The sequence below is a fragment of the Perna viridis genome, chromosome 6, assembly GCF_037379345.1.
Source record: "Perna viridis isolate PV_CMFRI_1.1 ecotype Kerala chromosome 6, ASM3737934v1, whole genome shotgun sequence".
Taxonomy (NCBI): domain Eukaryota; kingdom Metazoa; phylum Mollusca; class Bivalvia; order Mytilida; family Mytilidae; genus Perna; species Perna viridis.
The window spans coordinates 32042244-32103191 of NC_142450.1; the positions used below are offsets into that span (position 1 = coordinate 32042244).

At 32.2% G+C, this 60948-nt stretch overlaps 2 protein-coding genes across 9 annotated transcripts; one reads left to right on the forward strand and one right to left on the reverse strand.

Moving 5' to 3' along the window:
• The first annotated feature begins 5685 nt into the window (after window positions 1-5685).
• LOC148614572 (centrosomal protein of 85 kDa-like) lies at window positions 5686-33613 on the forward strand. Of its 3 annotated transcripts, none has more exons than XM_088588750.1 (13): window positions 5686-5926; window positions 15566-15743; window positions 20043-20084; window positions 20578-21248; window positions 21914-22038; window positions 22474-22588; window positions 22844-22938; window positions 24913-24991; window positions 25276-25428; window positions 25860-26144; window positions 26802-26972; window positions 27437-27656; window positions 28393-33613. In XM_088588750.1, exons 2-13 carry the CDS (start codon window positions 15689-15691, stop codon window positions 28566-28568), a joined length of 2187 nt encoding a protein of 728 aa, XP_088444876.1. In that variant the 5' UTR covers window positions 5686-5926; window positions 15566-15688; the 3' UTR covers window positions 28569-33613. The 3 variants fall into 3 exon arrangements, with proteins under 3 accessions (XP_088444876.1, XP_088444874.1, XP_088444877.1); XM_088588748.1 differs by lacking the exon at window positions 5686-5926 and adding an exon at window positions 14437-14804; XM_088588751.1 differs by lacking the exons at window positions 5686-5926; window positions 15566-15743 and adding an exon at window positions 16865-17169.
• Window positions 33614-45112: 11499 nt separating this feature from the next.
• On the reverse strand, window positions 45113-60601 carry LOC148614573 (uncharacterized). 6 transcript variants are annotated; one of them, XM_088588743.1, is made up of 2 exons: window positions 60052-60601; window positions 45113-49462 (listed from the first exon to the last, which is right to left on the reverse strand). In XM_088588743.1, the coding sequence occupies exon 2, from the start codon at window positions 49459-49461 to the stop codon at window positions 45853-45855; it is 3609 nt and encodes a 1202-aa protein (XP_088444869.1). In that variant the 5' UTR covers window position 49462; window positions 60052-60601; the 3' UTR covers window positions 45113-45852. The 6 variants fall into 6 exon arrangements, with proteins under 6 accessions (XP_088444869.1, XP_088444871.1, XP_088444868.1 ...); XM_088588745.1 differs by lacking the exon at window positions 60052-60601 and adding an exon at window positions 58600-59630; XM_088588742.1 differs by lacking the exon at window positions 60052-60601 and adding an exon at window positions 58816-58838.
• Between the last annotated feature and the right edge of the window lie 347 nt (window positions 60602-60948).

Here is a 60948-nt window from a genome sequence, read left to right on the forward strand (position 1 = left end):
GGGACACAAGGATAATAAGGTCGACACATTTTGATTGCCTCTGGAAATATGGAGAGGGGTAGGGTCGGGCAATTTAGCCTTATGCAGTGGGGCGCAAAGATTCCTACTCCTGTGGAATAAATCAGCAGGGTTCTTTAGCGTGCGGGGGACGTGGCTTTTTTCCAACACGGTGTGCCACTATGGTTTGCGATCAGGTTTTCCGTATTATCGCCTGTCGACCCCAGCATGTAGCATGCCAAGGGTAACCTACTCCAACACCTAGGGCACATAACCCAGTTGCTCTGTGGACAGTGCCCCCTAGCCCCCGGCCAGCATTCTGAGCACTATTGAGTCGCCTGTTACGACAGGCTTAGCGCTGTTGTTTGCCTATTTTTTTACACTCGGACCCGCACGGGATTGTATTATTTAAGAAGTATACAAAAAAAAAAAGAAATAGAACATTTCAGAAGAAGAAAATGCAACTGATTCTATACTAATGGTGACGATCGTGACATTAGGTACCTAAACTAAATAAGAATCCGTTCAAACAACTTTATGTATAACTGGATCATCAAAATGAACTGCCAAACTTAAGCCTCTAGCCAAGCTACATCATTTGGTGGTACTTGATAAAAATTACATTCAGTCTTACCACGACACATGATTTTAAACCTGTGTTGTTGATTCAAAATCAATTTGAAAAATCTCGTTTTGGGTTTTATATAATAGTGCAATAACACTAAGACTTTCGATTTTTCAACACTTAACACAATTCCACCCCTGCAGTTAAAATTTAGACTAAGCAACTTAGATCATCCAGATACAAATGCATAGGACTAGTCATTGACAGACTTTTTATTCTTATAATGAGTCTAAATCATCTTCTTATTACACTGTCGATTTATATTATTTGGAGCAACTCGGTGGGTGTTTCTAGAAAATCAGAAAATCAGAGGACACTTATCTCTTACAGGTTAACTTTCCCTATCGGTGAATCTGGTCCATGTGCCTCATCTAGCTTCTCAGTATTTTTTCTTTAATTCAATTCAAACAGGAGAGTATTTTAATCATCCGAACCTATTTCAATGATCCGCTAAAGCCAAATGTCATGCAGCTAACAGTTGTATGAAAAAAAATCAAGAAAACATCAAGCAATTATTCCAAAAGTATGAGGAAAACAACCTTTTAATTTCGCATAATTATACTTTTAACAAATGTTACAGATTTGCTGTCTTTCTTGTTTTTTTTTTAATTGTAAATACTACCAGAAGAAGGGTTAGTATCAAATTTATTTGAAAAAAAAATGAAGTATATTTTTTTCTTTAAAATACACAGCTTTAAAAAATGCCCTATTTATTACCCAATACACATACTGTTACTGGTTTCTTATATTAAGGCAAGCTGGTTGCCTTTCAAAATAAATATACGAATATTAAGACTGAGATATGTTTATTTTTCATTCTAGTATGACTTGCTTCAAAGCTCTTTAGACCACAGCCATGGTGAAAAAGTGATAAACACTTGACCGACATTTGGTGCAGCACATAGGCTGCGTCTATTCAAATACAAAAATACCAGTTTTGTATATTGTAAATTTCGATATGCTGTACATGTGTTTCAATGAATAACCTCTCATCAGCGGCACTGAAATAAAAAATGAAGAAATATGTGAAAAATATGAAGAAATCAGTTCCTATTAGAATCGAAATTAATGACGGAAACTCCATTTTATCATTAATTGTTTTACCACGGGCCAATTATGTCGTTATTTAACATAAATAACCAACCCGTGGTAAAATAATGATAAAATGGAGTTTCCGTGATTTATTTATTAATTCTTGTCTCCCTTCTAACTACCATGGCCATTTTTGAAAATCGTGAAGTACTACAACTTTGCTTTCAGACAAGAGATCGATTAAGATTATATAATTCTTTTTGGTTGTAAAAGATACATAATGTCCATTTAAAAAAAACAATTTAAGAGGCTTTCCCTTTTAAAAACCAGACAGTTCATATAATATGGGTGGCACATTCCACGGAATTTTTTGTTCCAATGTAATGTTTAAATCACTTACGTGTCCAATACATAGTACAAAGATTTTTAAATCGGCAATGGATGGCTCTGAAAATGATTTTACAGTTCCTTAAGAAAGTAACTAAATTTTGCACAAAATAAAAAAAAGTTATCTCCCTTTTACAATAAATTTCCATTCTTTCTAATTTATTTCTCTTTAACCGTTGCAGCTAATGAAAAACAACATTCAACTATGAGAAAGGATTATCATTTTGTGATATGAAATGGATGAAAATATTTTTGGAAAACAAAATTTGCCATGTGACACCTTCGGTGGTGGTCAAAACAAAAAATATCCCCAGCGCAGAATCCCAAAAGGGATTATGTGTCCCTCACTGCCTCGTTTTTGCTTGGACACCCTCTTTATGCATTCAATTGCAGATATTTTGCTGCACTATCAATTTTTAGCCACACTTTTGTGATATTTAGATTCAGTATGAAAATATATGTATATTTAACATGCTGTTCTGAAATTAATTAGAAAGAGTAATCAAGGGTTTCTGTCTTTCTGATAAATTTTGAATTCATTATGCTTGTGTAGAATATATGTACCATATCCAGATATCCTTTATGTAAGAGTAATCAAGGGAACCAAGGTTATAGCGGTAATCAAAAGAATGTAATCCAGGGATATAGACCAGACATGGAAAACAAACATACACAACAAAGAACATAAAGTAACTAAAATCATACATACAAAGTAACAAAAGCAAATGAGCAACTCGGACTCCACTAAAAACTGGGAGCATGGACCAGGTGCACCGGTAGGGTAAGCGTCCTCTGCTTTTCTAGAACTTTGATTTAAAAAATCCGGGACTAACTAACTAAGGGGGTTTAACGTCATGACTACCCTATCGGGTCTCGAACGGACGGCCCAATTCGGTGGGCTGTAAATAATTTTGCTATGTAAAATAAGGAAAATTTGTTTGTTTGTTTGTTGGGGTTTAACGTCCGAGCAGCAATATTTCAGCTATATTCAGACGATGAACATGAAATTGATGAAATGAAAAAGGGATGGGACACAAGGACAATGGGGTCGACAAATTTTGATTGCCACTGAAAATAGGGAGAGGTGGGTAGGGTCGGGCAATTTAACCTCCTGTGGCGGAGCCCTATGGTTCCTACTCCGGGAGAATACCACAGTCGGGTTCTTTAACAAGCGAGGAAAGTGACATCTTTCCCAACACGGTACGCCACTATGGTTTGTGATCAGGTTTTCCGTATTATAGCCTGACAACCCCAGCATGTAACACGCCAGGGGTACCCCATTCCACCACCTGGGGCACACAACCCAGTTGCTCTGTGGGCAGAGCGCCCTAGCTCCCGGCTAGGGTTCTGAGCACTATTTAGTCGCCCTAAACGACAAGCTTAGCGCTGCTGCAGGCCTATTCTTTTAACACCCGGACCTGCACGGGGCATATAAGGAAAATTAAAATATATATATATTTTTTTTTTTATTATTTGGGAGTTTAGCTTTATGACTGGGTATGAGCCGGAGATTTTAAAGAAGAACGCACGCGACATTATACTACACACGACTGGAGCTATCGGCGCGGTAGATATGTTTCATAAGCATATGTGTACATGATTAACAAAAGTAAAATAATAATAATAATAATACTAATAAATAATAATAGTAAAAAATAAATAAATAAAATGAGAGACAATGTGTATAAATATATTGCATTGAGGAACCCCATATCAGGTGAAAGATGATATTATTTATGATAAATGGTACTGTATGAATATGTTGGTTGTGGTTTTATTACGTTAGAAATTGACCCTACATATTTATAAGTGTGTCGCACGACCATCTGAAACTGCTCGGTGCAACTACAATGTACACTTGATATATAGGGTGTGGATTATCCAACTTGAAATGAAAAGCACTGCTCTGTGCAGGCGGTGTTGCCATAGATGTCACAGTGGTACGAGTTCGAGTCCCGCGGAGGGAACGACCAAAAATTTGCATCGCAAATTTGACAGTTCTAACATCGTTGGGAATTTTTCAGACCTTTCTATACGTTTACATATCTTCCCTGTATCAATTTGATCCGATGGAGCAGTGTAGCGAATAGAGTCGTCACATTCTGAGACGTTGTATAATATTGATTTGTTGTGACATGCATCATTAATTTGATCCTCTATCCTACATAATAACATCTAAATGAACTGTCCCGTACTACCATACATCGTGTACTAAGTTACAGCCCTAGATTAATCCTACGAGGAGGGATGACCCGGCCAGCGAAAGCTATATTTATATATAGCCTAGATGGCCGAGTAGTCTAGGGCGCTGGACTTTGTGCAGGCGGTGTTGCCATAGATGTCACAGCGGTACGAGTTCGATTCCCGTGGAGAGAACGACCAAAAATTTGCATCGCAAATTTGACAGTTCTAACATCGTTGGGAATTTTTCAGACCTTTATATATATATATATATATATATATATAAAGGTCTGAAAAATTGCGATGCAAATTTTTGGTCGTTCCCTCCGCGGGACTCGAACTCGTACCGCTGTGACATCTATGGCAACACCGCCTTCACTAAGTCCAGCGCCCTAATTTTGGTGGGTTAAGAAGGTTTAGTTCCGAAAGAGTGTGGAGACCCAATTTGTGGATTTTTTTTTTTAAGTTCCAAACGTGCTTGATGGTGTTCTGAACAATCTATAAGGACGTGCTTAATGTCCTCCAAAACTCCACATTTTTGGCATAAAGGCGATATATCTTTAACATATTTTCCTATTTGACCTGGTAGCATGGTTGTGCCCAGTTTGAGTCTAGTAATTGTTTTTGCGTGATGCCTTTTACCAGTGTAAAATGCTGGTTTTACATTAACATTAGGTTTTAGCTGTTTGTGCCAAATGTGACTCGAATATCGCAGCTTGTCTGCCCTTTTTGTTTAAAGATTTTGGAAATAATAGAAATAAATTCTGTTGCACTTGACCCAATTTCGACATCAGCAGAGCTTGTTTTGCCAATCTGTCGCTAAATACCGACATGTGCCTGAATCCATTCTATAATTACACCTATATTTTTCTGTTTTAGAAATTTTGCGTATAGTTGAATAGAATTTAACAAGTCTGGTCTGCTAGAATTATTTTTTTTATATAGATTGAAGAGAACTAAAAGCATCCGTGAGATTGACAATGTTTTTATCTTGATAATTTTGATCAATTATCCATTTTAGCGCAAGCGATATTGCAGTCATTTCTGTTGAATAATCGGAAATATTATCAGTCAGCCGAGTAGATACTGTAGAAAATGATACTCTTTTACCAGGGATAAAGAATGCATTTGATGTTTCACCAGGAGCAGGATCCTTGGAGCCATCTATATATATTTTTTAAAAGTTTCTATATTTTTCATTTATAATTTGCATAACAGCTGATTTAATCAAATGCGGAAAATCCGGGATTCACATGACAGGCTTATATACATTCCCTGGTTATATTGATATAACTACTGATATCAAGAAGATTTGAGCTGTGTTTGATTATATAATCTTTTTCCAGAAAGCTGCGTCTCGACATATTTTCATCTTTTTTTATAACACCAAGAAAACAACCTATATAGTCCGAATTTCCTCTGACTCTGCAACCCCTCCTTTTTATTTGGATATTGATAAGTCGACATACGTGTATCAATATCCAAATAAAAAGAAGGAGTTGCAGGGCAGAGGAAATTCTGACTATGGACAACCTTGACTTTATTTTTATTCTTTAAAATTTAGACAACGATCGACAACTCTAACAACGTTTTATAGTCTTATCTCCCCTAACGGAAGTTGAATCGTCGCCGCCATCGGAAAGTTTGTTTTGGCTTGCTAAGCAATGTCAATCCATTGGAAAAATTTAGACCGTACATGTTCGTGTAAGTACTGTGTCATGTAGATATTAAATAGTAAAGAAATGATGGTACAAGACATCTATCAACATGTATTTATGTTTTTACATTACAGAAAATGTTAAACCAGAAATATTATTGAGCTGTTGAGAAATTGGGATCCAGAATTTGCACTGCAAAATTTCAATAGTCCATTTTCATAATCCGGACTTTGGCTTCGTTTGTTAAGATTTTAAACAAAGTGGAGTAACTTTCTATGAATTTGTCATCCGACCGACTGGTTTGCTGTCAAGTTGGAGCAAAGGACAGCAGTAGACTCCAAATTGAAATTCAAATATTCATTTTTTTAGAGCCAAGGTACATGTACATTTTTGTAAGTACTAAGATACTTTTAAAGTAACTTACTTCAAACCATTCAGATACTAACAGGACTGAAAATAGTTTTAAGTTTCCAAGAAAAATGTTTACTGTTTTCTCTTTCTTTAGAAATGAGACCGTCAACCAGGTTGTCGGGTGTTGATGGTTTATGTCCCAATTGAAAAACTTGTTTAAATGGCTTGCTTTTCATAAATATAAAAAACGACTACTTCGCAGAAACTTTGTAAGAAGCGTTTCAAAAATACTGGATTTGTAACTGAGTTGTACTGTCCTAGGGTGGTCATAAGATTGAGAACTGGCAGCTAACACATTTTATGGCCCTACTGTAAGGGAACTCCTTAATCAATAGTTCAAATAGGCAACTTTCACATTCGCAATTTACTTAGAATCTGGTGGAAACTGGTTCACAGTTATATACATGTCAAAGAAACGATATTTGATTGATTCGATGGCTGCAAGAACTGTAATAGTAATGTGGGAATATGTCTCCGAACATATGGAGGGTGAGTGGGGATGTGCGGTAAAATGGGTCTGTTGCCTGAAAATGGCCCTTCCCCTACAAAAAAAATTTATGTGACGCCGAGTATAGTTGAATTTATATTTGGCTATCAAGATCAATATTCCACTAGCCAGAATGGCAAGTTGGGGAAAAAAATGGTTTCTCACACTGATTGTACTTGTAGTCTCATTTTAAAGCACATTTACTCTGCTTGCATATGAAATCAAATTGTGGTTTCCAAAGCTAAAAATAAAATTACCAGTTCCCAGTAATCGTAAAACAGCCCATGACCATATATATATGGCTCCTGCATGGTAAGGGTTAAAATTTGTGATGTTCGAATAATCAATTATATTTAAAAATTGATCAATTTTATAAGTCATAGCAATGATCCTTTGGTGATGTTTGAATAATCAATTATATTTAAAAATTGATCCTAGCAATGATCCTCAGATCGATTTTTTTTTTTTTCAGAAACGATTATCATGAATCTGGATCAGAACTCCATTTATTCCATCAGCAACATCTGTTTGTAAATTAGCCATTTCTTAAATAAGGGTAACCACAAAATTACTGAACACTTATCCGATCCATTATCATGTACATATTGTATATGTTACACCACCAGAGCAGCTGGTACTGTAACTTATTTAAAGGGCCTCAGTGACAGATACACGGGTCATATGGCTGAGTATCAACAACAAAAGTTTTTTGACCACATACATTACAGGCAATAAAAAAGGGTCATGCAGAAATATTTTGAGTTTATTAAAATGCATTAAGCAACCTGTAAACTACATTTTGTATGTTAAAAGTCACAAGCCAACAAAGGTTTATGCATTTAAGACATGTTTATCAAAGACCCAAATATTCGAACAGTTAGTCCCATTTTAACCAATAATGGCAGCGGACAGGTGACTCCGAATATTCTGATTAATGGATTATTATCCGATTCCCAACACTACTGTACCAAAAGAGACATAACAGTCTGCATACTTTTGGGTGAAAATTAGAGAAAACTTTTATTTTATAACATCTTATATTTATTTATGATTATTGCATAAAACTTTACACACTTGTTAGTTATTTTAATCTGAAGTTCTGTATACTTATTCATGATGATTCAATATTTTATTTTTGAGTTATTGAATTTTTTTTTCTTGTATAAAAGGATTGGTTTTTTTTTCACCTTTCATGCTGCATAAGGGAAATTTAGGTGGTGCATTAATCTTTAAAAAATATGTATGGGTATTTGGGTCACAAAATAACTATGGGAATTTGACTGCTGTACAGCTAATGAATGATTATTACACACTACAATTAAAATAACTTAGAAAATATGTCTAAAATTGACAGGTGCATTAAACCATACTACTAGATGGGTAGGATGTTCTTGAGGATTATATAAGACTTCAAGCATTGTAACACATCAGTATTTCTCCTGTGACTTTTTTCCGTTAACCTAAAATATGTCCATGGAAATATTAACAGCACATAGAAAATTATTACATGTGATCAGTAGATTGACTTCACATACTTTGTTATATTGCAAATCATTGTCTACATTTTTTTAGGAAAAAAAAAGATAAATGCAAAATAGCCTACTATGGAAAACTTTTAAAAATATAAATAATAAATTAATTGTTTATCATAATGTCACATTTTAGATTTTTAACAAATAAACAAAACCATATCAACTTTCTAAAACACATATCATTTAAAAGTGAAAGTTAGATTTTATTTGAAATCAAATCGTAATTGCATGTAGTAAAAACTTTGAGTAGCTACATCAAATGTACGGAGGAAGTTGTTTACAAAATGCTGGAATTTTTAATTGACAACATATTTGTCCAGTGTGGTGGACATGTTTTTTAACAAATGGTCAGCATTCCAATGGGAACAAATTGTGCTCCTTTACTTGCTGACCTATTCCTTCACTCTTATGCGGCTGACTTTATAGCTGATCTGATCAGAAGGAAAGAATATCGTTTGGCTAGATCCTTCAATCTCAGTTTCCGGTATATACATAGATGACGTATTACAAAATGTATCTTTAAACAATTCTAATTTCGGGGATTTGATACATTGCAACTACCCATAAGAACTTGAGATAAAGGATACTACAGACACTGTGAAGTCAGCCTCATATCTTGACCTACACTTAGAAATTGATGGTAAAGGAAAACTATTGACCAAACTTTACAACTAACGAGATGACTTTTCATTCAGAATTGTCAACTTTCCTGTCATCTGTGGCAACATCCCTTCAGCACCTGCATATGGAGTGTTCATATCACAACTCGTACATTATGCCAGAGCTTGCCGAAACTATGCGGACTTCTTGTATCATGGTAGAACTCTAACAAATAGGCTTCTGGAACAGGGTTATGTTGCTACGAGATTGAAGTCATCACTACAGAAGTTTTATGGTTGTCATCATGAACTTGTGGATGATTATGGTGTATCCATCTGCACCATGAAAACTGATTTATTCAACGGGTCATAGTTTTCCTTTCCTCGTTTGTCTACCCTGGACTTGACTTTTTATGAGCAACTCGGCGGGTGTTTCTAGAAAAGCAGAGGACGCTTAGTCTACCGGTGCACCTGGTCCATGCTCCCAGTTTTTAGTGGAGTCTGAGTTGCTCATTTGCTTTTGTTACTTTGTATGTATGATTTTAGTTACTTTATGTTCTTTGTTGTGTGTGTCTGTTTTCAATGTCTGGTCTTTGTCCCTGGATTACATTCTTTTGATTACCGCTAGAACCTTGGTTCCCTTGATTACTCTTTCCTACTTATGATTTTTAAAATAATTAAACTGCAAACTGGTTTTCAAAATATTACAGAATGATAAATAATAAATATATAAATTGTCACACACGTGTAATAATACAATTCAGTTTTATATATAAATGCCAAAACTTATCAAAGACAAAGTAATTTCTACATATACATGTATGATGTTTAATTAAAACACTGGTAAATACACTAATTCATCTACAAATTTCCTGAGAACTAAATAGTTTTGAAATTTTAGTTTAACATACTTAAAATTTCAAACCCTAAATTATAAAAAAAAACTATTTTTAATTTATTCCACTTATATACTAATTCTAAAATGCTGAGATAGCCACCTGCGTGTAATAATTAACTGTGTAGGTAAAACCACTTTTAGACCTGTACATGTACCTGTTCAGTTAATTATTGATTTCCTGTTGTATATTGGATAGAGGTGATGCTGGGGGGGTGAGGGGGTGCGGGGTCTTGTTAATTAAGGGCCAATAAGCAATAAATACCTGCCATTGGATGACAGGTATATTCCAGACTACGCTGCGAGCTGTACTGTACATGTATAAAGAACTTTTTTAATGGTGTCCACAAAATGACCACACCTATCAGTGATTTTAATTTCTTCAGAGCTGTGGACCTACAAATGTATGATCAGGCCTAAAGAAGAGAAAACTTTACCTTGATATAATTGAGTTAGGCAGTACAGACAGAAAGATTTACCATTGTTTATTATTAATTTCTATGTTGTAGCTTATGCTATTAAGTATGTCTCATCCAACTTTATCATACTTTCTTTGGCAATTTTATTTTCTGAATGAAAGGACATGTGCCATGATGAAAATTTGCCCAACCAGAGAGTGAGCCATGTGTTCATTTTGATCCATGGAGATCCCCGATGTTGTAACAGTTTTTGTTTCTCTCTTTTAACGACTTTATGTTTTATAAAACTTTGAATTTTTCAAATTATGAAGGAATGAGTCAGGATATACTTGGCATGACACCCTGTACAACCTTTTATTATTCCAAAAACATTGATTATGTTTTTTTCACAAGATGATGGGCGTATCATGTGCTCATGGCACAGCTGTTTATTATATATTTTTAAATCTTTAAATGTTAAATTCTCAAATTGTAAGTCCACATGGTTTGTAAGTCTCAATATTGTTTTATTTTTCTAACGGCAATTCCTGATGTAGAACGTATGAAATCTGGGAACTGATCTGCTTTTCCCTGTTTACTTCCAGGATCTCAAAACTGTATAGAAAAAGATACATGTATTTGCCTTTTTTATCGGTATTTTTACATGTAGAAACATGTTTTTCTCTTTAAACTGCACTCAAAACTCTGTAAATGACAAATTTCATGCATTTGGTACATGTAGATTAAGAACTGTTCTGTTGAGATCATGTAGTCAAGTGACAAGACTTACATACAGTACCCTGTAATTGGTATCAGTCTTGTATTGGCTTATTCCTGAGTGGGTATACATCAAAACATGGAGGCTAAAAATATAGTGCACTTTCTTTTTGCCTTTTTCTATTTTCGTTTTTTAGCAAATGATATTCATTTTTTGTCAAAAGCACAAGGTAAATATCAAGCTATGACACTAAAAACTTCTTAAGAAAAATAATGCTTCAGAAAAGGGGATCTATTTTATGAACTCAAAATAAAAGTGAAAGAAGAAAAGTCTATTTTAAGTCCGAACTGTCCTGTAGTACCATAGTTTGTGCCTTTTTTTTTCTAAAATGAACCTAAAATTGATGTATGACATTTCCTTAATGGAAAAACTTCGTCAGAAGTTAAATTGAAACTTGTCTGTTTTTTTTAAATCACGAAAATGTAAGGTTTAGTTAGAAGCCTTAAGGGCAAAGAATACAAGACTGAGACCAGTTGGAAAGACTAAATTTTCAACTTTTTAATCTGAGTTATCTCCCTTTGCACAGTAGTTACTTTATTGCATTCTTCACGATAGGTGGTGAACAAATAGAGAATTGAACATCAGATTCCATTTTTTCTCCATTTCATGTACACATGTGAATGTACTTGTAGTTATATGTTGCAAATAAATATTTTTCCCCTATTTTTGTAGTATATGCACATGAACATGTGTGTAGCCTTGAATAAAGCCTTTCCTCAACAATTTTAATCTTCAAATGAACAATGGCATTTAAAAACAAATGTCTTGTAAACAAAAATTTTAAATAAATTATCTTTATTCTGTTGATACATTTTTCCTCTCCCATTTTAAGGAAGGATTACTAGGACTGGGAATGTGCATGTATAATGTGACCTTACTATTATATGAATCAAGTCTTTGATTGGTTGAAATTTATCTTATAAGCAAACATGATTTTTTTTTTTAGATATGGATTTGGAAATCTGGATTTTCTCATTACATATCTTTATTTTTACTGTATATTTACTTCCTATTTCGCCAGCTTCCGATGTTTTCATTGGCTTAGTAAAATCGTGTCTATGTAGGAACTGTCTCACAAAATGTACATGTAGTATATACACTGTTTCGGTGCTTTATGTCTTCAGTGTAACAACAAACAACAATGATCTACAGGTACATGTATTGTTAAAAAAGATTTTTTAATTTTCAGTATTTTTAAAAAAAAAATAGTTTTTGAACAAGAAAAATACCCCCAAAAAACAACTGCATGTTCATGTAATTCTCAACTTGAATAACAAAAAAAGCGTGTACATTTTCATGTAGGTCCCATTGCTCTTCTCTGAAAACATTTTTTTTCTTTCTACAATGTGCATGATGTTACTTTGCAGCATGAATATAAATGGTCTTATTTTCGCTCTGTCCCTATGTTTGTCTGTCCATCCCCTGGCAGTTTCCAGGTGATACAAAAAATGTTAAGTGTGTACTTAAATAGTATAATAAAATACAGAACAAGTACAAATTTAGGTTTTATTTGCAAGTTATGTTTTTGACCCCCCCCCAATTTATTTTTTTTTAATTGGAGTTATCTTTCTTTGAATATCAAAGAAACTCAGTTTGATCTGTGATTTGTAAAATAAGCATGTGTCCACAGAAGTTAGATACAACACAATGTGGCGACTGTCATTTAATGTCCCATTAGATGGCCTGCTTTCATTTACCACTTTTGCATAAAATTCATGATAGGTTATTGGTTTGCATTTATTTTCGTTAAAATTCTCAATGACTGGCCCGTAGTATAGAGGTCTGTATAGGATTCAACTTGCCCTAAACAAGAAATGTACATGTCATTTTCCTAGTCCAAATCAATTTTTACCAGCCCCGGGCTGGGGCTAGTGGCTATCAGGGGTAAAAATTAGGAAGTACATTGTCTAAACTGGTAGCCCAGACCATATTTTTTGTTTAATATTTTCTATATGTTCTACAAAATTTTTCCCGAAAGTTTGGTAGCCAGCTCAAAAGCTAGTTGCCATGGGCAACTCAGCTACTGTTAATTTTTATCCCTGCTAGATATACCAAAGATTAAAATTGGAAGTTGTCCTTTTACCACTAGGCATGTTGCGTATATATACATGTAGGAGATTAAGTGACAACTGGTCGACTCAAAGTCTGAATAAAGTGAGTGGGGTGACATGCCTAAATGTAGTAGCATGAGATATTTAATCTCAGGGTGGCAACACTGTAGGACAAAGCAGGGTCTATTCAATCGTTAAAATTTTCTCATCCTATAATGCATGAAATGAGTGTATATGTATTCTAAACTACAATCAATCAATCAATTTTTCAGTATATAACTTGATTTCAGTGCAGTGCAATATTTATGTTAAAAAGTAAAAGGCTCAACTTAATTTCATGAATAAACAAGATTTGAAAAAAAAAGAAATAAAATTGATACCCATGAATAAAAGTACAACTACTGTATATGTATATGTACCTTTTACAGGGGCTGCTCTGGCTCCAAAAATTCTGTTGCCAGAAAAATCGGCAGCTGCCAATTTTTGTCGCCAATTTTCAGAGAGTGGAGCTAACTTAAGTGTCAGAAAAAAAAAACTGTCCTGTCTTAAAGTGGATGTTCAAGTTACTTTTATCAATATGTACACCCTAGAATATGTTTCTACGGTTGTATGGTATCTATTTTACATGTACGTATAGTGTCAATAAAAACAAGTTTTCAATTATATAATTTATTATAATAAAATAAATCTAAAAGTTTTATGGTATTTGTACGTGTACATGATACATGTATGAACTGTTTGTAACTCATATGAATATGACTAATCAGAACTGAAGACTAATCAATAACAAAGGAGTACTATGTGAACACCTCAGTATTGTGTGTCAAAAAAAATGAATTACCAAAATATTTCAGGCTCTTCTTAGATACTACAAGTATTGTATTTCTAAATATATACATGTAGATAACATACTTAATCTGTAAAGAGGTTACCACAGTGTATGATAAGAATTTAAAACTTAGTTCTCGTAAAACAGCATTTAATCAAGTACCAATGGAATACTAGTGGATATAAATTTGAAACATTTAAACCCTGTTCTTAATAAGAACACAAATTTTTCAGTATGTAGTTAATTTATTGTGACATTTGACAAGAGATTACTAAAAGAAACACAATAGTCATTAAGTGGATGGGCTGATAATAAAACAACTAACCAGCTGGATGTGTATTGTGTTTAAATATTTGGACTCAACTAAATATTATTTACTTAAATTCTACATGTCTTTATATAAAAGCCTATAAAATTTAATCCTGATTTAAACAATTTGATATAATGTTTCTATGATAGAAGAGTAAATGCTGATCAAATGTTCTTTATCAAGGTATTTGTTTTGTCAAATGCATGTAGCTGCATGACCCAAGGTGAGGTCTTGTGGTAATCCTTCCATTTAAAATATTACCCCACACTGGACATTGTACATATAAACATGACATAACCCACTTCAGATTGTAAACAGGTTGTGAGAAACAAAAAGGACATGTTTATGAATAATCCTATTTCAGTATGTGATCAGGATTTTGTATAGTATAATCATAGCATTGCAAGTTGTGAACTGGAAACAAATCTCTAAAACTTTATGTGTTGGTGAGTTAGGTTTAATCCTGAATCTGATTAGTGGCAAGGTGCTCTGTGGATATATTGTTAAACCATTGGTTAAGACCAATTATCATGGATTAGTGTTACAAAATCCTTTTTGGAAAGAATGGCTTTTAGTGACATCAACTGGGTATAGTAAAACTCAAGGAATAATGGCACTTAACGAGATCGACAAGGTAGAAACTTAACACTTACAATTATCTAATGAAAGTAAATAGTTTAGATAAAAGATAAATAAAATTGTCTTTGATTACTAGGTATTGTTTGTATAGTATCATTGTCCCTGGTCATTTCCGTGTAATTTTCAATGGGGGTTGGTCAATTGCGTGTTTGTACGATCTGTTGTTTGTTCTTTATTGACAACTGATATGCATGTTACCTCAGTTTTTGTAGTTTATTGAAAGTATAAAACTGTGACAATGGCAGAGTATAGGGTTTAGTTAATATGTGTACAGGAGAATTCACATTGAAAGTATTGTTAATTGGAAATCTAGCTCAATGTTGAAAACTAGAATGAAACTGTTTTTTCTGCTGATAAGTTTCATGCTGTTTTAATTACTGGATTAATTATAGATTATTCTGTACATTGAAAAGTGCTAATTGTGATAGAATCTATTAGTAATCAAACTTGTTTGTTCATAAATGATAATTGGTGTTGAGCAATTAGTATCATATAGGTGGCTGCACTACACATCAAAATCCAGTAGCTGTGGAAAAAAATAGATTTCTTGAACAACATTCTTTGTGCACTTTTGTTTTCCAGAAAGTCTTGGATAATCTATGCCTGGGAACTGAATTACATTTATTGACTTTTTGCATTAAATCCTCAAGGACTAGGAGAAAAAACATGTTTATTAGCAAGGTATAACAATATCTGTTTACCATATTGAATTTTTGTGTCAATTTCAACATGGATTATTATTTCAATGATTTTCAGTGGGAATATAGACCTAGGGACGGATTACTGGACCACAGGAGTAGACCTAGGGATATATTATTGGACCCCACTGGTGACAGAAGAGATAGGTTTTTAGACCCAGGTAGTGATAGTGATTCAGACATGTCGTGGAAAGGTCCACATTCACCCGGTTTCAATATACAGAGCAATGTTCCAGGTAGGAAATATAATAGACATACAAATATCTTAAAATTAAACTAATTGAAACTCTATCTAATTTGTTTGTAACATGTACTCCTTTCTTACTGAAAAATGATCATTGCTAGGTTATATACATGTACATATTTGCTAGTATGTTTTATAAGGAGTTTCAGATGGAGTTTATGTTGCCAGTAAGTAAGCTGATACATGGCTACCCTTATATTATTCGTGTGTTACATGGACTTTTACTTGAATTGGGTACAGAAATAAATATGGTACTAATGTTTTTAAATTTTTACAATGTATCACATTACAGGAGAAAATCTTTACAACAGTTTATTGGACTGGCAATGTCAACTGTGAAAAATTAAATGTTAATAGTTACTGGTATTCTGTTTATTACAGCTTAATACATTTTGAATTGCTTGTTACACCTAGTACTTATATTTTTATAACTTTGCAAAATCATTTTAATTCAAAAACATATACATGTACATGTATAAGATTAAAGTTTTCATAAAAAAACCTAAAATACACAATCCAACAAGAAATATTATGCAGTCAGTCTTAAAAGACTTATTTACTAGCACTTGATTACATTAATTTTAATTGAATAAGGGAAACACTAATTACTTGACAAGGATAAGGTATTTCTATAGAGCTAATTATCTAAATAAATATGTACCTGGAATTGTAGCTTAAGAAATTAAATCTGTCAGAATTTACCTTGCATATTTAATTTTTAAAATCTCATAGATTTTTATCATATTTATAAAGACATATTTTATTGACTTTTGAAAAATTGATTATTTGATAAAAAATTGTGTTAAAGTTTGACTTAAATTTTTCAATACGTTTTCATACAGTGGCCAAATTGAATGTCAAATTTATTGAATAAAGGATACTTTTTTTCATGACTTGTTATTGAAAAGTATGAAAATGTATACTAGAAAATTACATAATAATATAAATATAAGCCACTTCACATTTTCCTTTAAATACTCTAGCTTTTATCTTTCTTATGAAAGAAAAGGAGAATAGATTAAGAATCGACCATGACAATAATCTTCTTTATAGTTAAATCAGTTTTGGGTACATTTAAAAATTTATGTTATGTGTTATTACAAACAACAAAAAATCTTTGTACTACAAGTTAACCAAGTTTAGTCAGGGATGAAACTCATTATATTTTAAGGTCAGACTAATTTCCATGCAGGACACTTTCTACCACTATGAAAGGATGCCGTTTTAATTTTTCTCAGGAATATTTGTTTTACCATCTGGTTAATATTTTGGATAGTTAAAACTTTTCTCTTAGGTGGAGGATATAATCAAACAAAAAATAATATGCCATTACACTGGAAAAAGACATTCCTCGCGAAAACTTGGAAGTTATTGTAAAAGGTATTGTGATGAATGGAATTATTTAAACCTTAATACTGGTGAGTTTTTATGTTTGAATACACACTTGTACATGTACATGCATCATTCAGTACTTCATAAAATATATTTACTTGTCAAAAGTAAATAGAAGGCATTCAAGTTTACTCTCTATAAAACTTAATGTTTCAGGGGCTATTTAATGCAGACCTAGTTATATTTATGATAAAACCTGATGTAGTATTCTTGGTCATTTACATGTTCTATATGTACATGTATTATGCACTTTTCATAAACATGATAAAACATTAAAAAGTACATAATGTACATGTAGTGTAGATACATGTACATGTATTGCTGGTGACCTTTGGATATCTGAAGTTGAGTTGCTGTTGGGCTTGGGTGAAGTTGTATGATAATACATTTTATATACATGTAATTTACTTCTTAAACATGGTAGATTGAATGCTGTTTATATGTTTTCCTTTTTTCATGACCAATTCGTAATTTTCACATTTCTGTACAAAACCCCTTGTCTATAGAGGGAAGTGTATATATAATCCATATTTTATTAACTATTCCTTATTTTTATTGCATCTTTTGTCAATTTTTATAAAAATCCAGCAAGTAAGGCTCAACTTTTGAAACTAGGAAGACCTCTGTTACATTATTTTAGTAAATTCTTTCTTACTGTATCAATATAAGCTGGCTTTTTTTACTTCATTATATATTAATAATGCTTGCCACACATGTAGTATACATTGTATATGTTCCATATTTAATGACCATTTAGGCCAATGTACAGCTTATCAAGTTTTTACAAGAATTCCACTTTTGATCCTTTATATACAAATTACACTACAAATTGAAGCTTTGATATCATGAAGGCTAACATCTCTTTAAACATTGTAAGTCAACATGACTTTAAAGATTTGATGTAATACATTCATGTGTTCAAGGCTTTTAAGAGCTAGTATCCATTAACTGGCAAAACATGTACAAATGTACTTTACATGAATAAGGTTCTGTATGTTTGAGGAGGTAACAAAAATGCTGCCAATCAATAAGCCCTTCAGGAACATTCCTAATACTGTGCAAGTACTGTTGTTCATTGGATACCAATTTTGGTTGTTTTGGTGAGTTCGGTAAATCACAAAATTGAATGAAAAGGAAATATTCTATTCGTTTGTATGATAGAGTTGTCAAATCAACAAATTCAAGAATCAACTACCTGATTATTTTTTCCTAAACCATGAAAATTAGTATCCATGAATAAAAGTACCTCCATAGTCTCTTCATGTATACAACTACATAATGTACATTATCATTAGTTCTAGAGGTGTATAGTAATTTAAATGTGTTAATAAAATTTGTAGGTTTCAATTAATAAAACTTAAGAAACTGCTCTGATGCATATAAAAAACAAACAAATCTGTGGATATACATTGTACCATAATGGTATACTGCTAAGGAAACTAAAAGTCAGTTAATTAGTAAGGGAAAATAAATATTCATGCTTGGCTTTAAATGATGGTTGAAAAATGGCACTTTGGCTGCCTATGACCAGGAGTTGTCAGGAATTACTTTGACATAGTTAGTCCTCAATTAGTTTGATTGTGAGAAAAAAAATGTATAGCATAATTTATAACAAGCCCAAGGAACCTTGAACTAGACATCATTAATTTACTAGTCAGGCCATTAGGCCAGTGTGAAATTTAACCCTGCATGACCACATGGTATCAGCTGGTTTTAGACTACAAGGTTCTTTTTTGGTGTATTTCTAAAGGAGATTTTCATATACAGTAATGATAATCTACTGCTTTTTTCAAGAGACAGGTGCACATGTTATATAGTTCCCAAGTCAACTTCATTTACAAGTTAAAACATATACGTAGGAATGAGTTTTACTATGTTAATGTTTGTACAATATCAGACTTGAACATATTGAAAAGTCAGCATTAGAGAAAAAGCGGGAGAATTACTTGAGTAATCTGTAACATAACAAATAGTGTCATTGTTCTGAAAAGCATTGGTTAGCCATGTAGATTGACTTTTGCTTTGTGACTGACCTCATAGATTAAGTTATAGTACCTGAAACAATAGTAGTTTTTTAATGAGAAAACCCTGGATTAAACTCTCCTTGTTAAAAAGAATTAAAAGTTGATCTTTAATGTTTTAATTTAAATAGTATAATCTTTAATTTTTCTGACCATGCACATACTTTGTATCTACAATGTACAACTGACCTCAAGTGCAGACTTTTTCTGTTGATTCTGCAAACTTCTCAGTGACCATGTTAAAATTGGATAGTTTCGAACTATTAATTAAATGAAAGCTCTTTAGTGCGATAACAAATAATAATTTTGATTATGTAACAGATGGAGATATTGTAGTGCATTCCAAACTTATTGTTTTTTATTTGAAAGTGTAATTAGTGTTTAAATAATTAATGAGGTACCACATTTCTGTGAAATGGAATTGTCTGGGGAGCCATCAAGCCCATGGCCTATGTACAATGGTAATAGGGGTATTAGTGTAGAATGGAGAAATTATTACTCTTCTAGTGATAAATGTATGAATGATAACAAATATTCTGATAGCTATTTCTCATCTAATCACTGCAATGGTAAATCCTTCAAGGAACTATGTCAACAGAATTCATACCTCATTAAAAGGTTGGAGTGGTACAATACTCCCAACTCACATTACCATCCTCAAGACAGAAGGTTTAAATCTCAGGACCAATGCTATGATCCCCTGGGCCCATTGTATTACACTCAGGACCCACAATACGATTCTCAGGAACCATGGTATAATCGGCCGGATCCCATCTGTCAGGAAATATGCTGCAAGCCAAGTATATATTACCGTAGTAAATCTTGGATCAAGTTAAATCAAAATATTAGTTATTACTTATCTTATCTAATTTTTACAGACTACCAGAAGATGTTACAGAGTCAGATATCATCCTCTCCAGGTAAGGTGTAGTACATTTATATTTAGCAATGATACTATAATTAGAAACACTCATCTGATATAGGATTTGTGACAAGTTTTACAATATCTTACCATAGTAAGTTTAGACAATATTTTACTTACCAAACGAGAGAAATTTTGAGGAGTCATTATTCAATATTTTAATGATCACGGTGTAATCATAGCATGGATAAATAAAGTAAGCATAGTTCATTAGTTATAAAAATATGATTTCTTGTTTCTTATACAGAACTACTTTGGTTCTTCGTGTATAGAAACCAGGTGATCAGAATTTACACTCCAAGATAAAATAAAATGATGATGTAAGATTTGATACCCTTGTGTAATAAAGTAAACTTTTGGAAAACATATGGAGCTTTCTTAATGTATGGTAAACTAAAACATATTGTAGATTGTGATCAAGGTATAATATTGAACCATCTTGATCATTTAAAGATTTTTCAACTTCCAGTAAACTCTTTTCTTGATTTCAGGATGGTCTGACAGTAGAATGGAGCGATCGGCAGACAGATTTGGACTATACTCATCCACGCATCAGCCATCAGGATCAAGAGCAAATGACATTTCATATACTGACAGACGTATGTATCAAACTTATCAACCTTCCAAATATGGTATGTCTAGTAGTCCAGGTTATGACTCTTACATGAACCGAGATTTTCAAGAAAATCGTGATCAGGATTTTAGTGAATTTACAACTGGTCCTTTAGACGAAAGTGTCAATACTATTGGCCTTGAGGAACCAGGGCGGTCAAGCTCTTATGTTCCTTCATCATATGATTTGAAAAAGTTTGATGATGAATTGTTTGGGAGATCAGGAAAATCTAAGTTTTTGGACAGTAACAGTGGAAACGATAGTGAGCTCAACCTAGACACTCCTAACACTATAGTGAATGACTCATGGATATCTCCTCCGATGAGACATAAACCTGATGTCTCTCCAGGTGAATTCAAAACACCAATGAGACATAATAGACCTGGCCTTAGAGATGCTTCAAAATTTACTGATGACAAAAAACATGTGATGCCATCTAATGACACAAACTTAGCAAGCAATAACCATAACTCTCAGAAATCTGGAAACTTAAACCAGTGGCAGAATCAGCATCAAAACCATATGGCATTTAGACATTCTGATACCCAGGTATGTATCTAACATACTTTCTCCATTGCTATAACCTTAAAAATTAAAGTAACAAATAGTAATCAAACTGCTGTATAAAATAATCACTTTTATTTACCTTCAATACCCAAAAGAACAGATGTAAGTACCAATGATAGAGAATTGTCACATGAAGCTTCATTTAGATACCAGGGATGATTTTCTTCCGCTTTTCACCTATGTCAAATCCGATTTTACGTCTTAATTCTTTTTTCTTTTTTTTCTGTATATTTACTACTGAATTCCGCTTTGTTGACCTTGTCAAATCATTGCTGTAGATACAGAACATAAAGAGTTAATACTTCTTGCTTGCCAAGTTGGGAGTATATAATGATAGAAGTACCCATCCTCTATCCATATTTTCTTTTGTACTTCCATTATGAAGAGGAATACATGTATTGTTAAACTAGAGTTACAAGCTGGTCAAGAAGAGGGCAGTCCAGGTTAAAATAAAATGGCACTTTAATATGTTAGAGGTACAGTAAAAGGCACATCATGAAAGCATCAACATTTATTAGGGAAAATTGACACAAAAGGGCAAGGGTCTTATGACACCACCCAAAAACCATCTGTATGGAAAACTATGAACATGTTTATTTATTGAAGTATGGATAGGTGTACATGTACAGTCTATGCACATTTTACAGAAATCTCAGGGATTAGCCACATTATTTAAGCACTTGTCAGATGATCAAGCTGGGAGTGATAAATGGGAGTCTGTTAGAAGAGCGGCTGATGCCATTATACAGGAGAAAGACATCATGATTGACAAGTTAGTATTACTGTATTATGGGTGCAGGGGATGGTGATTTAATGATGTATGTAGAATGGTTTGTTGTTAGTGGGACAGAGCATTAGCAATATCCTATATACCTGTATGTAGGGGTCTGAAACCTGACTGGGTCAAAAATTGTTCTGTTTGGAATTATATATGTAATTCAGGAGTGTCTGTACAGGTGCAGAGTGGGTGTTTCAAGTCTTGCACATGCTCAGTGGTCTTGACATCATCCATAACAAAATGGCAATGCATCGCAATTGCCCAGATATAGTGCTGTGCATCATAGGCAAAGCCTAAATTATGTTGTTAATGTAATGGTCACTAACTCAGTTGTGCACTATAGAAATGTTTGTTTTCTCATCCAGTTTGCACACCCCAATTTTCAGATGTCTCTCATAGTCATCTTTATGAGAAACCTTTTGATTACAGGTTGAAGATGAGAGTGATGAGTTTAGAGGAGGAGAACACTAAATATGAAAATAGATTAAAGAGAGCTTTAATTAGTGATGTCAGTGGTGAGGAAGATGCTATCAGGAAAATACAGGTAATGATCAATCAGGGTCTATTGAATGTTTGTATTTTACTGTCAAATTGAAATGCCTAGGAGCAAAAAGAATTTTCTCTGAATGCTAATGGTAGAAATATACTCTAAGAATAGGATTTTTACTGATATGTGAAGATACATAATTTATTTAACATGTTAATTATTGAAATTTATTACAAATAGTTCACTGTTGTGTAATTTTAAAAATGTATTGGTCACTTCAATATTTTATTTTACTATTATCCATTTTTTTAGAATTTGGATATTCAGAATGCATCTGTGAAAGCTGAATTAGCTGAACTTAAAGCTAAGAAAAATTCAGAGCTGGATGATTTAGAGAGGAAATTAGGGTAATTCTTAACATTGATATTTGTAATTTTTTCATAAATGAATCTGAAGTACTGATCAAAATATAAGCATTTCTTAATAATGAATTATTTCAATGGTGTAAAATATTTCACTATAGTGGCTCAACTTGTAAATGCAGACATGTATGTATTGTCTATTTGGGAATATTGAGTAATAGAGGGGGTACCAATCCCATGGTGCATCACAATCTTTTTGGTTACGATTCGGGAATTGATACCAGTACTGCTTTTTACAATTTCAATACAATTCCTCATTTAGCTTAACCAGAAGTCAAAGACGAAGTAATGACTGATAAAAATTTTGTTCCTCAATCACAAACTGATTTATCTGCAGTTTTGTATAAATTAGATTTGCTTAAAATGTAATTGATAAAGGCTAGTCAATAGCTATGTATGTGACTGTGTGTCATTTTTTTGTAATTTGTTGATATGTAAATGAAGTAACGCAATCAAGACATGTCTGTAAATAATCACGATACAAAGCAGATTGTCAGCCAAGAATCATATGTATATCGGATGGTGGAATCGTCACACCCCTATGAATCAGTAACAAATTAAGGGTCATCTGAATTTTCAGAAGCAGTGGAAACTTAGTCCTTGTATAATTTCATCTATGGCCATACAATTCCATTTTGAAACTTGATGCAACATCCAGTTTTTTTTTTACTAACAAGTAATGAGGTGTGTTTAATTAAACATTTTCCAACTATTATCTCTGAACAAATTGTGCATGTTATGATTATAACTAGCACACCAGAATCAATAGCAGGCTTCCTGTGTGACGAATTGTTGATACAATGTAATATGTTATATTAAATCAATAAAGAAAGATCAACACATCAGTTTTTTTTTAAACAAAAGAAAGTAATAATTTGATGTAATAGTTATGTAAATGAACAGATTTTAGTCTATAACAAGAAATGCAGTCAAGTTATTAAGTACAGAAGATGGTAATGCCAATCAGTTCACTTTGTGTGGTATTTTATCAAGGTGTCTCTCAGATACTATTTGCACATTTTGTATTGCTTTCATGCTATCTTTAATCAATGAACAGTGATATTGTCAAAAGTTTGTATTAAGGACTTGTGGTTTGATGTATGTATAGTGGTGTACTACTCAGTTCACTATCTTTCCATCTGTCCAAAAGTGGTAGTAGGTAAATAAACAGTCAGAAATATTAATTGTTCCATCCAGTCACTGCATGTAGGATCTAATAACGCTTCATTCTACTTTTTGTTTAGATGACCTTTTCAGAATCCTCAGGTTTTTGACTGATCAGAAACATCATCTGAGCAGAAAGTAGGATGGAGTGTTGTTAGATCCTACATGCAGTGACTGAATGGAACAATTGATTGGTTTAATTTTACAATGTAATTAGATTTAAAAACAATGTGAAGAATTTGAAAACTGATGTTCACTTTTTGTCTTGAATGAAATAACCATGCTCATGTTTTTCATTGTTTCTAGGTTTCTCATTTCTGAGGTGATCTTTAATACATCAAAAAGAGGTGTGGTTGTATCATGCTTTAGTACTGCTGTTAATTGTTAACTAATTGACATTTTAATTATCCTCTGGCCTCATTCCATCTTTCCATTCACTCGCACACCCTTGTTACCAAGCCCCAAACAGCATCTAATTCACTCTAGACACTGTGGCCAGCCCTTTCAGAAAATGCAAGAATCTTGCAAAGTCAGGTAAATGTGAATGATTTTACATGACGTTATCTGATTGTCAAACAACATTGAATAATGTCAGAGTTTTGCAGTGTGGAGCTTGCTTTGTTATCTGTAACTGTCTAGAAACATCATCATTCATTTTCAAGGTCACAGTTCTAGGTTGCCAGATCATTTTTTCAGGATGATGACACCTTTGTTTCATTTAACATAGGAATGGCCATCACAGAATATGAGTTTTGTATGTATTTAAATATACAGATAACATTTTGTTTATTTCAGTGCTGCTGAACATGAAAATTTACAACTGAAAGCAGCTCTAAGATCCAGAGTACCTGGAAATGATGCAATAGAAAAGCAGGTAGGAATTTTAGTATTCCCAGCTTCTAAGGTTCATGCTGCTGATAATTTATATTTTTGAAAAAATGCCTTATTCTGTATTTTTTTTAAAATTTTGCTGCAAACTTTAATGTGCAATGATTAAAATTGACTTATCACAAAATAAAAATATTTTGAATATATATATATTTTATAATTTCAAGAAAAAAAGCAAGAGTTATGAATAAATTTATGTATAATATGATAAAGAATTAAATGTTTCTTAAGAATTGTTGCTAACCCTGAATTTTCCTTTGTCTATTACAGATAACTCAGCTAACTAGTGAAAGAGAGGAATGGAAAGGAAAGTTTATAGAATTAAGAGAGAACCATCAGCAGATGAAGGAAAAATTAGACCATCTTCAGGATTATCTGAGTGATCTACCAACCATGGAGGAAACGTCTGCTAATCTCCAGGAAATATCCTTTACTCTGTCAAAAAAATTGTATTAATGCCTGGCCATCAAGTTTCACAAAGTATTATTGTCCTTTAAATATTCAAGAACAAACGTCTTCCAATTTTGCATCAGAGTGGTTTTATTTATTCAATTCACACTGTTAGTTGTGGTACATTGAAGACCCATGGGTGGCTTGGAGCTGACATTTGTCGTCCTGGTGGGGTTATTGTCCTTCAACATTTTCACCAAATCCATTCTCTTTAAAGTGATTTACAACATGTTAGGCATTGGTTATTTAAAAAAAATCATTAATATCAATGAGTTAAATAATACTGAAAGGACTTGCAGAAAACCAAAATTTTATTTACAAGACACTGGTTTTGTTGTATTAAAAGGGAGACAACTCAATGATCTTTTCTCCAATAACTTATTATTCTCCTTAACTTGTTTCACTTAAACAGTTTGAGAGAAGAAACCAAATTTCAGCGACAGCAATTGGAGCAGCTTCAGGAGAAGTTATTTAACAGCAAAAAAATGTTATCACAAAGAGACATTAAAATAGAGGAGTTACAAAATGAAATGGACCATTTATCTGGTAAAGTTAAAAGTTTATCATCTGAGTTAGATAGAATCAAATCTGATGGTGAAGGTGCTGCCCTCCAGAGGTGTGAAGAGGAGGTAATCAGACTCAAAGAAGACAATCAGAGACTTGCCATAGATTTTGAGAAAGCCAAAAAGGTATAGCATGACAAACTAATAGAGACAGAGTGTTAGCAATGTCCTTCATATGTAGATCTTCAGTCAGAGTAAGAATGACTCTAAATCTTTCTGGAAGTGATATATACAGTTAGGATGTGAGTGATATATACAGTTAGGACGTGAAAGTTTGAACTTTTAAAGCAGAGGCAAGTCATATAATATATGAAGTCACTTATACCTCGTTGGTTGAGATACCAGCAATATAATAACAAAGCACTGCAGGAGTACAAACAGCTCCTCATAGGCAAAGCCTTAAATAATATTAGCTTAAATGAAGGACTATTGTGCGAGGACCTGTATTTGGGGGAATAAGTTCCTTACAAGAGAATCTGAATTTTTTTTTTTTTTTTTTTTTTTTCATAATAAGGGTATATTTGTAAAAAGCCCCATTAATTTTTCTGTTATGTTGATATAAGGGTAATTGTTTGATTTCTTCCCATAAAGTTCATTCAATTCTTCTTTTTACATTCAAAAAGAAAATGAAGGAATAAAATATGATTGAAAAGACCTTTAACACACTACAGATAGATCAGTTTGTTGTCAAACCTTAAGAATGATGGTCAGCCTATATTCTTATGTTATATTTTTACTGATTAACTTTGCTAAGCCTTGAAATCTATCCTTCTGCTTGATTAGCTGTTGGAAACTAGTCACAGAAAGGTCAGGCACATGGAGGTTAAGTTACAGAATGAACAGAAATCCTCCCAAGGTAGACTACAACAGGAAGAGGAAACAGTGATGGCTTTGAGGGAGGAGAGTCGACTTAAAGATGAACAGATGATGAAAATGAAAAGAGCATTAAAAGAGGTAGGTAACAAAACAAAGAAATGTTTAATTGTTTTTTTGTATACAAAATGTACATGTATATTGGAAGGGAGTGTAACTTCTATCCGCAGTGGTTGTCGTGTATTTGTGCCAATTTTTGAAATGTTTTATTTTTCATTTGCACCAAAGACTAGCTATATCGTTTGCATTTTTTTCCAGGTAACCATTAGGTAAAAGAAGTTAAATAAAGTTTTTAATGATTTGTCCTCACCCAAAACTGTAAACACCGGGTGTAAAAGTTGTATATGTTCTCAAAGTTTTGAAGTTTCAAGATTGACGTAATCCAATCTGTGACAAATAGATGGAATATTTGACAGTCTTATACGTATAGATTGTCAAACGTTTCGAAAAATTAGAACAAATTGTGTATGATGATTTAAACATGTAACTCTTAGGCTTAGATTACATACATGTATTTCATGTCATCATGGATATTTACATTTCAGTTTGGAAGTAAGAACCAAGATTTGATGGATCAAAATCTGATCATTAAAGAGCAGCTGAAACATTTAGAGTATTTGAGTACAGATGAGACACAGAAACTACAGAGAAGATTTACACAAGAGATGGGGCTTTGTTTCTCTGAATTACAGTCATTGGTGAACATATGTATGCAACGAGCAGAAGGGAAAGATCCCAATATGTCCATGTTATTAGGAGTAAGATGTAAGTGATAGAGGAGGAAGTCCTTGTAATGGTTATTCCACGAAAAAATTTAACCTATGACCTTTGAATCACTGGGAGTGTGATTTTTTGGCCTAACAGGAAGTGTATGAAAAATATATTAATGTATATATATATACACAGAACGTCTCAGAATGTGACGACTCTATTCACTACACTGCTCCATCGGATCAAATTGATACAGGGAAGATAACGTAAACTTATAGAAGGGTCTGAAAAGTTCCCAACGATGTTAGAACTGTCAAATTTGCGAAGTAAATTTTTGTCGTTCCCTCCGCGGGACTTGAACTCGTACCGCTGTGACATCAATGGCTAGAACGCCTGCACTAAGTCCAGCGCCCTAGACCACTCGGCCAGCTAGGCTATAGCCTAGGGAGTACACGGTACTAGGATGCCACATGATTTTACCAGTATTAAAGTTTTGATTTAGGATTTTTTCTTATTTTTATAAATTAGAATTAAACTAACAGTTCCGAATATCAAAAATTCAGTTTATTTTCAATTGCACTTTAACCTTTTTGGGGGACTTCTCTATGGCTCATGACTTCACCCTATTACAGGTCATACCTGCCTCAAATTGATATACAAATGTAAATCAAATATATGATTTTACTTTAACAGGATTATAGAAAGAAGTGTTTAAGTTTGTTTTTTGTTCAATCCAGAAACATTTTGTAGAATTAAAGTGGAATAAAATGTGTTTTATTGTTTTCTGCAGCTCCATTAAATGAACATGAAATGGATGTGCCAAACTCAGGAGATGAGAAACAAGCACTAAGACATTGGTTATCAAAGTTACGGGACCTACGAGCAGAGGTGGAGAAATTACGGTCAATGATTAGTAGTAAATATGCTGAAGATATGGGAGAGAATCTTAATTGTGCTCAGCAGTGAAACTTTACCCCCCTTCTTCTAGTTTGTAATGTTGGAATACGAGTAAAATAGATGGTGTCTAAGTATGGATGCTTCCTTTTAAAGCATTTGCTCAACACAGTGAGTTTATAAGTCTGAAATACTGAACTTCAGACATTGTTGGATCTGTCGGACCTGACTGAGTTAATATGTTATGGGGTGATTGAAACTGAAAGATTGTTATGTACAGTTTACAGTCTTAACATGCTCTGAGAAGCAAAATGTCTGACTTACACAAACAAGAATTCAAGAGCTCATAAATAGAAGTGAATTCTTAATTAGGCTTGTTGAACACCAACTGAAAAGAACTATATTGAAAAGAATATGACAAATAAGAAAGGATAATGCTCTTGGAGGTGATATGTTAGAAAAATGTTTCGATGGGATGTCTAAAGTACTATAGTTTTTGGAAGAGTGGACGTTAAATGTTTGATCTTGATGTCTAATAATATGTGTTTCTTGTACAGTGATAGATCAAAGATTTCTAAAAATAGTTAGATAGAAAGGATCTGAGAAGTCATGGTTTAGAAAGTAGTTATTGTATTATATGTAAGGTATGGTGCTAATTTATTAAACTGTCTCAAAGACAAATATATGATCTCAGGGACAATTCCTACACTTCTACAAAGTAGACTCATTTTATAATCATTCCAATTACATTCCAATGTTAGTGCACTTTTTCAGTTTTTTAAATGTAATATTTATTTTTTTTTAGTATGGCATTTTGTCTAGATTCTAAAGATCATACTTTCACTTCATTCACATATTCACATAGTTAATTGAAAAAGTGTTTATATGAAAATTTCAGTTTTTCTCTCTTGATATGACTGTTTTGTAAGAGAAGAGATTTACATTCTACTATAGTGTGCTTAGAATACATGTACCTTTTTTTCAAACTTAAAACAATGTCTTCAGACTTTTTTTTTTAATTTAAGATACTGAATATTTACCAAAAATTCCAATATTGGAGATCATTTTTAAATGCTACATTTGTATATGTGCCTTTGAAATAGAAAGCCACTTATTGTATGTCCCAAATTCTTTTGTTTTATTGTTAGTCTTATCTGTCATTGCATCATCTTGTCAAAATACACCTCATGTATCCGTCCTATGCCTTGTTACCTGTGATATTTACTTTACCAAATAGTGATATTAGTTGCATGTGTGTGTGAATATGATTTTTGTACATTGTATGTATCTCAGAGTTCTTGACATCTGTAAAAAAGTAAATCTATTTCTGTCGAGACAAAAAGGGTGTCATTTTCTGATAAGGTGAAGACTCTTTACCATACCAATGTTTAGAAATGCATCTATAGTGCTAATCTTTCTATTATATGCATTTTCTCAAGGACTTGTACTTATCTTGTTTTGTTGGCGTATTGTCGAACTTATATTTTTTTTAGTTAATTGTTTTATGGGGAAGTAGAGGGTTATCTACAATGATAAGTGGTTTAGTAATCAGTTAAGGGTAAAAAAAGATCTGTAAAGAAGATGTTTTTTGTTTCATTTTTCCAGCTTTTTTCAGATTTTCTGCATGTAATCTTGATAGATAGAAATAAGAACATTATATTTTATGGTACTTAAACAATGTCACAAATTTGATCTGTTTTATTGTGTTCCTTAAGACAGGATGATAATTGTTTGTTGAATCATTCATTATCTTTTAAGTACTAAAAGTGTTTTCTCTTGTGAAACCAAGTCAAGTCTTAGTATTTCCTTCTTTTATGAATGACAATAAATTATTGTTATATATTTATGTCATTTAACTATAGGTCTAGCTTTACCATTCCGTCCCAAGTTGGCAGTATTTCAGGTCACATCCTATCAATTCATACATTTTTTGTGTCATGGATAAATAGAAAGTTTTATCTATATTTCCTGTCATTAAAACACTCAAAAGATTAAACTCATTGTTATCAAAGAAGGCAAGGTTTGGCTTCATAATTAATGTTCACTGTCATGTCATGTGCAACATTTTTCGAGAACTTCCTTAACTTGAGAATATATTAAAACAGAAATTTAAGGTTTTTTTAAAAGGTCAAAGTTTGTTAAATAGAAAATTGTCATGAACTGCTACAAACAATTATAATTGCATGAATTGGGTTTCTGTCTTTCTGATAAATTTTGAATTCATTATGCTTGTGTAGAATATATGTACCATATCCAGATATCCTTTATGTAAGAGTAATCAAGGGAACCAAGGTTATAGCGGTAATCAAAAGAATGTAATCCAGGGACGAAGACCAGACATGGAAAACAGACATACACAACAAAGAACATACAGTAACTAAAATCATACATACAAAGTAACAAAAGTAAATGAGCAACTCGGACTCCACTAAAAACTGGGAGCATGGACCAGGTGCACCGGTAGGGTAAGCATCCTATGCTTTTCTAGAAACACCCGCCGAGTTGCTCATAAAAAGTCAAGTCCGGGGTAGACAAACGAGGGAAGGAAAACTATGACCCGTCGAATAAATCAGTTTTCATGGTGCTGTATTCTAAACTCTGTAGGAAAAATCACTGATTTATTAATAGTTAAAACCCAAGATCTTAAAACATCATTTAAATGCATCAATGCAGATTATATGTACATTTTTATTTTTTGTACATGTATTATGATACAGTAAGGTATTGTGAATGACTGGGTCCACTTTCATACCTTATTCAATGAAGGGTGAGGATATACATGTCTTGTCTTGTACCTACAAATGTACAATTATATTTCCCAAAATCTTATAAAAAAGTACTAACTGGAAATATCTCTGAATGAGAAGTTTAAATCAGATGATGATGCTACAATATTATAATGTATGGATTGTTTACATTTGAGGAATAAGTTTCAATATTGAAAAAAGACTAGCTTTTTATTTCTACATGTATAGTTAGCATAGCAACTATTTAATGATCTTAGGAAGCAACCATTTGATGTTTTGGGGAGGGGAGGGCTATTATTTTATTTAGACAAACTTCTTTTTAGCAACTATAATTTTATTTTTTTCCAGGGCCAATAAAAAAAACAATTTTTTTCACCATCTATTTAAAACAAACTTTTGTCATCTCTGACTACATATTTTTTTCATGTTTTTAATTAGGCAACAATTATTTTTTTTCTGTCATTTTTTTTAAACAAACTGTCTTATTTCAGCCCAGTGATATTCCACAATTCACAGGAACAAACATTTTTTTCCAAAATGAGAATCCATAGTCCCCCTCAGAAAATCAAATGGTTGCTGCTTTAGTGCTAATTGTAACAAAAAAAAATCATGTTTAAATAATTTACATCTATGTATATTTTTTATTCCATTTTGTTGGGAAGAGCAGCTATTTTATTGATTTTTTTTGTTTTGTGAAATAATTTTTGAATGAAATCAAAATGTGTTTACAAATGTTTTCTTCAAATGGTCTAGTCCAAGGTGAAATTAAAAAGATTATTAATTACATTTTGTCATTAGCATGTTAGAGATTAATTATTGATAGTTAGTATGTTAATTATTTTATTAGTGTTTTATCTGAAGTGGAAATATATACAGAAATTTTTGTAGTTAATGTAAAGACCTGAAGCAGTTTATTAAACATTAAAAATATAGCCTGTCACTGCCAATTATTTCTCTTTGAATGTATTAAATTTTTGTATCCCCACCTGGTGATCTGTACGTCTTTCGTCACATCTATCTTTACAATTTTTGTATGCATCTACTTATCAAACCAACTGATAATATGACAAGACTGCAGTGTTCTAGAATTTTTGAAAATTTTCATTTACCCAGATTTATTTCACCACTCTCTGATTACATGTGCCCATGCCACAGGTGACAGGAAAGAGGAATTCTAGAACACTGAAGAGTCTTATATATAGAGCTTTTAAGCCTGGTTCCAATTTTTTTTTTCTGTAAATGCAGTTAAGACCAAAGACCAAAGTGTATTAAGTTTGCTAGTACTGAGTACAACATGGGCCCTTGGAACCAGGATTTTCTTTTTTTCTTTATCACCAAAATTTCATTTAATCATTTTGTTTCCTTATTTGGACTGTTATGTGTGTTCTCTGATATATTCTATATTTTGGTGACAAAAAAAATGTATTGGAAAAGTTCTGGTCATAAGGGTCTTTGGAGTACATCAATATGATTCACAGCAATGAAATTTGTATTTTTGTTGTTACTAAACTTATCATAGTATAGAAATTGTTTCACATCATATTCTTGTCATTATATTTACACATATGAGGTTTTGTTTATAGAATTTTGGTCTTTACTCAGTGAGCAATGACTTCTATGTTTGGATGTGTGTTTTGGACTAATTCTAGTGAATTCACTCAGTCACATGACGAGACTTAAGTGTTCTATAGGTATGCCATATGGTAGGATATAATTTTAGACTGAATGGACATCAACTTACTTATGTCTGAAGAGTGGCAACTTTCTTGATATTATTACATCATTATAACTAAGAAGAAGTGGTATCCTTTAATAAGCTTTGCTAAAGGTTTTTTCTCGTATTGATTTTAATTACCAATATCTGTCACTAACTTTGGTTAAGACAAAGGGTCACATAGCTTAGATATTTTAAGGTTTGTTTTAGACAAGTGAAAGTTGTAGTATAGGTGCATGATTTATTTTGGATCTTGATCAGTAGTAGATGATTTCTTCATAATTCTGTAAGAATTTCATAATTGAGTTACTGTGTCAACTCATTTATCAAGCTCAGCATGAAATTGAAGTTTTAAGTAAATGAAAACTTTTTGTAAGTTAAAAGTATAATGAAAAATGTATATTTCTTTATAGTTAGTGCTCTTAATGTAATTGTATAAAATCAACGATGATAGAAAAAGTATGAATTATTTTTGTCTTCTTGTGCTAATTCTCCTGTAATTAGTACATTCATAATATAATTCACCTGCTGGTATGTAGGCATTAATGTTTTTTTGCCAAAGTCAAACAATTTTCTACTGTTGGACTTTTGAGAGTTGACTTTTAAAATTTTATTTTATGGATAATACAAAATGATTAAATTGATATAAAAGACTTGTTCACTTTATCATTTACCTTTGTACTCAGAAGTATATGTACACAGTAGTAAAGTCTAGAGGTAGTGGGGAGACTGATGTGTAAGAAAACCAGTTAGAAAAGAAAATATCAAAATTAAAGTTTAATATAAAACATCAGTCACTCATGAATTGTGAATTATATTTTTGTTCACTCTGTCAACCAAACATAAATTATTTAATGAATTGAACTCAAACACAATTTAGAATAAGTGTACCAAAGTGTATAGCAGCTTTATTTCAATTACGAATAACAATGCACCTGTAAGTCAATACCATCAGCCCCAACTACCTATCTACAAAAGAAAAACAAATTGTTAACTTTCATTCGCTCAAGTTCTGAGTACTACTATATACTGGGTGGGTGAGTGGGCACCATATAATCATAAGAAACAGATAACCTTAATGACAAACTTCCAATGAAGAAAGTCTTTCAAATTTCATTTAAATACTACTCCAATAACACCTTACACGGTATGCACAAAGACCGGGAAACTTTATGCCGCAATGAGCATGAATTATAAACCAATCCAATACATACAATACCATTGACACACCTGTTATCTATTTATACCATATCCACATGTTCAACATAAACGAATCCACATACATACCTGTCTTGTGTCTTTGTCCACTATAATAAATATATTTATAACACCACATAATAAATCTAAGTACTGTTAATGGATATCACTTAGTGTCATAACTTAAGAAAGTAGAAAGTTTACCACAAGTATTTTCATATGTGTAATTTATCAGTTAATCTCCACAACAATGTTAGGAAAATACTTTGGTTAATTGTTTGTGGTATGTTCGTCCCCCAGATTCAGTTTTGACAGCACATTTTCTCGCGGTTCTTGTATTTTGTTTAGGAATTAAGGGAGTCTGATATCTTTTCACAAATCATTTGATTAAGAGTAATCAAGGGAACCAAGGTTATAGCGGTAATCAAAAGAATGTAATCCAGGGACAAAGACCAGACATGGAAAAGAGACATACACAACAAAGAATATACAGTAACTAAAATCATACATACAAAGTAACAAAAGTAAATGAGCAACTCGGACTCCACTAAAAACTGGGAGCATGGACCAGGTGCACCGGTAGGGTAAGCGTCCTCTGCTTTTCTAGAAACACCCGCCGAGTTGCTCATAAAAAGTCAAGTCCGGGGTAGACAAACGAGGGAAGGAAAACTATGACCCGTTGAATAAATCAGTTTTCATGGTGCTGTATTCTAAACTCTGTAGGAAAAATCACTGATTTTTTAATAGTTAAAACCCAAGATCTTAAAACATCATTTAAATGCATCAATGCAGATTATATGTACATTTTTATTTTTTGTACATGTATTATGATACAGTAAGGTATTGTGAATGACTGGGTCCACTTTCATACCTTATTCAATGAAGGGTGAGGATATACATGTCTTGTCTTGTACCTACAAATGTACAATTATATTTCCCAAAATCTTATAAAAAAGTACTAACTGGAAATATCTCTGAATGAGAAGTTTAAATCAGATGATGATGCTACAATATTATAATGTATGGATTGTTTACATTTGAGGAATAAGTTTCAATATTGAAAAAAGACTAGCTTTTTATTTCTACATGTATAGTTAGCATAGCAACTATTTAATGATCTTAGGAAGCAACCATTTGATGTTTTGGGGAGGGGAGGGCTATTATTTTATTTAGACAAACTTCTTTTTAGCAACTATAATTTTATTTTTTTCCAGGGCCAATAAAAAAAACAAATAATTTTTTTCACCATCTATTTAAAACAAACTTTTGTCATCTCTGACTACATATTTTTTTCATGTTTTTAATTAGGCAACAATTTTTTTTTCTGTCATTTTTTTTAAACAAACTGTCTTATTTCAGCCCAGTGATATTCCACAATTCACAGGAACAAACATTTTTTTCCAAAATGAGAATCCATAGTCCCCCACAGAAAATCAAATGGTTGCTGCTTTAGTGCTAATTGTAACAAAAAAAAATCATGTTTAAATAATTTACATCTATGTATATTTTTTATTCCATTTTGTTGGGAAGAGCAGCTATTTTATTGATTTTTTTTGTTTTGTGAAATAATTTTTGAATGAAATCAAAATGTGTTTACAAATGTTTTCTTCAAATGGTCTAGTCCAAGGTGAAATTAAAAAGATTATTAATTACATTTTGTCATTAGCATGTTAGAGATTAATTATTGATAGTTAGTATGTTAATTATTTTATTAGTGTTTTATCCGAGTGGAAATATATACAGAAATTTTTGTAGTTACTGTAAAGATCTGAAGCAGTTTATTAAACATTAAAAATATAGCCTGTCACTGCCAATTGTTTCTCTTGGAATGTATTAAATTTTTGTATCCCCACCTGGTGATCTGTACGTCTGTCGTCACATCTATCTTTACAATTTTTGTATGCATCTACTTATCAAACCAATTGATAACATGACAAGACTGCAGTGTTCTAGAATTTTTGAAAATTTTCATTTACCCAGATTTATTTCACCACTCTCTGATTACATGTGCCCATGCCACAGGTGACAGGAAAGAGGAATTCTAGAACACTGAAGAGTCTTATATATAGAGCTTAGAAGCCTGGTTCCAATTGTTTTTTCTGTAAAAGCAGTTAAGACCAAAGACCAAAGTGTATTAAGTTTGCTAGTACTGAGTACAACACGGGCCCTTGGAACCAGGATTTTCTTTTTTTCTTTATCACCAAAATTTCATTTAATCATTTTGTTTCCTTATTTGGACTGTTATGTGTGTTCTCTGATATGTTCTATATTTTGGTGACCAAAAAAAGTGTATTTGAAAAGTTCTGGTCATAAGGGTCTTTGGAGTACATCAATATGATTCACAGCAATGAAATTTGTATTTTTGTTGTTACTAAACTTATCATAGTATAGAAATTGTTTCACATCATATTCTTGTCATTATATTTACACATATGAGGTTTTGTTCATAGAATTTTGGTCTTTACTCAGTGAGCAATGACTTCTATGTTTGGATGTGTGTTTTGGACTAATTCTAGTGAATTCACTCAGTCACATGACGAGACTTAAGTGTTCTATAGGTATGCCATATGGTAGGATATAATTTTAGACTGAATGGACATCAACTTACTTATGTCTGAAGAGTGGCAACTTCCTTGATATTATTACATCATCATAACTAAGAAGAAGTGGTATCCTTTAATAAGCTTTGCTAAAGGTTTTTTTCTCGTATTGATTTTAATTACCAATATCAGTCACTAACTTTGGTTAAGACAAAGGGTCACATAGCTTAGATATTTTAAGGTTTTGTTTTAGACAAGTGAAAGTTGTAGTATAGGTGCATGATTTATTTTGGATCTTGATCAGTAGTAGATGATTTCTTCATAATTCTGTAAGAATTTCATAATTGAGTTACTGTGTCAACTCATTTATCAAGCTCAGCATGAAATTGAAGTTTTAAGTAAATGAAAACTTTTTGTAAGTTAAAAGTATAATAAAAAATGTATATTTCTTTATAGTTAGTGCTCTTAATGTAATTGTATAAAATCAACGATGATAGAAAAAGTATGAATTATTTTTGTCTTCTTATGCTAATTCTCCTGTAATTAGTACATTCATAATATAATTCACCTGCTGGTATGTAGGCATTAATGTTTTTTTGCCAAAGTCAAACAATTTTCTACTGTTGGACTTTTGAGAGTTGACTTTTAAAATTTTATTTTATGTATGATACAAAATGATTAAATTGATATAAAAGACTTGTTCACTTTATCATTTACCTTTGTACTCAGAAGTATATGTACACAATAGTAAAGTCTAGAGGTAGTGGGGAGATTGATGTGTAAGAAAACCAGTTAGAAAAGAAAATATCAAAATTAAAGTTTAATATAAAACATCAGTCACTCATGAATTGTGAATTATATTTTTGTTCACTCTGTCAACCAAACATAAATTATTTAATGAATTGAACTCAAACACAATTTAGAATAAGTGTACCAAAGTGTATAGCAGCTTTATTTCAATTACGAATAACAATGCATCTGTAAGTCAATACCATCAGCCCCAACTACCTATCTACAAAAGAAAAACAAAATGTTAACTTTCATTCGCTCAAGTTCTGAGTACTACTATATATTGGGTGGGTGAGTGGGCACCATATAATCATAAGAAAAAGATAACCTTAATGTCAAACTTCCAATGAAGAAAGTCTTTCAAATTTCATTTAAATACTACTCCAATAACACCTTACACGGTATGCACAAAGACCGGGAAACTTTATGCCGCAATGGGCATGAATTATAAACCAATCCAATACATTCAATACCATTGACACACCTGTTATCTATTTATACCATATCCACATGTTCAACATAAACGAATCCACATACATACCTGTCTTGTGTCTTTGTCCACTATAATAAATATATTTATAACACCACATAATAAATCTAAGTACTGTTAATGGATATCACTTAGTGTCATAACTTAAGAAAGTAGAAAGTTTACCACAAGTATTTTCATATGTGTAATTTATCAGTTAATCTCCACAACAATGTTTGGAAAATACTTTGGTTAATTGTTTTTGGTATGTTCGTCCCCCAGATTCAGTTTTGACAGCACATTTTCTCGCGGTTCTTGTATTTTGTTTAGGAATCAAGGGAGTCTCTGATATCTTTTCACAAATCATTTGATTAAGAGTAATCAAGGGAACCAAGGTTATAGCGGTAATCAAAAGAATGTAATCCAGGGACAAAGACCAGACATGGAAAACAGACATACACAACAAAGAACATAAAGTAACTAAAAGCATACATACAAAGTAACAAAAGTAAATGAGCAACTCGGACTCCACTAAAAGCTGGCAGCATGGACCAGGTGCACCTGTAGGGTAAGCGTCCTCTGCATTTCTAGAAACACCCGCCGAGTTGCTCATAAAAAGTCAAGTCCGGGGTAGACAAACAAGGAAAGGAAATCTATGACCCGTTGAATAAATCAGTTTTCATGGTGCTGATGGATACACCATAACGATCCACGAGTTCATGATGACGACCATAAAACCTTGTTCCAGAAGCTTATTTGTTAGAGTTCTAGCGCGATACAAAAAGTCTGCGTAGTTTCGGCAAGCTCTGGCATAACGTATGAATGATATGAACACTCCATACGAAGGGCCGAAAGGATGTTGTCACAGATGAAAGGAAAGTTGACAATTCTTCATGTAAAGTCATCACGTTTGTCGTAAAGTTTTGTCAATAGTTTTCCTCTACCATCGATTGCTAAGTGTAGGTCAAGATATGAGGTCGACTTCACAGTGTCTGTAGTATCCTTTACCTCAAGTTCTTTTGGGTAGATGCAATGTATCAAATCCCTGAAATTAGGATTGTTTAAAGATAATACGTCATCTATATAGCGGAAACTGAGATTGAAGGAACTAGCTAAACGATATTCTTTCTTCCTGATCAGATCAGCTATAAAGTCAGCCTTAAAAGATATGACACATGCTGTAATGTCCCAGAATGTTCTGTCCTTCGATACATACATGAAAACTTAAAAATGAAGTAATAATGAAATAAACTAGGGCTAGAAATAAATCTGCTAGCAATAATAGTGTGAGGTTTTAATACGCATTAAACCCCAGAAGTATTGATGATAGTCGATCAGATAGCGCAATGAGCAAACAATGAAAAAGCAATTATAAAATAAACAAAAAACATAAAACCACTAGTTTTAATGAAGGCAAGCGGTTACGTGCATGATGTGCAGTTGCACGAATTGCTATTTTCATGAAATAATGAGACTGGAACTGAAAGAAATCCAGATTTAAAAGTGGTTTGAGAGCAGTATACCAGAATAATGTTGTACAATACGTGGTTGTTTTTACTGATGGAACTGTGCTAAATTCTGCTACCTAAATGAATAATTTGCCTTTTCAATGTTTATTAAGTCATGTAAGTATGATGGACTTCTTTTGTGTATAATATTAAATATTTCGATTGCTATAGATCTTATGCATCTGATTTTTAGTGTTCTATTTAAGATGTTTAGTAGTGGTACATAGTTACTTTGATAGTCTTCATAAATTAATCTGAGTGCCCGCTCATGGATTCTTTCAATTTTGTTTGTACTACTTTTGCTACAAAAGTGAAAACTGAGTAGACTAAAGTTGAAGTTTGATAGTAAGTAAGAATGGTATGTGGTAAAATTATCATATCGGTTTAAGTATTTTCAATTATTTTGTGTATATTGTGTAAGTTGTTTTGATTAAAAGTTCAACATTCAGATCGTCTTACCTCAGAATTACTAGATGGGTTTACATGAAACTTCATGAAATTGTGTTGTTTAACCGGACTCCAAAAAATACCGTTCTGTGTTGAACACTTAGGATACATGGTGTAAAACATAAAAATCAAAACTAAAGTATTAATTTGTATTAATGTAAGGATAAAAGAGAAATCAAGTGCTTCACTTAAGTATTGTATCTCTTAGGAAAACTTCCAGACTCTAAGTATATAGTAACGTGATTATCTGGATTTCTAATAAGACGTAAATGCCTAAATATCAAGTAAAGCGATTATATAGCCACATCAGATTGGCGTTAATGAGATAACATTTTCTGAAGTGATCGATTTTCTGACACTAAAACAGTAAATTTGTAGAATTGTAGAAATTGCCATCCAAGTTTCGCCATCAGCTAGTTTTTAATCATACTTCTCTCTATATTTAACATACACATGTACATCTTTGAAATGATTCTATTCCTTAAGTAAAAAGTAAACGGTCTATTTCGAGGATTTTTAGATTTTGAATGAAATTAGTTTTTTTTTATATTTTTGTTAGTTTGTTCGTTTGTTAATTGTTTTTTCTTTTCGTTTTTTGTTTTTGTTTTTGTTTTGTTTTGTTTTTTCGGCATGTTGTATGTTTTAATGTTTTCTTTGTTTGTTTGCTTTGGTTTGCTCTTGATTTTGATTCTGGTGACCCTCAATTACCAACAAAGCAGTCAAAGCGTATGAACATTAACCGATTCTGAACTGGATATGTATTATATTCATTCTGCATTTAATTCAGAGAAAAGTTTTGGAAATTGAACCATAAAAGGTGAATTTTATTTAACACCTTGTGTTTTTATATCTTGTGCTTGTAAGTAACTTAATTACCACTACTTAAAATATCAGTTCCATGTACTTATTCTTGAGTTAGAGCATTCAAGGATTACCTTATCTATTTTGGCAGACACCATAACTACGATTGCATTAGTTCATGTGTTCGGTTACTACAAGTCTTATGTGAGGTATTCCTTCTAAAGTTAGTCAAACAATTACTGTTACTTCAAATCAATGGTATGGCAAAATGACCCGGTCGAATTCGTGACATTTTGAAATGACATGCAATTGGTTTTCTCCTTAAAACACTTGATTAATAATCATCAGTGCCGAGAACATCTTAACATGAGAGCGATTTAGTTATGTACTTCTTAAGATGTATTTAAAACGGGTTCTAAAATGACAAACAAAGTCATACTTAGTGTATTATTTCATGTAACGATATCTTTTTTTATATATGTTTATAGAGTACATCGTAAATGCTTTTTGTTAGATTCTGAACTACAATGTTTCTATGACGATACCACTCATTTCATTGGCCGCACGATACTAGTTCCATTAAGCCATTGATAATACATGAAACTCAATGACAAATTGATAGTAAAACGTGTAGTATGTGTAAATAATAAACCACATAATAGGTTATTGGTGACAAAATATAAAAATATGTTCATAATCTGTTTAAGCTGACAAACAAAGCGAAAGCATAATTCAATTTGCTCCCGATATTATCAACATGCAGTAACGTCAGTGTCTTCAGATGGTATTTTTTTTTATAGGAATCGATTTTCCTTAAAATTAAAGTAAATAATTGTAGTTTAGTCTTCATGGCATGAAATAAAATAATTAAACGCTTTAGTAATTGTATTCCATTAGAAACTACCCTATTTGGTTTGCTTGAAATTTAATTTCCTTAATGTAAAAAACTATAGTTAATAAATACAGCGCTTTTGCGTTTTCAAATTCAACTTAACTTAATAAACGTGTCTTTCATAAAAACGATTCATCATATAATAAGTTGTCAATGAAACTGTTCTAATGTATTTATGACGTTCTAAACAACCTTTCAAATGTTCATTTCGGATATGCTATATATCGCAAAATATTTTTTGACTGGCTATAGTGTAAGCATTTTGGCGGCAAATTTTACCGTAGTTTGCCAGAGCTTGCCGAAACTACGCAGACTTTTTGTATTGCACTAGAACTCTAACAAATCGGCTTCTGGAACAAGGTTATGTTGCTACAAGATTGAAGTCATCACTACAGAAGTTCTATGGTCGTCATCATGAACTCGTGGATCGTTATGGTGTATCCATCTGCACCATGAAAACTGATTTATTCAACGGGTCATAGTTTTCCTTTCCTCGTTGGTCTACCCCGCACTTGACTTTTTATGAGCAACTCGGCGGGTGTTTCTAGAAAAGCAGAGGACGCTTAGTCTACCGGTGCACCTGGTCCATGCTCCCAGTTTTTAGTGGAGTCCGAGTTGATCATTTACTTTTGTTACTTTGTATGTATGATTTTAGTTACTGTATATTCTTTGTTGTGTATGTCTGTTTTCCATGTGTGGTCTTTGTCCCTGGATTACATTCTTTTGATTACCGCTATAACTTTGGTTCCCTTGATTACTCTTTCTGTAGCAGTACGTAAACAATTGAACAACTTTCATTTGTACTTTTTAATGCAGTTTCTTTGGGGACTACTGAAGGATTTCTAATAAAAACAATTTAGGATTACGAAATGCATAAGTCATTAATCATAAGCTTATGTCTGTTTTTAAGGCAGAGCTGCACTTAAATAATACTAATAAATATACTTCATTCAAATTTGCACGTATATTTACACGTACGAACAAACAGGTCAAGCGAAGTATAAAAAAAATACAAGCCAAGAACGAAAATGAAGACAAAACTGTAAACGAACTTCATACAAAATAGACAGAAAACAAAATGTAAATGTCCGGGGAAAAGGACCATATGACCGAGTACGATAGACTCCTCTTATTTCAAAGAAATCGACTTAGTTATGGTTTGAATCTGATTATCATCAACGGAAAGTTTTGCAGCAGAAATAAACCTAAAATACACGATGAAACAACGATGCAAGTGTAAAGTGCATGTAGGAGATGCAATAACGTTGTCAGTGGACAAGTTCATGGCAGAGATTGACTTATGATGTCAGTAGACAAGTTCTGATGGAGATGGGTCTACGATGTAAGTAAACAAGTTCATGGTAGAAATGGACCTATGATGTCAATGGACAAGTTTGTGACATTGATGGATCTACAATGTCAATGGAAACTTTTGTGGCGACAATTGATCTTCGGTATCACTGGACAACTCTATCTCCGTGTTGAACTTGTCCGCTGATATTCCAAAAACAAGTTCTTAGCTTAAATAAGTCAGGTTTTAGTTGTTTTGTTATTCTATCGCCTTTAGGGCAAATAAAAGCGTTGTTTGTATAATGACAACTTAATAAAAGCTTAAATGTTCAGATATTTCGTTCCATTATAAACTACTCCGTTTTTTTAAACGACTCTGTTTTTTGTTGTTGTTTTTTTTTAATACATATCAATACTTGCACATTACTATCCACCGTATAAAATGTTCTCCGATCATTACTCTGACTAGTAAATAGTATTTTTTTGGTATATTGGGGAAAATGTTGCCATAATTCTTAGTAAATTTCAAGAAAATAATGAATTGTTCATATAATCTTTTGCTCACAGTCGTCTGACTAAAGCGATAAGAAATCTAATATCTTTTCCTTACTTCATGTAAGTCATCAATCATTCCAGAATATAATCAACAGTTCTTTACTTCATATTCATAAGTGATTACTTTTAGTAATATTCAAGTTATCAAATATATTTTTTAAGTCGAAGCCATGTATTAAGTGTTATTTGAACGCCGTCATGTCGCCAATATTTCAGTTACATTGTTATATAAAAAAAATTGCGTATTTTTTATATTGGCTCTTATGATTTTGGAAAACATATCGTTAACCCGTGTGGTGTATCTAACTTTGTGCGTAAACTACCTATTGTAGGTACTTAATATTGTGTCTGGCTTGAGGACTACATATTCTTGGCCTTAGATAGTTTCTCTGGCTTGAGGACTAGCGATTCTTGGCCTTAGATAGTTTGTCCGGCTTGGATACTATTGATCGTTAGTCTTTGATAGTTTGTCCGGCTTGTAGACTATTGATCGTTAGCCTTTGATAGTGTGTACGGCTTGGAGACTATTGATCGTTATCCCTTGATAGTTTGTCCGGCTTGGAGATTATTGATTGTTTGTCCGGCGTGATAAATATTGATTGTTCGCCCTTCAATTACAAGTCTTATGAACTTTCATGTCATGTAACTTTTCCTTTACTAATCTTGCTAACGAAAATACCTAATGAAAATGCACTTCATTTTTAAGCAAAACGACAAATGAATCCAGCGTCTGTAATTTATTTTAATGCTATTACTTAAAATATAATATTTTTACATCCAATAGGAATTCAAAGAGTAGACGGTATTGCTAAAGCATCTGTCAAGGTGTTTTATGTTGCGCATTATATATGCGTTAATGTTTTCGTATGATTTTCGTGATTGCCATTTTTATCAGATTTGGTCTCTGGAAGATATGAAATCTAATATACTACCATCCATTAATCAATATGTCATTGTAGAATCAAATTAGTTTTTGCTGCTTGATTGCATGAATGGCCTTTTATCAATTATTGACTGTCCAGAATAAAAAGTATGGTAATAGATCAAAAATGAGATTTCATTCAAAGTAAGGACTTTTGAAATGTTCCCTATTATCTCACAATTGAAGAGCTGAAATACCATGATTTCCCGCCATATTTCTGCTCTTTACCTTTAGTAAAAGACAAAACCAGAAGTTCCGAATGAAAATGCTACAACTGGTACTTAATATGAGTCTTACCACATAAAGTAATAAATTAGCAGGGAACGAGAAATATGGCGGGAAATCATGGTATTTCAGCTCTTCAATTGTGAGATAATGGGGAACATTTCAAAATATCCATAGAAACAAGATGGCGGATAAACAATACATTCAATGCAAAATTCTCGTAGGAAAAATAAATTTTGAATTTTTTCAATCTCGGTGGTAAGAACGAAAAATAATTGTAAGGGAATCGTAGTACAGAACGACATGAATAAAATGGCAAGTTTTTGAAAGGAACGGTCGAGTAATTACAAAAAAAAACCGCAAAAAACCGCAAACAATCTGAGGTGACTTGGACTATACATAAGAAAACAACTTAGAATGAACTAGGCCGTCGGGACGGATTATGTGCATATGTATTATAGTACAACTCCGTTCATTTGTAGATCTCTCTCCACAAAGAGGCAAGTAAAAAACAATTGAATGTGTATGTAAACATTTAATAAAAAGAACATCAGAGTATTTAAAAATAAATTGGCACATTTGGAATGAAATGAAGAAACAAAAAAAAAACAATATTCAATACATTTAACAATCAAATATTCGTACAAATTCACATTTTATACAAAAACTGACAGCACCTTCGCAATGAATGAGTTGTAACAATGATGGAAATAATCGATCAATACTTTTTTTTTAGAAAAAAAAAGATATAATGTTTCCCTTGATTTTGTTATATTTTTTTTATCAGAATGTTTAAATTTGCAATTAGTTTTCTATTAAAGCAAATAAGAACTCTAAAAAAAGATACGATCTGCATTCTGAAAATTAGATTTGTTCTCATCGGACGTTTGATAAAGGTTTTTGATACAAAAATAATCTATCTTAACCTTTAAATAGCAAGGACATATTAAACAACATAAAACTGAACATTTGATACAAAACCAAAAAAAAATATCAACAGAAAAGACCCGTTCAGATAACCAAAATTTATGCTGCAAATTACATACAAAATAATCAGCGTTGATTAAAAAGGCATTAAAATGCAAACAATGCAGAACTGGTCTTTATAATTAAACATATTGAATTGGTTGGACTACACCTGTTTTTATTTTAAAGAAGGAGTCTATATAATTACTGAATAATTGGATACTAAGATTTGGTGATGACTAAAAATGAAAAAAATACTTTAAATGATAGATAACACAACAATTCATAAAATAATTAAGACAGCATCTTCTTCCTTGGAAAGGAATCAATTTCCTCGTATACATTTACACTGTGTAGAGAAAAATTTTCTGAAAACCGTTTTGTTGAATCAAATCCATGCGGAAAGTTTTCAGAAAACCTTTTAGACGGATCAAAGCTGGCAACAGAAACTGGCGTTTCGTAACCTTCATCGTCTAGCATGGCACCAGATACTGTGTTTACTGCGGATGTGTCAAGTCTTAGTTTTGACGGTCGTCTTGAATTTTTCAGTCGTCTTTGTTCTGGCATAGCATAGTATAGCTTTTCGAAAAACCACGGATCGGTGTCTTTTAAGTACACTTTGCTTTTTAAGCAAAGTTTAAGACCAGGACTATAAAGTCTTCTGTCAAGATAGCCCTTTTGAATTACTATTAGAGTATCTGAGTTGTTCTTCAGGGCATTTTTGTTTGCATTTTGAAACTGTGGATTTCGCCATTCATTGTTTAAAAAATTGTCGGAAAGTATTACTATTGTTCGCCGACTTGCCTCAATTGATCTGTAAATTGTTTCACTTATAGTTTGCTGGGTTGGGAACTCCCTAAAGTGAACACATAATTTATAACGAAGTGGATGTGCTTCAAGTTTTGTTACAATCTCTCTGAATACAAACTGTTCATCAGCACGACTGTATGTAATATACGCATCATAAATCTTATTTTCATCCCTAGGATCGTGACAAATGCGAATTCCACATTTTGTAAAACAGACGACTTGTAAAAACTCTCTACTCATGCAAATCAAAATGACAACAAGGAAAATGATGAAAATAGACAAAACAACTGCAATAACTGAGATTAATTTATGTCTAGCTAGAACGATCGATTTAGAATCTGGTGGAGTAAAGTTACCCGGACAGAGCTCATATAATTTGATGGAAGCTATTTCGTAACTGTTATTGTCATTGTCAGTTACCTGATCACACATGATGTGTTTGTTGTCGGACATATTGACACCATCTGACGTCATCAAATAATAAAGACGCGGTGTTTGATTACAATCACATTGCAAGCGATTCCCGCTCATTTTTACATCAAATAACATTGGAAGCGTTTTAAATAAACTCTCTGGTACTGAGGACAATTTATTGTTTGCTAATGATAAATATCGGAGATTCGGCAGGTTGGTAAATACATCATTCCCAATAAAATTGATGTTATTATTCTGTAATTGCAAAAGCACTAATGTTTCAAGTCCATTGAATACGCCGTTTGTCAATTTCTGTAAATAGTTGTCATTTAGGTACAAATAAACTAGATCCATTAAGCCAATAAAGCTGCCTCTCTCGATAAAATACAAATAGGAGTTGTTTAGATAGAGATTTCTGACATTTTGAAGTTGCACGAATGAGTTTCGAGCTCTATAAAGATCTGTCATGTTATTACCGTCTAGATAAAGATCAGTTGCAATGCTCGGAATATGAGAAGGGACACTTCTTAGATTGCGATTTGAGCACATTATATGATTTTCGTTTGAAACACCAGCTTTGCGATAACATGTGCACTCCTTCGGGCACATGTAACGACAAATGCATCCTTGGTACTCACAGCAAACACATGTGTCCCGTCTACATTCGTCACGGTAAGAACAAAGCATCATTTCAGGTGCAATATCCCGTAAAGGTGTTGCTTCATGCATCTTGAAACCTTGGTTACATGTCAATAACGCCATATCCTCTATAATATACTGCTGATCTTCCAGCGGCCAGTCGTGGATATGTCTTCTAAGCCATGTTAATCGACAATCGCATAACAGACTATTGCCACTCAAAAGAAACACTGGTGGGTTCCGCAATCTTGGTGATACAGAAAGAGCCATTTCAGATAATCTTTTTAATCTGTTGTTTTGCAAGTTTACTTTTCTCAACATTGAGTATTCATAGAAAGCATACATATCAATATCCGGGATTCGATTCTCTTTCAAATCAAGATAGCTAATTGAAGGGGAAAACATAGCTGACCGAATTTTCTCATTTATTTTGTTGTAAGATAAATCCAGTTCAAACAGTTTTGGAATAGGGGTGAATATCAAATCGATATTTTCAATCAAGTTATGGTCTAAACTGACCCAGGATAGGGAGGCCATGTCTTTGAAGGCATCATACCCAATGTTAGAAATATTATTAAAAGATAAGTGAAGTGTTCTTAAATTTCTTGCCTTTGTGAACACATAGTTCTGGATGTATTCGATTCTGTTAAACATTAGATTAATACCTTCTAAATCATGCAGGCCTTCAAACGTTGATGATTCAAACTTTCTTATTCTGTTGTTTCTCAAATCTAAAATGTTCATTTTTGTCATAGCATCAAGATCAGGAACGCTTATCAAATTATTGTGCGAGATGTTTAAATAAAGTATGGCCTTTGTATGTACAAAGTTGCCCTTTGGTATTGCTGAGATTAGGTTATACGATAAATCTAATCTCTTAAGGCTTTTGAGGCCCCTGAAAGCTGCTTCTTTAATATCCGATATCTCATTATTTGATAGATATAGGGTTTCAAGTAAATCTTGTCCGACAAATGAGTTAGTTTCTATCATACTAATTTTGTTATTTCGAAGATCTAAGTGTTTGACATATTTTAATCCTTGAAGAACACTTCGATCTATTTTGTTAATATTGTTCTGGCCAAGCTGTAGTTCAGTTATATTCATTGGATATTTCAATTCTTGCCATATATCCCCATTCATTCTAGTATCAGAAAGCCCAAGTACTTGGAGTGATCCTGTGTGACGTAACAATCCGTTAGGCAGCGTTCCTATTGGATTTTTTCCTAACCCAAGAAGTTTTAGGTTTGTATTGTTCTGCAGCAGATCATTTGGAAGCTTTGTTATGGTATTATTTGTAAGATCAAGCCATCCCAACTTTCTGAGAGACTTAAATGCTCGCGGATGAATTTTGCTGATGTCGTTGTTTGAAACAGTTATTTGCCAAATGTTTGGTGTCAATGTCGCAAAGTGTTCACCAATTTGCTTTATGTTATTTTTTGTAAGAATCAAGTAGGTCATGTATCTCATTGCTTTCCTCTCTTGACAAATAATCCCACTTTCTTCAAATGATCCGATGTTGTTGTCTGTCAAATTCAGAAATTTTAAGAAGGGTAACTGGCAGATTTTCGGCATTTGTCGTAGTCCACTTTGTACAATAGATATTTTCCTCAAATAGGATGTATACTGGAATGCATCTGTATGAATTTGTAAGGTGTCGGCTTTTTCAATTATTAACTCCTGCAATGCATTTAAACCAACAAAACCATTCCTTGGAATATATTTGAACATGCAATTTCGAATTCGCATACCAGTAAAGGAACGTAATCCTATGAAAAGATTATCAGGAAAACTTGATGCCTCTGTTGAATTACATGTAATGTAAAGATTACTGGTAAAATTCGTCTGAATGATTGAAAACTTGGTGCGAGCGCTCATTGTTTCAATTTTACAGACGACATCCACAATGATTTTGTTGCTATTTCTTAGGTAACACGAACATTCCTTAGGGCATGGGTACGAGTTGAACTGTCTCTGGGCTACAGTGTTGTCTACTGACATCAAAATCATCAGCACTACCACAATAACCCCTAGACTGGCCATGCTGCAACAGACATGAATAAATTGCAAATTATAATCAGATTTAAGAAAAATTACGAGAATCATTCATTTCCAAGCTGCCATTAAGTTTTGAAGCTTAGTAACATAATGAAAGAAGAAAGAAACCAACCAATGAGACCTTAAAGGCAAATCCAAATCGTGAGAAAAACGGAAACCAGTTTATTATGTGTTCAAAAACTCTCTCGAAATAAAAAAAATAAACAAATGTGTACATTTATAAAAATTGTGCATAAATACGGTTAACAATAAACAAATCAAGACATACGCATATTCCTAAAAATGGGGGATATTTGGACAACATGAAAAGTTGAAAATTGATAAAACAAATCATGTACCTTGTTAAAGGTCTCACATTTCCTATCATTTTAGAATGGGGAAATACATTAAAGGGGACACGTATTCAAACTGAACAGATCATTGTACTATATACGGTAAATGTGTTTACCCAGACACATTAACTACAGCTATTGGACAAACGAGGTGAAGCATGGACAAAGAAAATGAGAAAATCGATAGTTATTTTCTTGAGAAACATCTAAATTTGGTGTGATAATTGGGCATTCTTCCTTTTGAAACATCGTATAAATTAATTATCATTCGTGCTTTCTTCGTATCTCCTATAAAGCATTTACCCTCTGCAAATCATTAGGAAATAATTTGATCAACGAAAGTACGTGATTTACACTACAGTATGATACAACAGAACGAACGTTAACGTTACTATTATAATGGTAGCATTGGAAAACAATTGTAAGTTCTTAAAAGGCATTGCTATGTTCCATTGCATTAAATATGGAAGTAAACACGTTCATGGCCGTGAATGTACAGCTGTAGTATTTTCTCATTTGCGATATAGTACTATACTTTCATAAAAACCCGATTAGGTTCATTTAACTTAGAATTTACCAAGGGCTTGTAAAGAGTCTCGAAACAAGTAAAGACTTAAGCTTAGTCAAATAGATCGTCGTTTATTTTAAGTTTTGACAATTTCTCTTTTTAAACAAACAAATTGTTACACATTAGAAATATGCAAATCCACAATTTGAATATATTCTATGATTTTTTTCTCTTTGTAAGGTCTTTTTATCCTGCGTTGTAACAAAATTTAAAAATTATTCGTTATTCCTTAACAAAATTAAAATTTTAACATCTGATTGTATTTTATATTTATTTATCTTATTGGAAAAACCTATATATAAACAACTGACCTTGATTGTTTTTTAATTTTCTACTAAAAATCACTGTTCCTCTGAAGAATGTTTTCTTTCTGTCAGCTGAGTTATACAAAGTTAGTAAAGGTTTGCAAAAATCAATGGCTTTTTCCTTGATAAAGATCTTAACGTTGTGTCATAATTGTGTATTCTTGAATTTTGTTATCATTTATTCATTTTTCTTGCAGCATCACGCTGTTCCGGTTGAACGCTCCGATGGTCACAGGAAATAGAATATAACGGTAACATCAACTTTAAAGGCCAAGCAAACGAAATGACACCAACCAAAACTGATAACATATAAGAATTAAATATCAAACAAATTATTTAAAAAAATTCAATAGATAAAAGTTTATGCCTTATGACTCCAAATGATGATTAGTTAAGACTTAATATTATTCAAGTACTGGGGTAGGAAGGACTATTTAACTGGTACGACCAAACAGTTAATTTTCCCCAAAAAAAACCTTTAATTTTATATACATAATACGCAAAATATTGGTACTGTTTCATTGATGCTTGAACGTATTGGTACAGTTGGAGGAGCATCAACCGTACCGCTTCCTACGCCTATAATTTGACATTGTCGCAAACCATGAAGAATTATATTGTATATCACAATAAATGTATTATTAAATTATATGCACATGTAGAACAAATCTGCCGTCATCTTATTCTTTTGATATATCATAGGTGCACCGTTGTTTAAAAACGTTAACGTTGATGAATGGACATGAACAAAACCATAGTCAACTTTTATTTCACCTTGAAAAACTTTGATGTGATTAAGATTGATTTTCTATCAATTTTGTTGTGATATTACGGCCCGTTTATCAAATATCCTTAACCATACACAACAAAATATAATTATAATTTGAAGAATCCAATCATCTGTAAATTAACCCAGCTGTGAAGATGAAGTGGCAGATGTCAACTATACCAAGTTTTAAAGTAAAACCCATTGGTGTTTCCTATAATTTTACAGACAAGCTTGAAATCCAGATTGAAATTGATATAGTAGAATATATATGTTTTTATTCATTTTACACATAAAAGATAATCATATCTGTCATTACTTTTTTTTTTCGTTTTTGCCGTTACATGTATCAGGTGTAAACATTCGTTCAACTTCTGATCTCATGCCTAATTTAGGTAAATATGTGACGCATGTTTTTGTTACCTCCATACATTGTCCATGCATGCATTTGTTTCGAATATCAATAACGTGTTAACCAGTAGTATAAAGACTATAATAGATTTCTATTTTGATTTCATGCTAATTCTAATACGATGTATTTTTGTCAGAGATAAACCTTACATTGAAAAAGCATTACTGTGGAAAGTGTGTTATTTATGATCTGAAAAAATCAGTCAAACAGAAAATTACCAACTGTGATGAAATAAAAGAGTTTTACAGGGATTTTAGAAAGAATACAACTAGACTTTTCGTCCACATTTTGAAAAAAATATTTGCTCGAACCAATGGCTATATATATATATATATATATATATATAAACGTGGACGAAAATGTAACAGAACAAAAACAACATTATTCTTCACACGGTATTAGTACTACAGGCTTGCCATATTATGATGCTAATCAAAAGATTATATGATTATTTTATGTGTTTGTATCAAGGTTTGCAAAGTGTTTGTCTTGTTTAGTGAATTAATTTCCTGTTTATGTAAAATGTATTACGAACGATCAAATTCATCCAGGGTTTTATTAAGTTGTCTGATTGGTTGGCTCACAAAAGACATTTTAACCTGAGAGACATACCTGACAATCACAATGATTTAAATGTTTAATTCATATGTATAATAATTAATTTCTGCTCTGATCTTATGAATTTAACTCAGTTATAAATGAAAAGATAAAGATAACTTATTTTTTAATGACAAATTCTGTTTAAAAATAAAACAAAATCAACCACAAGAATGATACATCCATCCATATTAGAATAATTCGACTCATCAAAAAAACATAAAATGTATTACTACATATCATTTCATAACAGCCTTACATAAATCTAAGGGAAGAACCAACAGAGAAATGACCAATTCTATCGAACATTCAATAACACATATTTGGTGCAACGTGTGACATTTTAGTTAGTGCAGCTGAAGTTTAAACATTTATGAAACTAATTAAATTCAGTGTATCATTAATTATTTGTCTCAATCTCTCGTTTATATTTGCAGTGTTGTTACCTTGTAATGTCTTTTATATATTTCTTTCATCAATTTAACGGGTGTTACCGTCTAAAATAATGATAAAAAAGAATTTGATTATTTTATTTTAAAAATTGATTGGTGCAGTCTTCCATCCATTTAAATTTTAGTTTGATTTCCTTGTTATACAGACCACTGCCTCTAGCTAATGACGTTATTTCGTGGCTTAAATTTGCGAATGTTGAGATTTGGTTACCAATTGGTAAGTACAAATTCACATACAGTTGGCTTATACAGTTTGTATGAGTATTAACATATCGCAAGACCTGTCTAGATCAAACCTCTGAACGAATGTTAAGTAGCACTCCAGATGAGAGAGTAATCAAGGGAACCAAGGTCATAGCGGTCATCAAAAGAATGTAATCCAGGGACAAAGACCAGACATGGAAAACAGACATGGAAAACAGACATACACAACAAAGAACATAAGGTAACTAAAATCATACATACAAAGTAACAAAAGCAAATGAGCAACTCGGACTCCACTAAAAACTGGGAGCATGGACCAGGTGCACCGATAGGGTAAGCGTCGTCTGCTTTTATAGAAACACCCGCAAAATCATGCAAAATGTGATTCATGGTTGGAAAACCTACTTTTTTTTATCCTACATAATAACATCTAAAATGAACTGTCCCGTACTACCATACATCGTGTACTATGTTACAGCCCTAGATTAATCCTACGAGGAGGAATGACCCGGCCAGCGAAAGCTATATTTTTATATAGCCTAACTGGGGAGTGGTCTAGGGCGCTGGACTTAGTTGCCATAGATGTCACAGCTGTACGAGTTCGAGTCCCGCGGAGGGAACGACCAAAAATTTGCATCGCAAATTTGACACTTCTAGCATCGTTGGGAATTTTTCAGACCTTTATATATATATATATATATATATATATATATATATATATATATGTAGAAATAGCTCAAGCCAAGGCCTTCAGAATGCAGTAAACATTTTCTGGAAAATTTACTCTCAGCAAATAGGGTTACCATAGAAAACATGCAAAAAATAAATATAAAAATAAAGTTGATAGAATATCAAATTTCCCGCAAAATATCTGAAATTTTTGTTTCATGCCCTGAAACTGTCAGAATTTTTTCTTTGGAAAACCCCTTCCTCATATTGGCATCGCCGGTTAGATTTTCAGCTATATCACCTTTTTAATCCACTTATCAAATTTAGCATGGTAAAAAAATTGATTTACTTTCACTTTCACAATGAAATCAAATTGTCATTGAAAAAAAGTTAACATGTAAAGTGCTGGCTGTACCACACATTTTATCTGCCATTTCCGTATACTGAGTATGTTTATATCCTATCATATATAACATTATACTTTACAAATTGTTCTCTTGCATTCTGAATTTATGCCTTTTTGTATGATATTACTTTTTACAAATGATCATTTACATTATATTTTATCATATAATTATTTTCAGATTAAACAAGCTTTATCAACTGCATTGTACGTCGTCAATTTGGCTTTAGAAAATCTTTTAGTGCATTGAAAAGTAATTACATACAAATAAGGATTAAGAAAAATGTTATGATGACAAATAACATTTACAATATGAGCAAACGAATTCCCTTACCATAGAGAAGATGACAGGAAATGTAATAAATATATTATCATATATAAATGATAGTAGATAATTTTCTTCTCCGTCGCTTAATTACACTAGATGATGCATCTATAAGTTCATTGTCTGACAGCCTAACAAATACCAATGCACAGGAGATAAACCATAGCTACTAATGTTGTTTTTTAATCAAAGTCATAAAGTTTAAGTACTAACTAAACGTTACAAAATTTTTTATTACCGCTATAACCTAGGTTCCCTTGATTACTCTTTAAAAAGATCAACTTTCTGTTTGTAGGAAATGAGTTTAATGTCATTTTATTTGGGGCTGATTTAGAAATCATTGAATTTGACTATCAAAATTATCCTCTTTATTTACGACTTTGCATCAATACGCATGCGTAAACTAATGTTCATTTTATTATGTTATAGTTTCCACAAAAATATCTAAAAACAAAATGAATTGGAAAAAAGTTTTAAAAATACTCACGTTTTGACTCATTTGGAAAATATTAGATATTTCGTGCTATTGTATAATAAACCATTAATTTTCCTAGTGTCAGATTTACAGATACTGTAGTTTGTTTTGTGTACATTACATAAGATCTTAAGATTACGTCAGGTGAAATATATATATTGGACAACATATATTTGTATGTTTACTATTTCATTCTTTTTTTAATCATGATAATAATACAACTTACGATAAAATAAGGCTTCTTTCTCAGACGCGACTTGAGAAATTCTCAACATTATCTATCCTAAGCCCTGAAATTAAACTTTTTAAAAAGTTCCCAGATGTGGACGCCTTGTTATCAGGAAATACTTTTTTCCTTGGTTATGTTTTAACAATCTGATAAAATAGCAATTAATAAGTTAAAAAGCTCATCTAATTTGACATTTTGTAGATTAAATTTGATGTTTCTTTCTACAAGTTATTTTGGTACGTTTGATTGAAAGCATGTTGTGATAATATAAGGGTCTGATAAGTTAAAAAATTCAGACATGATTTAATAATACCGCTGTTATTCTTATACAAGCTTATCAAAACGATAAATACAGAGCAAAATTGGGCCTCGAGGCTTGTCCCATTAAAGCGTAAATATGGCAAAACAGATAATTTTTCGAATATGGTGACAATTCATTTACTTTTTTGCATTTAATAGCAATAAATTAAACATTACTTGAGTAATAGTCGAAATACTTTGATCAACATGACAATTTATTAGAGATGTAAGCCTTTTTTTAATATGTTAAAAAAAGTCACCAATTTTTTTCATATTTTGTTTCAAGGTAAAACTCTTGATTTTAGCAACAAAAATTTGGTTCAATGGTCCATTTTATCTACTTTTTTTGTAAAAAAAATGTTCTCAGTATAAAACTTGCTTTACATTCGTAACACAAGGAAAAGGTCACAATCTTTTGAATAACATGTGGTGTGTACAGGATACAAAACAAAGCTACTTAATATGGTATGTCAAGTAGTGGAAAAGTAACAAATATCTAGTTTAGATTCACATCCCTTGATATTGGTGAAGTTTGACCTTGTATGTTTATTATTTGTACCGTAATCATTAATTCTTTGGCCGTTAATAACAATAATAGAACACAAGTTTTTCATAATGACCTAAGTGGGCTTTCAACACCTTATAGATGAAATTTATCCAAATTTGGTAAATGGTAAAAGTTTCTAAACAGCCATCTTTAAGGTAGGTAAATCAATGTGTAAAAGATGTCAAAATAATTTGTGTTGTAATCAATAACTGCACTGCTTCCATTTTACTCTCATGTGCTGGGGTTTCTATTTCACAGCTATTAGTAATATTTTTTAAAGATATTGAGTCACTAAATACACTTGTTCTGACTATGTGCAATAATTCATTTAGTAAATGTAGATAAATGTATCTCATTATATACTTAGCTGACAGATGTTCTGACAAATTGGGTGATCTAGCTACAAATTAGTTTGTCATCTCTTATTTAATGATTCTGATAAATGTGTTAGTCATAAACAATTTATTTTTACTTTAAAGCTATGAAAAACTTTAGAATTAATCAGCATGGCATAATTTGTTTTTTGCTTAAAATTTAAGATCAGACAATTAGAAATAAATCCCTATCCAAACCTATGGAAATCAGCAATACATAAAATTAAATGGTTTATCCAAATTTCATTTATATCATAATTCAGATAATTTTTCGTAGTTTCGCATTTCCTTCACATTTTGAAAGCAATATATCTCCTGTAGACTAATTGATGATGATGAGACTCACTTCTTCCTAAATTTCAAAATTTAATAATAAACCAAAATTTGTTTTCAGTTATTAACAAATTTACAAATCAAATGCCATTTGTTTTATAATCGAAGATAAGATTTATTTCAAATCCAACATCTATCCAGCAGGTAAAATATTTTTAAGATTCTTTTTAAAACAGTCTTTAAAATTGGGGTGTTTGGTTCCATCTATTCTATTTTGTATTATGTCACTTGATTTTACCTCTATTCATGTACCTGTCTTTATTTTATGTAGCCTTTGACATTATGGTTGACCTTTGTGCTTTTATTTTCTTGATAACCTGATAGTTCATTACATTAACTTATCAAAGAGGAACCAAGGTTATAGCGGTATTCAAATTTACCTTTGTTATCTCTTGGTTAAAAGGCTTTTAACTGAACATTTTTATAAGACTTTAGTATAAACACACTCTTGTAAGCATCCCCTTGTACCTTGAAGATTCTATAAATACTACAGAATGTTTCGTTTCTTTCGTTGAAGGTTCTTAGGTGTTTTGAGTTTTTCACAATGTAAGGTTGCAAGTAGATAATTCTACATCAAGGCAGATATAGCAATCAATATTGGCAGCTGATACCAAACGTAAATATTTCATCAAAAGAAAAACACAAGTTACGTAATTCTTTGAAGTAACAAATTAGTTTTCAGTGAACTTAAGCCAGATGTTCACGCAGTATTTCTGTTGTAAATAATAAGCTCTGTTGTAATATAATCTATAAAATTTAACATGCAGAAAGGGAGAAGACACGAGTTAGGATGAGTTAATTGTTTTATAAAATACAAATACTTTTAGTAAGAAATCATAAATATGAAACCAAGAGAAAACATGACCTAAATTCTAATCACAAAAGCAAATTCACGTAACAACATTGAGATGAAAACGTATTTCAATGGAAGAAACTTTGACGAAACACATCCATATCTGAAATGCTATGGAAAATGGTTCAATGCTATACAGGACGAGAATGTGTGACCAATCGAACAGACCCTGTTTGGTACTAGTCTGGCACACTTAGCCGTAACTTGACCAAACGACCAGATCCTGTTTGTATTAGTCTGACTGATTAAGTCGTAACACTAATTATTTTAAGATGTTTGGATTAAAATATTTAGTGTTACGTCTATTCATTTTGTATGAGAGGGATACATAGATATATTTTTTAAATCCATAGAATGATCAAGACAAAATACCATATACATCTTTTTATATATGTTCGATGAAAAAAAAAAAGATTCACTCAAATTATCTTAATAGATGTTATGAGATTTACCTCAATTCAAATAATCAACATTTTATGATATTTTTCAGTGAGTGCGCCATGATGTTAAGTTTATTTTTCTAAAGTGACCTCTCAACTTAGTAGACATGCCATAGACTGGCATATCGTACTAATACTTAAGATCTTTAATTAGATTAAAACATTAATCTAATTTTCTGTCTGGATGAGTCTGAATTTCTGTAGCAAACGAACAATGCTATAATTATGTTTTCTTTTTTGCCTCTTGTCAGCTACTATAGCATATTATATATGCCTATTATAGAACAGGTTCTAATCAATGTGTATGAGGCGTTTAAGAATTTTAAACTTATATAATGTTGTAGTTGAGACCTATCAATATACAGAGAAACGATTTCAGTAGATTTGTGGTAATCTCGATATCACCGACAAAATCCTTTATATCTGAAATTAATTTAAAAACACTATTACTAATGTGTGTTTATATGTTATTAAGTTTAAGATAATTATGCCGACTACAAAACACGCGACAACTGAAAACTTCTAGGATTCTTGCCTACCTGGGTAGGAAGTATTTCCACTGTTTAATGTAGAATAAATCGGATCAGAAGTATTTTATCATCAAGTCATGCATTCCATTTTGCAACTAAAACGAATGATATAGAATAAAACAAGAATCGTTAAACTATTTGTAAAAGGTATTAACTCGTTCAATAACATTGTCCTAAGAATGTCTGTCGAACTTTGAATGACTTTATATTTAGCATAATTCATACATTTGAAGCCAGCTGTTCATGAGTCCTTAAAATCAAGATAAAAATATGATTTTATGCAACATCTAACCTGAGATCTTTTTGTGGATTTTCCGTTAACATTTTATTTGCTTTATTGACTTTCCTGTAAGGAAGTTACTGCAACAGCTTGATGTAATATTGTTTTTGTTTATTAGGTACAATTACGTTACTTATAGTTTACTGTTCAGTTGATAATTTTTCTTCAAATCCATGTTTTGATTATGCATTTTCTACTGGAAATTTTAATATATCATTTTTATACTGTCTGACACTATCTCAGACTCTGTCATGATAATAATATCGATAAATGCCAGTGACTGTGTACTGTATCACGTGTACAGTGACTGTGTACTGTATCACGTGTACATCGCCGTTTAGTAGTATACTTTTATAACCATTTTTCATTATATTCGTTGTTCCTTGAAAGCACATGAAAACTTTTCTAGAAACTTTAGTGCATTATTAAGTGGTACCCCTATTCAACGACTTAATAAATTGGTTTTATTCTAGCATGTACCAGTTGGAGTTATTGTTTGCTTGCATTAATTAGTACTTCCTTATTTGGTCCTTTTTCCTCTTCCCCCCTCAGACTGACTAAACATATTGCATGAATAAAAGTTAATTCAAACATATTACGGTTTCGATGACCAACAGAAAATATCTTTTATCTTCTCTCGTTAAGATTCCTGCTTTCAATAATAATCAATATCTGATCGATCTAATTAAATGCCTACTGGAATTAATCATGCAATAAAAATACTTATTAAATCAAAAACTCATAAAGAGGTCCGCCTGTAAGTAACATTATAAATGCATATGCATGGTTATTACAATACATTATTAACAGGTCAAACTAAAACATCATGCAAAAGCAAGTTATAAGTTATTCGTGCATACTTGTATATATAAATATACCCAAAAACAAAAACAAAATGTATAACGATGATTGCATCGTCATGTTTCCTTTTTATCAGATCAATTTTGAAAAATGCAATAATAATGATAACAATGACAACAATAATGAAAGCGAACGAGTAAAGTAATTGATGATTTTGCACGTATTTATAACAACCCATTGTTATGATGACGAAACGTTCAGTGGATGATTTGGTTTCACATGTATTAAAATTCCGAAATAACTTTTGAGAAATCATTTAATACAAACTAAACAGTTAAGCTATATAATAAAAAAAAATAATAAAGCACACATATACTTACGTGTTCCTAATATCTAGAACCTTTTTACATTGCACTGTCCATGTCTGAACAATAACACCAGCTTCGAGAACACAATGAACTCTGTGATCAAGTGTCTTTGTCTCCCAGAAAACACATCATCGCAATTTGACAGATAAAATCGATACCACTGAGCACTCTAAGCTTGCCTTATCCACTTTGGTTGGTAACTAGCTCGAGGAAAGCAAGTGTTAGCTATTGTTTTTTTCCCTTCCTTTGATATCGCAAATTAAACTTCGTTAATTGTCTATATGGATTAAACTACCTTGACTTGTTAAACTATTCACAGGCAGTATCAAAGTTAAAACATAAAACGAATTTCCTTCAAAGAGTAAAACATGGCCAATGAAGTTTTTACAATGGCTTGTATCAAATGCATTTGTCATCTGCTTAAGAATGTAAAATAGAGGAAATTTAAATCTGTTTCAAGTGATTACACGCCCTCCAGTTTCCTAAGGTCAACGGTTGTCATCTTGAGAATAACAGTTAACACACAAAATATTAATTATGTCACGAGAACCATAAAGGTGTAGATTTTTCTATGGCAACTTAATTTTATAGTGTTGTATCAAATTCTTACTTTTCTCATAATATTATCTGAAATGTAATGATGAGAAAAACGATTTCTGTATGTTGATTAGAAGTACACAAACAAGTCTGTTTCTCAACCAATTATGCTTAATTCATGTTCAAATTAAAAGATCACGTAGCTTCAGTAATAGTGCAAGTTACCAGCGTCTATATATAACAAGCAAAGCTGGAAAAAAAACGTATCAAAACCTGTTTTTTTCTTTTTTTTTTTTAGTTAATAAAATGTATATCGTGTCGTAGTCAATATATAAAGCCGCTCAGCATGTTTTATTTTTATCAACTTTAATT

Coding starts and splice junctions, on each gene's coding strand:
- LOC148614572 (XM_088588748.1), top strand. CDS start 14,781: ATGGCACTTAACGAGATCGACAAG. Junction 20,085..20,577: donor TCAGATATCATCCTCTCCAG/GTAAGGTGTAGT, acceptor TCTTGATTTCAG/GATGGTCTGACAGTAGAATG. Junction 21,249..21,913: donor TTAGACATTCTGATACCCAG/GTATGTATCTAA, acceptor CACATTTTACAG/AAATCTCAGGGATTAGCCAC.
- LOC148614573 (XM_088588741.1), bottom strand. CDS start 54,559: ATGATAATATATTTATTACATTTCCTGTCATCTTCTCTATG. Junction 49,463..54,518: donor TTCCTGTCATCTTCTCTATG/GTAAGGGAATTC, acceptor TGTCTGTTGCAG/CATGGCCAGTCTAGGGGTTA.